At 39.4% G+C, this 70,029-nt stretch overlaps 5 protein-coding genes and 2 long non-coding RNA genes across 13 annotated transcripts in view; 3 read left to right on the forward strand and 4 right to left on the reverse strand.

The window, feature by feature from the left end:
• The window catches only part of LOC113032031 (uncharacterized), a 9,571-nt gene extending 9,566 nt beyond the window's left edge, over window positions 1-5 (forward strand). The window contains exon 2 of the long non-coding RNA XR_003273838.1: window positions 1-5. This exon is cut by the window's left edge and continues 920 nt beyond it. This is a non-coding gene — a long non-coding RNA (uncharacterized LOC113032031).
• Window positions 6-3,888: 3,883 nt separating this feature from the next.
• On the reverse strand, window positions 3,889-16,585 carry LOC113032021 (putative ferric-chelate reductase 1). Of its 2 annotated transcripts, none has more exons than XM_026184658.1 (15): window positions 16,239-16,585; window positions 13,524-13,660; window positions 12,986-13,083; window positions 12,771-12,906; window positions 11,625-11,828; window positions 11,245-11,346; window positions 10,993-11,137; window positions 9,753-9,857; window positions 8,977-9,092; window positions 8,723-8,809; window positions 6,233-6,273; window positions 5,209-5,267; window positions 4,948-5,085; window positions 4,154-4,185; window positions 3,889-4,066 (listed from the first exon to the last, which is right to left on the reverse strand). In XM_026184658.1, the coding sequence occupies exons 1-15, from the start codon at window positions 16,423-16,425 to the stop codon at window positions 3,977-3,979; spliced, it is 1,677 nt and encodes a 558-aa protein (XP_026040443.1). In that variant the 5' UTR covers window positions 16,426-16,585; the 3' UTR covers window positions 3,889-3,976. The 2 variants fall into 2 exon arrangements, with proteins under 2 accessions (XP_026040443.1, XP_026040442.1); XM_026184657.1 differs by having other exon boundaries at window positions 6,233-6,324.
• A 13,465-nt stretch (window positions 16,586-30,050) lies between these two features.
• On the reverse strand, window positions 30,051-34,127 carry LOC113032028 (uncharacterized). Of its 2 annotated transcripts, none has more exons than XM_026184670.1 (7): window positions 34,078-34,127; window positions 32,337-32,474; window positions 32,154-32,264; window positions 31,989-32,045; window positions 31,500-31,667; window positions 31,292-31,408; window positions 30,051-30,940 (listed from the first exon to the last, which is right to left on the reverse strand). In XM_026184670.1, exons 2-7 carry the CDS (start codon window positions 32,445-32,447, stop codon window positions 30,872-30,874), a joined length of 633 nt encoding a protein of 210 aa, XP_026040455.1. In that variant the 5' UTR covers window positions 32,448-32,474; window positions 34,078-34,127; the 3' UTR covers window positions 30,051-30,871. The 2 variants fall into 2 exon arrangements, with proteins under 2 accessions (XP_026040455.1, XP_026040454.1); XM_026184669.1 differs by having other exon boundaries at window positions 30,051-30,943.
• Window positions 34,128-35,189: 1,062 nt separating this feature from the next.
• LOC113032846 (uncharacterized) lies at window positions 35,190-42,020 on the reverse strand. The gene is made up of 7 exons (XM_026185997.1): window positions 41,986-42,020; window positions 41,795-41,885; window positions 37,002-37,112; window positions 36,314-36,370; window positions 36,033-36,203; window positions 35,754-35,891; window positions 35,190-35,276 (listed from the first exon to the last, which is right to left on the reverse strand). Exons 1-7 carry the CDS (start codon window positions 42,018-42,020, stop codon window positions 35,190-35,192), a joined length of 690 nt encoding a protein of 229 aa, XP_026041782.1.
• On the forward strand, window positions 39,754-54,981 carry LOC113032027 (membrane-spanning 4-domains subfamily A member 8-like). Of its 4 annotated transcripts, none has more exons than XM_026184668.1 (8): window positions 39,754-40,206; window positions 47,985-48,753; window positions 49,133-49,330; window positions 50,139-50,255; window positions 53,768-53,824; window positions 54,120-54,257; window positions 54,533-54,655; window positions 54,815-54,981. In XM_026184668.1, the coding sequence occupies exons 3-8, from the start codon at window positions 49,154-49,156 to the stop codon at window positions 54,878-54,880; spliced, it is 678 nt and encodes a 225-aa protein (XP_026040453.1). In that variant the 5' UTR covers window positions 39,754-40,206; window positions 47,985-48,753; window positions 49,133-49,153; the 3' UTR covers window positions 54,881-54,981. The 4 variants fall into 4 exon arrangements, with proteins under 4 accessions (XP_026040453.1, XP_026040452.1, XP_026040451.1 ...); XM_026184666.1 differs by lacking the exon at window positions 47,985-48,753 and adding an exon at window positions 41,652-42,101 and having other exon boundaries at window positions 39,760-40,206; XM_026184667.1 differs by lacking the exon at window positions 47,985-48,753.
• LOC113032029 (uncharacterized) lies at window positions 44,715-45,490 on the reverse strand. Its single transcript, XR_003273837.1, has 2 exons — window positions 45,250-45,490; window positions 44,715-44,807 (listed from the first exon to the last, which is right to left on the reverse strand). It is a non-coding gene; the product is annotated as an uncharacterized LOC113032029 (long non-coding RNA).
• A 5,715-nt stretch (window positions 54,982-60,696) lies between the features above and the next one.
• On the forward strand, window positions 60,697-68,312 carry LOC113032026 (high affinity immunoglobulin epsilon receptor subunit beta-like). 2 transcript variants are annotated; one of them, XM_026184663.1, is made up of 7 exons: window positions 60,697-60,822; window positions 64,021-64,218; window positions 65,590-65,706; window positions 66,266-66,322; window positions 66,575-66,781; window positions 67,688-67,810; window positions 68,007-68,312. In XM_026184663.1, the coding sequence occupies exons 2-7, from the start codon at window positions 64,042-64,044 to the stop codon at window positions 68,052-68,054; spliced, it is 729 nt and encodes a 242-aa protein (XP_026040448.1). In that variant the 5' UTR covers window positions 60,697-60,822; window positions 64,021-64,041; the 3' UTR covers window positions 68,055-68,312. The 2 variants fall into 2 exon arrangements, with proteins under 2 accessions (XP_026040448.1, XP_026040449.1); XM_026184664.1 differs by lacking the exon at window positions 60,697-60,822 and adding an exon at window positions 60,874-61,212.
• Window positions 68,313-70,029: the final 1,717 nt, after the last annotated feature.

Below are 70,029 nucleotides of genomic sequence, written 5' to 3' on the forward strand. Positions count from 1 at the left end.
TTCTATTCTTTGCTTCTTCCACTCACTTTCAGCAAAACATTTACAGTAATATTATACGCAGACTGCCTTCTGCTTACCTTTGATATCCCTGTGTTCTAGGTTCAGTTAGCCTGACCTCAGGAACCTCATCTGCCTGCCAACTCTCCTCTCTCATTCAAAGGTTCTATTTCAAAGCATTAATTAAAGATAAAGATGTTCACTGGGCTAACTCAGAAGACGTAAAGAAGAAAAAAACTTTAGCTCTTTCAAGTAAAGAGTGGAAAGGAGTGCAGTTATTGTAGAAAGTGTGCCAGGTGTATTCAATTACAGACAAAATGTTCAAATTCACATATATGTATTGTTCACTGGCAGTAAAGATGTTACATTTTTTTCATATATTTCTAATAATCTTGCTGTCAATAACAACTGACAATAAGACAACAAATTTTTAACTTCATTAAATTGAAAATTATGTATGTCAGTGTAGTAGTGTTAAATGCTTACCAGGTTCAGATGCAAATGAGGAAACTCCACTCAGGCAAGTCTGCTTGACCAGATGGAGTGAGTCCCCTCAAGGCCTGTGCCCCCCAGCTTTCTGGAGTCTTCCATAAACTGTTCATGCTGAGTCTGAAGAGGGTCCCAGTGCTGTGGAAGACATCATGCCTCGTCCCTGTACCAAAGACGCCACGTCCCAGTGGCCCCCAGGATTACAGGCCTGTGACACTGACCTCCCACATCATGAAGACCCTGGAAAGGCTCATCCTGGACCAGCTCTCACCCATTGTCAGACCACATCAGGATCCCATTCAATTTGCTTACCAGCCCCGTCTCACAGGACGCCATCATCTATCTGCTCAATCGTGTCTACATCCATCCGGACCAGCCGGCGAGCACTGTGAGGTTCATGTTTTTTTTACTTTTCCAGTGCTTGGTGATAAGCTAACAGCGATGCAGGGGGATGCTTCTCTGGTGTCCTGGATTGTTGATTACCTGACAGGAAGACCACAATATGTACGTCTTCCACATTGTGTGTCTGACAAGGTAATCAGCAACACAGGAGCACCATAAGGGACCATCCTCTCCCCCTTCCTCTTCGCCCTCTACGCCATAGACTTCAGCCACTGCACAGAGACCTGCATCTTCAGAAGTTTTGATGGCTCTGCGGTGGTTGGATGCATCATCAGGGATGATGAAACCGTACTGGGTTGTGGTCGACTCCTTTGTTACGTGGTGTGAGAAGAATCATCCGCAGCTTAACATGGCAAAGACCAAGAAATTGGTTGTGGACTTCAGGAAGACCAGGAAACACTTGACCTCTGTTTCAATCCAGGGGCTCAATGTTGACATTGTGGAGGACTATAAATACCTTGGAGTACACATTGACAATAAACTGGACTGGGCTAAAAACACCACAGCATTTTACAGGAAGGGCCAGAGTTGTCTCTATTTTTTGAGGCGACTGAGGTTCTTCAATATCTGCTGGACAATGCTAAGGATTTTCTATGAGTCTGTTGTGGCCAGTGCGATCCTCTATGCCGTGATGACGTAGGCGCATGCATGTGTGCCCTGGTCACAGCTCTTTCAGCATGGTCAGAGGAGAGGTGATCTAGCAGGCGCGCAACACACACAGCTCACAGCTCTGTATTTCAATTTATTGCAGATGTTGCAGCGACTTACAGTAAAGAGCCCAGAGATCCAGTGCTGTCTCCTGCCTCTTATTTATATGCCAGAACACAACGCATCGACAGGCGTAACACACACACAAAAGGGTTACCTCAGCATATAGAGTTCTCCAGTAAAAAGGATATCTATTGCCCAGTCATAGTTATACACTGAAGTTTCATTTGAGCAGACTAGCTGACATGTGGGTGCCCTCTAAGGGCCAAGAAATATATTTATTTCTATATGTTTGGCTGCTACGTGATCATGTGGAAAGGGTAAAATTATATTCTTGTTAACAATATTAAATTTCAAGACTATTATTATGCAGCGGCATGAATGTAACTAAAGAATCCTACTTTGATAAAAGTTAGAGAATGTATTTGAATAAAAGCTACGTTTTTCACTTGTTTCAGAAACAGCATTGTCTTTTGTTTGCTGAAAATGCATTGTGTGGAAATTAGCACACTAGCAAAGACTGTGACAAGGACTGCTACAGTGTAGATAACGTAGGCCAAATTAAGCAATCACTTTGCATCAAACTGAATCTCTTTTATGCTTAATCAAAGGCATTTTGATAAATGCACATTAAACATCATGGGAGACTGAGAGTAATTTAATTAGATCCAAAGATCTCTGAACAGGTATATGTACAAAATAACTACATTTCCTCATGACTTCTAAAGCCAAAGAAATGCACTTGAAATTTTTAATTGGCACGTATCCTCGCAGTGACTTTTTTGAACAGACTGAAACTTCTGCTCACTTATTTTTCAAATGTATGTATGTAGAACCTATAAGGTACATGACTGGCTTCTCCTATTGAAGCCATCATTAAAAAGGACATTATTTACAGATTCATTATGAACAATAGTAAATATGACTTTATGGTGAATGTTATTCAACATATGAAAGTGAAACCAATATTTCGAGGATTTCATAACAATTTCCATTCGTTTTTCAAACCCGTTACAGTTATGAAAACAACAACAACAATTATATTAATATAAAGATAAAACTAAGAAGCTTACCATGTACATACCCATCAAAGGTTTCTCCACCAAACAATAAGTGATGCTTTGCTTGGGGATAAAATAATTATTATCCCGCACTGTTGTAGTAATAATAATAATAATTATTATTATTATCATCATCATTTTTTTAAAAGGTCAATTCCATTCATAAAGAAAAGGAAAACCACAAATTACTTACCGTTAATTGAAAAAAATGAAAACAAAATTGAAAATTAAAGGGAAGGCTTTAATCTTTTAATTTAAAAATATTTCAGGTTTCATCTCATCTTTTATTAAAAATGAAATTGCTGACTGTCATCACCTATAATTTAAATTCTTGGCACCACGAATGGTAAATAAGCATCTTGACAGATGACATGCTCTTTGTCTCCCACTCATTTTATTCTTTTTCTAGCAGTACGTTGGTCTTTTTTCACAACATTTTGATGTCCAACCTTTTTTAAAACAAACCTTTGTTGTGCTCAGGGTTCTGAGCTTTCACATTGTGTAAAATAACTTTGTTTTGTTTTTTAATCAAATGCCTTTTTTGGGGGGGGGGGGGGGGGGGGTTAGGTAGCTAAATTGGCTTGCCTACAGAAAAATTCATTACTTTACTTTATATTTATCAAAGGCTGAGGAAGACACAGGACTTAAATACAGCAGTCAGAGACAGGCTTAAGGTAAAACTCATAAAATGACCTTTTATTAGCATGTCAAAGTCCAGAAACGAAAACCACAGAAACACATGTAAGTAAGCCAACACAATGACAAAGAGAATCTAAGACTATACATGCATTAGAAACACATGGGTGTATGAAGCACACCTTAAACTTACCAAGGACAAAACATAAGAGACAAGAGACTCACAAAATAAAACAGGAAGCAACATAACAGGAAACAAAGACTTAACAACAAAATACAAGAAAACATTGGATAGCAGAAATCAGCTCACATGGAATCAAATATAAGGTCTTTACCTCTAACAGGAACTAGGATTCCTAAAAATCAACAACTAAAAATTTTATAATGCTCGTGGAAAAACATCATTGCACTCTATAATGGACAATCAGTTCTGACCAAATGGAGTTTGGTTAGATGCTGATTGCCAATTTACTTCAGTAACTGAACTTAAGGTTAGCCATGAAACTGAAAGCTTAAGGAAAATATCGAACAAAAACATCCACTAAAAAAAAAAAAGAAAAAAAAAAAAAAGAGAAAACAATCTCAATGGGTCCAAACTTTCAGTGCACAATATCCCATCAGGTGTATTTGGATAAAATACCAAAAGAAAAAAAACAATTCTTCAGACAATTCTTTTGGGGCTCTTATTTCACCCCAATTCCAACCAAAAGTGCCACCAAAAAGCAAATGTTTCCCAGAAAGAACAGACCGATCAGCAGACCATCAATTTTTACCTAACAAAACAATGTAATTCAATTAAAAGATCATTGCAGTGTTATGGTGATTAATTGTTAATTGCTTTTATATTTCTTTCAACTTACCGATTCTGATTCCACTTCTACAGTAGCACTGCCTGAAATCCAGAGAAGAAACAACAGTTAAAAAGGGCACAACCAACCCCCAGAGTGTTTCCTCATCTGAATCTTATTTTTCAGTTTACTTCAGATTAGTTCTGGCTTGTTTTTAATTATTTGATTTATACCGGTAGATTAAGTTATTTGATTTCAGCTTTCATTTCATTTTAAATTTGTTTACATATTCATTTACATATGATTTAAACAGTTTAAAATCATAAAATATGTGATTACATTTCTTTTAATAATAATAATAATAATAATAATAATAATAATGCATTAACAATTACATTAACCATTTAGCCATATACACACTCCCAGTTTCTTTTGGCCTAGACTAGACTAAGAAACAGTTCAATGGCCAAGTAAAGGCCTGTTCCCTTTTCATGTCATGAAATAATGAAGCTTTTTAAGTGTAGTTTTAAATATGACTGAAAAAGAGACATTACTGTAAGGGAGGGAGGCCAATATTGGACTGAAAACTAAAATAGAAAAGACTTAAGAGAGGAGGCAAATCTGGAATACTCCTAGAAAGAATGAATGTCCCTCAGAGGAGCATGTTTTGAGAGGGGTTACACTATAGAACAGTAAGGTTGATTAGACTTTGTCAGAAAACGTTTCAGGAAAAGTTCTGAAAAAAAAAGAGAAAAAAGATTTTTTTTGTACTAAAATGATGAGATGAGGAGGAGAAAAAACCTTTAACCTTTACATGCACTTTTCTAAGTGATGATTACTTATAATGAGGAAAAACAAAGATTTACCTTTCTCCTTAGATTTCCCATTATGAACCTCCAACATGATGTAAAAGAGAGCTTCCCAGGCAAGAAAGCCACCCATGACTTTCATTAACCATCCATCACTGCTGTCAATCAAGTTCAGGCCTGTAAATATGGCTCCCACTGTGTAACACAAAGAAACACATATTTAAGACCAACAGCACGGGTGACGGTGTGTCTGCTTTGGAAAATAAATTAGAATTTATAAAAGAGTGCAGAACAGCATGAAGTAAAACAAAGGCTTACCGGCTAAAGATTTTATTATCACTGCATTCAAAAAATGTGATGTGTTGAATAGATACCGCCTGTCAAACAAAAGAGAATAAATATGAAAACATAAACCACTGAAGTCAGTGTAAGAAAGAAAGGACAGCACATATCATTTGCTTGACAGAAGCAGCAGTGGTGGACAAACACACAGTGAAAAGAGATCTGTGAAGAAGATTCAGTGCATCACCCGGCATCCTAAGCTTATTGCATCATAACCAGCGGATGGTTCTGGGTCACCTGATTAAGCCCCAAGTAAAAGCTATAACAAAGCAGAAAATTTTAGGCCTAAAATTAAAAGTAGAGAGGGTTGCTGTTTCTGAGAGCTGGTTTCATGGTAGAGGGGGCTGAAAGCAGCAGCCTCCTATACCTACTTTTGAAACTCTAGGAAAAACAGCCAGTCTGACAGCAAAGTGCTCTGTTAGGATAATAAGGTACTGCGAGGTCTTGTAGATATGAGATATGAGTGTTTCCATTGAGAAAAAAGTTTTGTTTCCCTTTGGAGAAATGACTTCATTCATGGATATGTATGCTTATTTAGTATTTTGGGCGGATGGTTATATTGGTGACACTGGGAGATTGGCTGAACTGTTCAGTGTTCAATCCATGATGGTGGCTCCTTCTTCACAGTCACTTAACTGGGGCTAAGCATGGAGCATGGCCTCCAAAGCTACAGCCATTCAGTGAAATAACTAAACATTTGGTACACTGAACAGTAAAGTGCCAGTGAGAAAAGATGGAAAAGATTTGAAATTGTAATGATATTTATGGAAGAAATATGAACAGAGCTATCAGAGGTTATCAACTACACTGAAACGAGTGAACAGTGAATGCAGTCATTAAGCAGGTGCTGCCCCATGCTTTTGGCTGATGGTGTTTCCAAAATTTGTCAAATAAGTGTACTAAAAAACAATAATGTGTGTAAAACAGTCATTGAACTCTAAAATGTGTGTTGGCATGCCATAGTAAATTAAATTAGAAGCACACACAGATTGATACATACAGGTGATGCTGTGGTCCGCAGCGCAGCATAGCCACTATAGGCTGGAAGAAGGAGAGGATCATAACCAGACAACCCAACACTGGATGTGCTCCCTGGAAACCAACAGCATTAACACTGGTAATCATGATGATGTAAATATCAGTCTGACAGTGGAAACACGTAACTACAGAGAGTGTTTAAAGAATGTCAAGACAAATAAAAAATTTAAATGATACTTTGATTTTATAGAGATGCTGTTTTTAATAATTACCATTACTATTAAGAAGAGTTACTTAATAATATCTTCCAGTATGTTGGCTGTGCTTTTGATCTGTGTTGTATAGTATTGTTTAATGTTTAATTTACATCGCTTAAATTACTGTAAGGTGTAATTATCTCTGGTTGCAAAGGAGTTTTTAATGATAAGCAAATTTTTTAATGAAATTAAAAACACAGTGACAAACTGCATGATAACTCAGAGGACACAAGTCTGTGGGTCTTAAACGGTAAATGGATCGGTACTTATAAAGCACCTTCCTACTCACTTCCTTTTATGTGGTTTGAGGATGACTATTTACCCCAAGATCTGAAAGATGCCAGAATAGTGCAGCTGCACAAAGGCAAAGGTGAAAAGTCCTGTTGTGTCAACTATCAAGCAGGCAAGATCCTCTATAAGGTGATTTTAAAAAGGTTGAATACCTATCTTCAGAAGGGACACTACCAGAAAGCCAGTGCAGTTTCCCCCAGAGCAGAGGCACCGTTGACATAATGCTCGCCGCAAGATAGATCCAAAAGAAATGTAAGAAACACAATATGCATCTGTAAAACCTCTTTGTTAAGGTGTTCAACATTAGCGTCATGCCCACAATCTTGGGTATGACGCTATTTTCTGAACAGGAATCCCTCCCAAGATGGAAAAAGTAATCAGATTCTTTCATGATGGTGTAAACACAAGACTGGTCATTGGCTGAGATGATGATGAGTTTCCCATCACTCAAGTCAAGCAAGGATGCTCCAACACTCTTCAGCTTCCGTTTTAGATGTTGCTTCTCTCTGCTTTCAAAGACTTAAATACAGCCATCCAGATCACACACAAGACAGATGGAGGTAAAATTAATGCTCAGCGCCTAAAGGCAAAGACAAAAGTCACTAGATCACTTTTTCATGACTTCCTCGATCCTGATTACTGTTCTATAGTCAACAGCAAGCATGCCTGAAATAAAGATCAACAATAAGGTCCTTGGAAATTTTAACTCCATAACCGAACTTAGTTAGCTTACAAAGTATCAAGGTATCCAACAGCATTGCTAAGGAAAGTGCTTCCGATAGACTCCACAAGCAAGTGTGGAACGAAGATTCTGAGATATGATTGTTCGGTTTTTCTCTGTATCTATTATTGTAGGATCTACTGTACAATATAAAGTGCCTTAAGGTGACTGTTGTTGTGATTTGGCGCTATATAAATAAAGTTGAAATGAATTGAATAGATCCTACATGAGGGTACACAAAAATAGTGCTATTTTGGACTTTATCAATCCTAATAGCCAGTCATATATATCCTTGGGTTGAGCATTTCCTAGTACTACCGTTGGTTATCCATGCACAAACACACTTAATGTGGGAGCCAAGTTAAGATAGTTCATATGTTTTAGTATTTATATTTCGCTGTTGTTAAGCGTGGTTGTGTAATTAATAATTTAAGAAGTAAATGCATGTTTATGGTGGAACTAAAATTATTTTATTGCTGTATTGGTTTGGTTACGTAGCACCATGAATATATGTGCCTTAAAGACTCGTGTTTATAGTAAAATCCGGGCATCACGGATGTATGCAAATTAGCGCATGCGGTGCGGGAGGGGGGAGAGAGAAAAAGAGTTAACACGGCATAAGCTATACGGCAGCAGGGTAGAACAGAGCCACACGGTTTTCCTACCGTAGTAGGTTATTTTGTTGAGGATAAGTTAAACCTGACCACTCCTGTAAGATGCAAACTGTAGAATAAATTTTTTGTTACATCTTTTCACATCGGAGTCCCGTAAAGTTCTTTCTCCTCTTCAAACTGACGTTCCTGAGTGAAGCACGGGAAAACTGGTCTCACGGCTTATACACTTCATTTAGCACTTTTATCTATGCCTAAGTGCTTTTGTAACATTCACAAACACACACATACACACACACACGGTGCATCTCAAGGCTCAGTATCTTGTCCGTAGATTTACTAATTGCAGAACATTTTAAAGCTGGTATTAAAGGAGACTCAAATGTGGTACAATAAAATCTGAAGGATATTTGGATTCATGTATCAAATAAACAATAATTTGTATTCAGTAATTCCAACCAAAACCTTTGTGAACTTCGACACTAGGACCAAGTTCATATCATAAAAATCGTTATTTACTGGCAAATAATAGTGTGTTACATAGGTAAAGCCAGTTTTGTTGTTTGATTGATCTGTAATTTAAAAATATAAAACTGTAATAATTCTGATACTAGCAGAGTTAGTGTACCAACCCCAGACCAGTCCCGAGTATGAGCGAAAATGAGGATGAAAGCAATGATTGTGGCTGCTACCGTCAGAAGCATTACTCCAACATGGACCTGGAGGAACATAAAGAATACAACATGATATTAAGCAAGCCAAACATATACAAAATCAACAGTTCCCAAATAAGATTAAGCTTGGACCAACTGTCTTAAAAGTCTAACATATCTGACATATAATACTTAATATTTTCTTAGTATGTTTTTTTTCTATGATGACTCACCACAAACCAGAGATCTTTGTTGCACATTGTTGTTCCCTTGGCCATTGTTTTCAGATACCGGGCAACCATCATTCCCAGTGTTCCCGTGGTCATCCAGGCAATCAGCATTAGTGACCCTGAAAAACAGTTTAGTTTTGGAGTTCTCTCCACTTCTCTTTGTTTTATGAGTTAAGATGAGTTTCTTTCCCTGGTCCCAACATGTCTTTAGTCTATATATCGGTTTACTATAAAAAGAATTAAACCAACTGAGGCAAGCCATTAGGAGTACAACACAGAAATATTTTTATAGCTTTCAAACTGTATACAATCGATTTTGATGGTGTACATTCGTACAATATGTTACAAATGATTGTTTTGCATGATGATAAGTCACTGTGTCATGAAAGAGGCAAGAGTTACTGCCAAGAAATATGCATCTAACTTGTAAAACCCAATCCACGTTTTTGGTCTATTTTGTCACGTCGAGGGATTAAACTGAATTTCCCGGCGGAACCAATCCAAGGAATTAATAGAGTTTCATCTAATCTAATGTAGTCTAGTCATTAAACGCTGTGAAATGCAACAGAAATGTAAGTCTACTTGGTATTATAGATAAAATAGTTTAATCTTAATGGAAGAAAAAATTCTATGTCTTCCCATGTTCCCAGTAGCATGTATCCTCGACTATTCACCGGTTAACACAGTGTACTAACTGTCAACTGGTTGGCCAAAGTAAGTGAGAAAGGACTTTACATAGTGACTCTTTCACACAGAGACCTCTCTGTGCAGGATCTTACCATGAGCTTTGATGATATCAGGAAATCCCCTTTCACTTACAACAGGAGTAGAAATGGCCATCTTAGTAGTGCTGACGAAGTCGTGCTTATGGAATTGGATTTGTCCTGTAGCAAAGATATCGCAAAGCTTATACACAACTGTTTGTATATGTATAGCTGTGTGTGTGTACACAGAATAAGCTGAATCAAAAAAAGAGTAACACGGCCAGGACGAATGAAGGAAAATAACCATCTGCTCTCTCAGTCGAGACGAAAAATTAGCTGCAGTTACTGAAAAAAACACATCCATAAGTGAAGTATTGAAAGGTGATGAAAGTGATTACATGGCCAAAGCATGAAACACATTATTTTAATGCTAATGGCTGAGTATTTCCAAAAGTTGATTCTGTTCATCTGGACGTAGCGTTTTGTGGGAGAAACGTTTCGTCATCATCCAGGTGACGTCTTCAGTCTCAGCTGACTGCAGGTTTCCCCAATCTTATAAACAGTACATTTGCATAATGACTGAAACCAGCCCATTGAAGGAACAAAGGACTGGGAGGTCAGTTCCTTAATCATAATTATGCAAATTCTCATGACCATTGATCAACAACCATGGCAACAACAACAACAACAACAACAATGGCTGAGTAAGTTTGAATCTGTAATCGAAAATTTAGATACATGCTGGTGTATGATTCCTTTATGATATTTTTATTTTTATTAAATTTTTTTGTTGTTTTACAAAAGAAAAACACTTTAGAAAGAAACTTTAACATAGACATGAAAAATATTCTTTTATATTTTTTTTCATAAACTGACCAGGGTTGTTAAACATGTGACTTCTTTTAAAATGTTCACACGATTGGAAAAGGAAGTACAATCAAAGGCCCTGCTTAACTGTTCAAAATAAAAGTATTTACTTGAGTATAATTTTGTTATTAGTACATTTTTTCAGAGTGAAGTGCTTAAAGATTGCACATTTAAATAATCGCCTAAATTTTAAGAGTGATGGAACAGATCTTTCTTATGGGCGACAAACCCTCACCACCATGTAGCCTTGACATGAAGAGTTTGGACACTCTTTTTCATCCAATCACCTGCATGCATGTCTTGAGACATATGTGCTATTTTCTCTAAGTATATTGTGAAGTCCATAGTCTTCTTCATCGCATGCTATCTTCAATTTATTGATATGATAGGTTAAGTTATATAAACTACACTGCTGTGGTGTAAGAAACAGTCTGGCACATGTAGTTACCATTGCTGCTGGGTCCGCAGACAAACATGAAGTAGTAGGATTGGCTGAAACCTGAAGTCCCCTGTATAGAAATTATCTCCGTAGTAGTGAAGGAACAACTGATGACATTGTTCTGCAATGACGTTGTTATATTATAAACGTTCCCCTGTAGGACACATAAGAAATTTCACAATTTTTAAGAGCAGAAACAAAGCATTATATCTAAACATTCTAGCCTTATATAAATCACTGATATCAGAAAAACTTCAGTACCAGAGCAACAACTTGTGGAGTTGTTCGTCCTGTTGAATACATATGTTGCACACCAACTTGTCCATTACTGTTCATTCCACAAACATAAATATCATCGTTTCCCTGAGGAAAGACAAATATAGTAAGGAATTAGCATGCTTATTATTTAATGATTAATTCTTGTGGGGGGAAAAAATCCAAACTTGTTGATATTGTTTGGGAAAACAAGGCAACCAGATGTTTTCTAAAAGTTGTGAACTTTCAAAAACAAACTGAAGTTGTAACAGCAGCTGTTCACCCACAGGTGCTGCTCATGTACAAGTATGCCAAGAGCCTTACTATTGTTATCTCTTAAAAAAAATGTAACAGTCATAGAATCAAGAACATTTTCATTACGCTACCATCTTCTGATCATCAGAGAATCCAAAAGCGATGTAGCCTTCATAAGGACCAGTCATCTCATACTGGACAGCTGTACCACTGGCTAACATCATGGCTGACATGAAATAACAGCTAGCACTGACTGCTGGGTCACAGTTTGAAGGCTGACTGAAGCACACTTTGGTGACGCCACAGTTAGCGCTAGAGATGGATGCAGCTGATTTCTGGACATACACAGAGGAAGAGAGAGAAAGAAACCATGACATCATCATGTTGTACTTGAATATACCATTTAGCATTTTCTTTTCTCAGTTTGCATATATATTAACATTAAGCCAAGCTCAGTACTGCACATTACTGTTCTATAGTTCTGCTAACAAGCTATTTAGAAACTAGGTATAAATGGCTTGAGTACATAAGTACATCCATACTGTTTACAATCACCAACTAATCTAACAAGTATATCATCCACAGAGGCACAGTTAGAACACGCAGAGTTCCTGTGTCAATGACAGTACTAACCGTTAACCACTATGTTGGCCCTAACATCAACCTCTGAGGTTTTTGCCTATTTTCCCAATTGGGAAATTTTGTGCAAGACCAAAATGCATGTGTGAGACTTCGCTTGAAAAATCTCTCTCACAGTTGAGAGAAAACCAAACACTAACGTGATAGATATTAAGAGTTAACAAAAACAGTCAAATCTTAAACAAAAAAGAAAATTCTGATTTTGAGAAAACACCTATTGTATGAAAGCGCCCTAGCTCAATGGGCCATGCTAACTCTGGGCTCTCAAGAAAAGCTCTAGAAATTCAAGAGTGTATAACAAACGTGAAGCAGATTTCTAAAAATTCAGGTTTACGCATAAACTACATAAACAGCAGTGTTGCTAGACTGACTTTTTCATCTTTCATATTTGTCCATCAAGGCCAGAATATTTATTGCTTTCCATTTAGTGTGTCTGTGCTAGATAGAGCAGTGTACACCCATCTCCTGATCCACAGTCAGCCCCAGTATAAGATGTGCCACAGAATATAAAAGATGGTAGACTGCCATCAGCCTCAAAACCAACGGATACTTTCAAATCAGTTAAACTGGCCAATGATTCAACCAGCTTGTTTGGTAGTGAATTTCATATTGTGTTCAAAACAGACATTGTTACTTACAACAAGTGGTGCAGGGTCTGTACTGCCATTCCCAGTGAGGGCACCTGCAGATCTAGCAGCTCTGCCATTAGTGAAGGTCAGGACAGAGCTCATCACATTAACCCAAAATGTTGTAGAATTCTGCACAAAGGATGCACTGCAGCGACACCAAAACCAGTGTGAACTGGGGTATAAACACTTAGTCAAAGTGCTTTGCTAGAATGAATGAACTTTACCGGAACTGAACAGCTTTGATGTCTCCTGATGGTTCTGATCTCCATGTCACCTGAATGTAGCTGCTATTAAAGCCTGATGTGTGGGACACAGCCGAGCTCTGGACACACACACATGAGAGAGAGACTATGACATCATTATGTTGTTTGAATGTACTGTATATCATCTGTTTTCGTTATTTGACATGTTTATACTGTTTCAGTCACTGTTATACATAGTTAAAGTTACCAAAGGAAAGCAAATCAAATGATGTGCTGTGAAACAATATTGCAATATAATTTTAATTATGCACCTTGCAGCTTGTCACTAAAACTATGTATTAACTTTGTATAGGTAGGTCTAAGATTTGCTCTATTGCACATGTTCACATTGTTTTCTTTAGTATTTGCGTCAGAAAAAAACCTGACTGTCTTTTTCAGTAATGTACTGAATACATTAAATGTTTTCATTTTACTTCATTGATTGATATGCCCTTCAGTAGACTTAAGGTATAACATATGATCATGCATGATGCTCACATTAACATGAAAGGAAACTCACAGGTCTTTGGCTGCAGGTGAGGACTTTAGCAGCCCCTGCTGGTGTGGCAAAGGAACCTACAGGAGTCTCACTTCCCACTTCTATAGCCTCCAACAGGAAACCTGTGAATGGTGTGGAGGCCGGACCCTGTAGCTCAACTTGGAATCACAGAAAAACATTTTATTCAGTCAGTTGGACAGTTCTCAACTGGGCCGCTTCTAGACAGGCATATATGAGGGGCCAGACAGAAATGTAAAGGGGGCAAATGGTGGCAACGGAGGCAGGAAAGTGGTGGCCAAATTATTATTTAAAAAAGAAAAAAAAAAGAGAGTTCACCAAATCTTAAGAAATAAAACCAAAAAATAGAATAAAAATTAAAAGAATAAAATTAAGTATCCGTCCAACTCTTTACAGCCAACATGGAATGTATCTTAATTGAATGACCTGATTCTCAAATAAATTTGCAAAATAAAGCAAGAATAAAATAAGACCTCTCACTATAGCGAATATTTACAAAACTTAAAAGGGGTTGGCATAGTAATAAAAAAGAAAAAAGAAAAAAGAAAACGATTCACCATGTCTTTTCCTACAATTCTCAAACTAATTTGTAGAACACAGATTTAGAACAGAGCATTTTAACTTTTTGTTCTCGTTTTAAGCTTGTTTGTTTTGCAAGTAACTGAACTTGCAAAACAATATATATATATATATATATATATATATATATATATATATACACATATATATATATACCTATATAGATATATATCTATATATATCTATATATAAAGCCTAATTGGATTGCACCACATGCTTCATTGCCTGGGGGATGTTTCATGTTTGTTTCATTGTTTTGCATTAGTTGGTTATATGGCAGCCATCTTGTTTTCGCCCGTGTGTGTCATTTGGTTTAGCTAAACCGGTATTTAAGTTCCCCTGTGTGTCATTTCAGGAGGTCAGTTTGTCATATGTTTGTTTGAAGCTTTAGTTTAGTCTATTGAGTTGACCTCTTTTATTGGTTTGCCTGTTTAAGTTTTGTCTTTGTTAAATATATTTTCATATTTTTGGGTCAATAAAACCCCTTTTTTAAATTAAAACCACCTGTGTCCTTTATGCTTTACTGCTTGGTCCCTGACATCTATCTGGATCTCTGGATATAGATATCTCCAAGTTATTTCTTATGGACTTCTCATGAGCCAAAATCACTAAATTCCTCTTTCTTCTATGTAACAGAAATGAACAAGCTTTGCTAAAATCGCTGTGATTACATCAGTATATGAAACGAGGAAACTGCTTGTTCATTTTTGTTACATGTGGTGTCTGACAGACGCAGATCCTCCAGTCTGCTCTATGCAGCAGACAGGCTCACAGAAAAAAACTCTTCTCTACCGGACTGAAACTGTGAGAAGAACAATGGACTAGTCTCCCATTGAGTGTAGAAAGATAGATGTATGTTTAGCTGTTAATTATCTTAAGAGTCGCTATGATTTTAACGACAGAGATGTGTTGCTTCGTTTTGCTCAGCCCTGCCTACTGAGAAACCTGACACCAGCTCATTGCAAACAGTGACTGGCTGTTCAGCTGGCGGGAGGGTGAGTGGGGGTTATCTGCCTAGGCTGTGCGAGCCTGCACAAAAACAACGAGGAACGAGCCAACCAGAGGTGAAACCTATCATCTCATGTGTGCCTTTTCCAGCGGATTTTCCAGCTACTGTAGCAAATCATGCCCATTTTCAGTTTTTGGGTAATTATTATTTTCTTTCTCAACTTCTAAAAGTTTGATTTAAGGATGTTTGCTTAAGGGAGAGTTGCCCCTCCTTGCCCCAGCCGGTGTTGTGCCATAAAGTGATTGCTCGTATTTAAACTGCTATAAGTAACTTGTTGGGCTATAATATGTGAAACATATGTCAAATGCATCCCTCATGGATGCCATAAAGTCATCTTGAGCCACAAACAACATTCGTGTAACAAGGTAGAAGCCGCAATCAGTTTGTGGCAGTGACTTTTATATAACCTTTATTTATGCAGTTAAAAAAATAATAATTAACATTAAAAATGTCTTTTGTAAGAGTAAGTTGGCCAAGAAAACAGCAGAAATGGCACCGGCACCGGTGTTCTCAGTCATGTGATGAAAACAAAGTTTTACTGTATTACAAGCAAATATGTCAGAGTCTGACATAAAACAGAGATGCTTCTTAAATTGCCTGAAAATATATAAATGTTTCCCTATTTTGGGGTTAGCCCTTAAAAACACGGCATTCTTAGATAATAATACATAATTTCTATTATGATTTTTCTCTGTACAGGCTGAGATCCTGCTGCTTTGGGGTTTAATGCTCTTTGTTGATTTAGTTGCATGGCTGAAATCACAAACATATCAATGGCAATGAGTGAACTGCTGATCGATCGTAAAATCACCCGTTCTCACTCCCGAGGCGTAACATGTCGACGTTTTGTCACGTCCCGCGGCGTTCCTGAGGAACACGAAAGGAGACCTTCAGCGTTCTTATGGTACGCGGCGGGCTATGGCTGGAATCCAGTGCAATGACGCTCCCGCGGTAATAGACGTTCCAGCCCTAAACCTAACCTTATCCTTAGTCCTGACCATAACCTTATTCCTGACCTTAACCAGGACTTTAATGATGTTAAATCTATACATCGGATTTATTTGTTCGATACTGACGGTACTAGAACACCAGTCCATCTAGTCGGCACCCTCTTACTCCTCTCTTCTTACCTTTGACATCCTCTCCAACTCTGTAGCGCCTTTGCTCTGTGGTGACTATGAAGGGCGATGGTGCCGTTTGTGGGCTCAGCCCTGATTGATGGGATTTCAATTCTTCACAACTGTCTATAACCAGACCTGAGCTGTGTCCTCGGATGAGTGGAGCACTGCACAACAGCAGCAATACAAGAAGATCCATTATTTTCCAGGCGACTCGTTACTGCAGTCAGTGAAAAACATCGAGTACCACGTACTACTGATGTATAGGGTGGAGCACTGCAGGTGCAATAGCTATTGAATAGGGATACTTCTGTTTCGACAGTGTGTCGAGATTAAGAAGCGCAGATGTTTCAGGAACTCTGCTTCAAAGTGTGGGTCAAAACACCCACGTCACCATGGAGTTTCCCAAGGTGGCTTACCTGTTGCTTCTAAGCAGGGGTGGAGCCAGAGCGAATGCGTTTTAATTTTTTTTTTTTATTCCTATGTAGTGACGGCTCAATCCTTTAGGCCGACAGTGTACAGGCAACGGCACAACACCGACTCGAAGGGATCCTGAACACCTGCCCTACAATTACTGACAGCCGCTCATTCGTACATTCTTATTACTGACACTGGATTGTCCAATCAGATCTCTTAACGCATTCGGTCTTTCGCTACCTTCCCATTGCGCTCATGCAGGTTGATAAAGATTGACAAATACAAGCGAAAAAGTCAAGCTGAAAAGGCAAGAAAGAACAAAGATAAAGAAACTAGAAACAGGTGAAGCAAAAGATGAGCGTGGCGGAGCTTCTGCAGTGCAGCCGGTAAAACAGACGGCGAGGAAGAGAAAAGCAAATATCTGGAGGGATGTAATAAGGATTAAAGAGAGTGAATGATTCAAGTAAAATTTATTTAAACTTTGAACAGTTTATTCTATGTTCTTCTTGTGTTACTCAACTTTACATTGCCTTGAGGAATTGCACAAATTTAACTGGACCGTCTGTGCTGTTTTGACCGATCATGGTCCCACACCTGGACCAGTGGCACACTTACTCCTCTCTTCTTACCTTTGACATCCTCTCCAACTCTGTAGCGCCATTGCTCTGTAGTGACAGTGAAGGGAGATGGTCCCGTTTGTGGGCTCAACCCAGAGTAGTGGGATTTCAATTCTTCACAGCTGTCTATAACCAGACCTGAGCAGCAGCCCCAGGTCAGTGGAGCAGTGCACAGCAGCAAAAATACAATAATAATAAACTTTATTTATAAAGCACACTAAAAAAACCAAGGGTATACCAAGGTGTTTGACAAAAATAGAATAGGAAAAGGGAGATGGGAAGGAAAAGAGAAAGGACCTGGCACATATCAATTATAAAAACCTTGACAAGAAAATGCATTGCAGTTAAATTATTTTCCAGATGACTCATTGCTGCAGTCAGTGGAAAAACAGACCATAAATAACACAGTGCTGTTGTTAGAATACTGGGGATGAAACTGGGAGGGCCAGTAACTGATGACTGCATCATGACTTGGCAGTATTCTTTCAGGTTTAGATTTTCAGGACCAATTTGCAGTAAAACTCACTAATCAGCAACAATAAGTCTCTTTTCTCTGAAGAATAAAACTGGATAGTTCATTTTCCTTTTTCAACACCATCTTTCATGGGGGGGTCTTCTCACTCCTGTGAGGTCAACATCTGGGGATTTTGCTTTAGGGTGTATTTTTTCACTAAACATTCAACACTACTTCTGATATTTATGATATTTTTTGATTATTTTAAACTGTGGCATGCAGAGGTTTCACACAGGATACAATCTTTGCTACTTTGAATAGCCAAACAGGTAAAAACATGAGCTAAATTATTTAAGGCAAGCCACTTTCTATTTCACTTTTTACCGTTTCAAAAATAGGAAAGTAAACAAAGCATTGAGCAAAGGTTTGGCTGCACAACATGGTCAGTACTTAGTAGCACCCCTCCCTTTAAATTGTGAAACAAAGCTTTTGCTGTAAGCGAGAACATAGATTATCAGTGTGGCCATTCCAGCTACAGGGGTAATGGAGGTGAATACCAAAACACCTATAGGATTTAACCTAAACGATTTCTTCATTATGAATAATCACTGGGGTGTCAGCTGTCACCGCTTCAGGGTCAGGCAGCATCTCCTTAGTTTGTCTTGTATCGATGACTAGATGGTGATCATCACAATAAAAGACAAAAGTCTTTACCTCAGTAAGTACAGCGAGCGATCCGAGTTTTCGTATAGCGGGCCAAGTATGGCAGTGTCATTGAGAAATTTGAAAATCAGATTACTGGGGTTACAGCTACAATCTATTTTATAAGAGAAACAGGAGTGGTGAGGTAACAGTCCTGAGGTACGCTAGTGCTGATGGATTTATAGTTGGAGAGCAAAGATAGGAAAAGACTCAGTTTCTGTAAAAACAGAGGAGGCTCCAACATGTTAAAAGCAGAACTAAAGTCAATAAACAAAATATGGGCATAGGCCTTGGGACTTTCCAGGTGCTTAAGAATCAGGTGAGCGATACTGCCAAATGTGTTATCTGGGCTCCTCCCCTGCCTATAAGGAAGCTGCGGAGGATCTAATAAAATTTAGGTCTGATTTCCTTATAGAGACTATATAAAATTCAAAACATTTAATGACAGGAGTCATAGCAGTTATAGTTATAGCCACTGGTCTATAATCATATAATCAGGACATGATCTCTTGGAATTTAAAATACGGTGGATTTTTTTCTAAGGAACTGCGTGTGAATCTGCAGATAGGACAATGAGCTCTACTGTAAACTTCGTTCCAAGAGAAGTTTAGAGGGCCTGAAGATATTATCGCAAATATCACTGAATGGCTGAATTTCAAGTAAATCAGCATCAAGGCTTAAACACTGATTAGTGGTTGTAATCGTCTGCAACACTTTAAGGCCCTGTGTATCTAACCTGAGGGAAAAAAAAAAAAACTCATTCAGTTCATTTGTTTTACTCTGTTTACAATGCACTTCATATTAGTCATCATCTTGCTGGTGGCTTTTATGGATTTAGCAGCTTTAGAGTCCATTGTGATTAAATTATTTAGATATCTTTATATGTCATTGGTCTTTTTATGATTAATGCTCTTCTTAATGCCTTCTATAATGTATTGGTCATTGTTAGGATACAGTATAATGTCCTTCTTCAGCAAAGCAATCACATCAATATAATCTGTGATTGTTTCTTTGGCCTCATCAGTTCTCACATCATGAAAAGACATGGTGGTGTAGGGGACTGCGCCCTTAAGGATTACTGTACTATGGCCAGACAATCACTGTCGTAGTCTGAGCTTTACTGTTCTTATTATGGTCTCAATTTGACAAAAGGGGCTTTGATTGTGCTGTTTCTGCTTTTTTTTTTTTTTTTTTTTTTTTTTAAATATGTCCATAGCATTTGTATAGAATCCTATTTTCTTGAGTGCCACACTTCACACAAAAAGATCCTGGGAGGGTTACTTCAATTTTACAGTGGTTAATATCTCCCAGTATGAAGACAGGAGCTCCAGGTGTACTCTGGAGTTGGTGTGAACACACTTTTCAATACAAGCTGCTGCCTAGGCTGCATTTCCACTGGAGGGTATTTGAAAAACTTGCAAAGAATAGAGATTTAACAAAATTGTAAGCTGGATGTTGGCATTTTAATGGTCCCAAACTGTAAAGATAGATCCACAAGTTTATTTAAATTGAGTTGTACATTCATGAGAGATTGTTATTTGATTAAGGAAGCCATTGGTTGTGCTTTTGTAAAGCTCATCTGCTACACTATTGTTAAAAATAAATGTATACATATCGACAAACATCACACAAGCCTTGTTTTTTTATGTAACAACAAACTAGAGAAAGGGTCATTGTCCTATCTGTAGATTCGCACGCAGTTCCTTAATCAGGATTTGGTCATTCTAAACTGGGTGCAGTTCGTGTTATCAGTCTTCTGCGAAAACTTTGTCTGCGTCATTAGCCCATTGTTTATGCAATCATTCCCCTCCCCTATATTACTGCTGACAGTGTAGCCTCTTGTAAAATATGATCTATTGGCAGCAACATGACCATATGCTAATGAAATTTCTTTGTGATTTTGGAGTGGATTGACTCACTGCGATCCTCTCTGGAGAGGGACTTATCTTCTGACATGATCATGTGTCCCACATAGGGAGAGGCTTACCTTGTGGATGTTCTCAGAAAGACATTTCAACAGCACTTGTGTAGGTCTCAGAGGCCTGCTTAGAAGGACAACAGATCATCAAAGCAAGCTGACCCCACATGAGGAACAAAAACTGACAAGTTACCACAAACACTTTAATGTTAGGCGATATGGAAAACTTTTCCAACCGTCATTCATCAGCTTAATAAATGACGACAGGCGATATATTCACACAGGTGACTTTTTGATGGGCGTTGCAATGCAATCATGCACAGACTGATTTACTGTCACAGTTTGTGAGGCAAGCCGTGTGGGAATTATTAAAGGACCCAAGATGCAGGCAATGCTGATGTGAGTGAGCTTTATTGAGGAGGATGACATACAACACAAGGCGAGGGTAGCAAGAACAGAAATGACAAAACCTAAACTGGGAAAACTAAGAATAAAACAAACCTGAAACCTTGAGACGCAAACGGCGCTGCAGGGAGACAAAGACAGATACAGGGGAACCACACAGAGGAACCAGCAACGCACCCCAGAAAACACAGGGCTTAAATACACACAGGGCAGTCAGGTAATGGGAGGCAGGAGAGAGACACAGCTGGAGGAAATCAGAGCTGACGAGACTGAGGGAAGTAAAACAGAATACAATAACCTGAGACACTGACCTTCAAAATAAAACAGGAACTCACACATGCAAAGACAAAGACTAAGAAACACAGAGGGAACACACAGGCAGGAATGACTAAGCACTAAACTGACAAAGAACAGAACCAAAAAGCTAGAAAATCACAACCAGAATACATCACAATAATAGAAAAGACAAAACGCTGAGTCAAAAAAACCCAGGACCATGTCATTTACGCTTTGTGTGGAGGGAATATCTTACTTTCTTTTCTTGTTTGTTTTGGTATTAATATAGCTACTTTTTGGATTATTCATTTATTTATTTATTTGAGATGCGCCAAATCGCAGAAAAGACAACATTATGTCAGAGAATTTTTAAGAGAAATTTAAATAAAATGGGGTTTTTTTTGTTTTGTTTTGTTTTCTGAACAGAGGCTACTGCCTTTCTTTCTCTCTGTTATGAGTTTGAGTAAATGAAATTGCTGCATTTGGGTGCACTCTGAAGAGGGTAGATTTGCTCGCAGCTGGAAGAGGGTGCGGTTAAAACGGCACTATTATTTTTTCCGTAGACTGCTTCTCTTAGCTTCAATTAACAATATTAGCAAACTTACTAATGGGCAAATAAATAAATGAATAAATATATCGCTCTTGCAAAAATGATCAATGAAAGGCTCAGCTTATTGTCAATGGTCGATAAATACGTCCAATCGCCCAAATGCAGCTCTTTTAGTGAGTCATCATTCATGTAAATGGCCTGTAAATGTATAGCGCTTTACTTAGTCTCTAAGGACCCCAAAGCACTTTACACTACATTCAGTCAGATCTGGCTCATATTTATCCATCTGTGATATTGTGCTCATTCACATTCTAATCAAGATGTGTCCATTTTCAGTGTGTGTTCAGTCTGATAAAGAATATTGAAACTCTGAATCTTTTGCCTTTAACTATTTCTGATTACAATACCTGTAAACAGAAGGCAGTTGCCTGTTTATCTCTTAGTCTTTGATCTTGTCACCCCACTGTTGTCTTCCAGACTCTTGATGCCACACATTTATCTCAGTTTAACACCCAAATGTAAAAAAACACACCCTTCACCGAATGTTGTGCCCCCCGATAAATGCTGTGCCTTTGTTATGGCACAGGCTACAGCAAACCTTGAGAAACAGGATTTAAAGTATAATTTCTTCGATATGTTAACTCAGTAGAAAACCTCCTTCTCCTACAGATTTTATGCATCTACCTAAGTTTGGTTATGGAGTCAAGCCACCGAGCTGGTTAGCTCTAGTATTTACTGTAAAGTTAACCTGTTGTCCCTGGAAACTTGACAGGTAGTTGTGGCAAATCTGTGCGCAGTGGATGAACTCAGCAGTTACTAACGTGCTGAATAATAGCTGTGTCTGTTAGGTTTTGTAGTTTCACAGTAATTTGAGAAAAGGGCGTGTTGATGAGTGTAAGCTGATCCTCATCGCATGTGTGTTCATGTTTTATCAAACTGACTATCTGTGCGTTTGTGCGTGTGTGTTATTTTCTTCTTTTGTTATATGTTTCACAACCTTTTCTTTTCTCAACCTCCTCCTCTACTCAGGTTTCTTTTCCAAACAAGAGTCTCTTTTTTTTTTTTTTAGAAAAGGTTTATCTCCATAGCTATACAGTGATCAAATTGTTATATAAGGGGTGGCTGTAGATCAGAAGGTTGGTCATTTGAGCTCTCGCTATAGAGTCCCTGTGTGTTAGAGTGTTGGATAGAAATCACTTAATTCAGTTCAGTTTAATTTTTTTTATATATAGTGCCAAATTACAACTGCAGTCACCTCAAGACTCTTTATATTGTTAGGTAAAGACCCTGCAGTAATACAGAGAAAACTCCAATAATCAAACACCCCCTTTTAAGTAGCACTGGGCAACATTAGGTCAGAAAAAAAACCTTTTAACCTCCTCCTCTGCTATTCCTACTTGGATAGAAAAAACATAGAGAAAAGTGTTCGTGTGAATGGCTGTGAAAGTGCTTTGATTGCTCGAGTAGAGTAGAACAGCGCTATATAAGAACGAGTCCATTTGCCATTTAAGGTGCAGGGCATCGTATATCTGCTCCTGGCCCTTTGCTTAGGATTGTTTTCGGTTTGTTAGTTCCCCTTCATGTTTCCGTTGTGCGTTTCCTGTTCTGTCTCTGTGATTCTTTCTGTTTTTGTCTGTATCTCAATATTAGTTATTTCCTGTTTTTATTTTGTCTTCTGTCTCTCGTGCTTTTTATTTAGCTCTGCTTCTCTTGTCTTATCTTCTGTGATTTAGACCCAGCTGAGCTCCCACCTGTTTCTTCACTCCTCATTACCTGGTTTGTATTTATTGTCTGAGTCCTCTCTTCCTCTCCTGTATTCCTGACTCAAGCCCTGTTGAGATTTTGTATTTTATATTTTTTGAAAGAGACTTCAGCAGCTGAATACAGAAAAAAAACCCTTAACAATCAGACACCCCTCCTAGCACGTACTTGGCTACAGTAGGAGAGAAAGACTCCCTTATAACAGGAAGAAACCTCCAGCAGAACCAGCAGTAGGTAAGGGGAGGGAGTCGGGACAAAAGACAGAGTTTTCGAATAATATTGTCTATGGGAAACATGTATTTTGTGAAAAATATGGGTTTCAGATAAATAAGGCTTAAGAGGCACTGCAGGACTTCTGACACGGTCGTATGTGTTCTGTTTCGTATTATTAATCTTTGATTTCCTGATGTACGTTTGTTAATTCTTAGTTTGGTTTCTCTGTTCCCTCGGTTTAGTGTCTTTTCCATGTCTCTGTGCATTTCCTGTTTTATTGTGAAGGTTCGTGTCTCATGTGAGTGTATTCTGTTTTGATTCATGTGGTCTTGTCTTCCCCAATCAGTCCCAGCTGTGTTGCCAACTGTTCCTCGTTGCCTCTTGTGCCTGCCTGTGTATTTATGTGTGTCATCTTGTACTCGTCGCTGGTTCACCTGTGTCATTTCTCTCCGTCATCCTGTGATTTCTCCCTGCTCGTTGTCTCCACTCGTGTTTTCCCTCGCGTTCAGGTTTGTTGTTTAGGTTTTAGTTTTTCCTGTACATATTACAAGTTCTGTTTCTCACCACCCTGACCTTCGGTTTGTTATCACTCAGTCTCAATAAAGCCCTCTCTCTTCACTGCAATATTCACATCTTGGGTCCTTAGTTAAATTCTACACGGCTTGCCCAGCAAGCCGAGAAAGCTTCTCCAGGTCTACAGACTGAACCTTCCTTCACGAAGCACATGGAAAGGTCATTAACACTTAGCTGCATGGCAGAATATATCAAATTCTATGAAACGATTGTAACCTGAAAGAACTGTTAAATAATAATAATTTTAAAAAGCCTTGAGGTCTTGTGAAGAACTAACATGAGTACATCATGACATAACTGTGAACCTGTGGAAATGTGGGCCGTGTGGACAGGGTAAATGATCTGAACAGTTCCTTCAACAGGTTTAGTCCACAGCACTCTGTTGGCTCCTCCATCACGCTGGTCTTCACATACTCCAACTACCTATACTTATTTTGCCCTTTTCCTTCTCTTCCCTCAAGTAAATTCTGTGTATCGCGCCCACCCACCAATGACAAATACTCCCTGTTGGACTGTTAGTCAGCTGGAGCTCCGCCCCATTTATAGTTCAGCCAAACTTCAGCTGCCCATTTTTCTCACTCTCTTCCCAAAGTTACTTTGTACATTAAGTACACAGTTAAACTGTCAGTGGTGAGGCCTGCTGACAGTCAGTAGTCTTCTAATTGGAGCCTGCAGAAGATTTCTGAATAGCTGGATGCTCACCAAGTGAAAAGGTTAAAATTAGCAACATCACCAGGTACAACAACTAAACAAGCCAGCACAGAGTGCCAACTCTGCTAACAAACAGAACAAAAGGTGACTGAGACTCCACACCCGATCATCAAGGAGAAAGCTCATTTCTGCTGCTTGCATCGATGATTTAATTCTTTCAGTCACTACCTACACCTTGTATTCATAAACATGGGTAGGAACACAGGTCAGCTGGTAAATTGACAGCTTTACTGTCACACTCTGCTCTCCTTCACTATAACAGTGTCAGATACAGTGTTTGCATCACTGCAGATGGCAAAATAGTCTGTCCATCAATCTGCTGCAGTCCATACAGCTCCAGCACAAGAGCCTGAGGCACTCCAATTGTTTTGCCAGTTGGCTATAATATAAAAGAGCACAGTGACTTCATTCATGTGTGTACTGTAATCTGAACTTTTACTCTCAAGTAACATTCACGCCCTGCGTGTGTAAACTGACACTAGTTTCACCAATTCCCACTCCACCTCAAAACCTCAGCTGCACCTTGTTCTTTCTCTGTTCCTAAACACACCTCGATAGGGATGATAACTACACTGTTAAACACTCAGAGGTGAGCCCTGCTCTGCTTCTTTCTTTCAAGCTCACGTCCATGCGCTCTGTAAGCAAACACACTTAAAAGCCCTTTAACACAGCACACCAATTCAATTCAGTTTTATTCAGTTTCAAATATAGTTGCCTGAAGGTGCTTTTTATTATAAGGTAAATGCCCTACAATATAAGAGAGAAATCCCAACAATCAGGCAACCCCTGACAAGCAAGAACTTTGTGACAGTGAAATGAGAAAACCTCATTTTTAACCAAAAGAAACCTCTATAGCTGAACCAGACTCAGGGAGGGAGGCAGGACAAAAGACACTATGGATGAGAGACAGTAATTAATGACTAAATACAGAGTGTTGTATAAACACAGAGTGAGAAGAGGTGAGTAAAGAATAAACATCCAATGCATCATGGAAAAACCCCAGCAGCCTAGATGTAACAGAGGGTGTGTTCAGGGCCACCTGGTCCAGCCCTAACTATATGCTTTACCTAAAAGGAAAGTTTGAAGCCTAATCTTGAAAGTAGAGATAGTGTCTGTCCCCTGAATCCAAACTGGAAGCTGGTTCCACAGAAGAGGGGCCTGAAAACTGAAGGCTCTGCCTCCCATTCTACTTTTAAATACGCTGGGAACGGAAGTAGCAGCAGCCTCAGAGTGACGTGCTCCTTTGGGGTGATTTGGTACTATGAGATCTTCAAGATAAGCCAAGTGTAAGCTCCACAATGCAAGAAGACAGTGTAATTGAAGTTGTGTACAATTTTCATAATTGCTTTCTAGTTCTTGCTTAAAAAAGGTTGGACATAAAGAGTAAAATGTTTGCGTATTTGAGTGATGTGTGTGCAGCCGAGTAAGACAGCCTTAGATACGCTTTTAAGTGTTTTTAGTTACTGGGTGACCATATAATTTTGATTGTTTAGAATTAAATGTTTTAGAAGTGAATTAAATCACCTGTCATACTTACGTTACTGTGCCAGCAGCACATCTGAGGTTAGATTAGAAAAATTAAAATGGCTAAGTTAGTTCAGCAGAGAAAAAAGGGCCCATGCTTTCGTCTGGGCCGGGCTTTCAAAGTAAAAGTTAAACTGGACCAGAAAACTTCCTGTTTTAGATGCTCCATCGGTGAAGTCCTGCCCGAATCAATGACTGAACAAGCAGACTGGTGACAAGCCACAGAACACCTTGTCATATTGTAAGGTAAAGATTCTAAAGTATTACAATTATTCCATTCACATTCCACATCATTACACCCTGTATTTGCTTAAACATCATTGCCACTCATTTACAATTTGAGAGAAACCAAATGTGTCTAATAATAAATTAAATGCTGCACTGACTTAGCTTTTTTAGGCTTTTGCATTAAAGTTAAAAGCACCACTATAATTATTTTTATCTGACCTGAACACTAACTTAACATTTAAAAAGTCTGAGAAATCAAATAAGAACTCAGACAAAAAAATGTTCCCCCAGCTTCAGTGTAAAAGGCTCAGACTACATCTTTTAAAGAAATTGTGTCAAATTAATGTCATATATCACACATATCACATGTATCTTCCAGCTGTAAAGATGATCCAGCGTAACTCCTGCGTTTCTTAAAGCCTTCTGTGAATGACGCCAAATTAAACAGTCATAGTTCATAGCAGTAACTCATGATTCAGCTGTGGGTTGTTTATAAAATTTCCAACTGTATCAGCAGGTTATGGCTTGTACTGGAAAAGACACAGCTCATATTATGACTGCTAGGCAATGTGACGTTAGTCAGTTGAGAAACCTTCTGAAGCAAATTTGACCCTGTGATGAAAGCCTGTGTAAATTACTACCTTTGTTTTATACAGTTGTATCTGTGCAGTAGATAGTAAATGGTAAATGACCTGTATTTATATAGCGCTTTACTAGTCCCTAAGGACCCCAAAGCGCTTTACATATCCAGTCATTCATCCACCCATTCACACACTGGTGATGGCAGCTACATTGTAGCCACAGCCACCCTGGGGCGCACTGACAGAGGCGAGGCTGCCGGACACTGGCGCCACCGGGCCCTCTGACCACCACCAGTAGGCAACGGGTGAAGCGTCTTGCCCAAGGACACAACGACCGAGACTGTCCAAGCCGGGGCTCGAACCACCAACCTTCCGATTACAAGGCGAACTCCCAACTCTTGAGCCACGAGTATGCTAATTTAATCTACATGTGATTTAATGATAATAATAAGTTTAAGAGTATTGTAGCAGGAATCATAGCAGAGAATAATTCTTTCTTTCTTTTCATTTTTGTGACAGTTTGATTGTGTATTAGTGCCACACAGTGGAAATTTGTGTTTTTATGTTTTATCAATCTGTGTATTGGTACATAGTGTTGATTTTATTGTGATATTTATATTGCATGTTTGTTTATTGATATTTATATTGCATGGTTTTATCCTCATATTTATATTATGTGTGTTAATGTTGTTGTACCATATTCCTTTAATCCACGGTGGACTAAACAGACAATTGTAGGCACCTGTGAGGTGGGGGCGTTCCCCAAGGTGGCCTATCAACCGCCAGATTGACCTGTTAAAGGGGATAGTGAGCGCAGAGAAAAAGAAGCGACGCATGAAAGGTGAGCAGGAGAAAAAGGAACGCGTGCAAGCCCACACGTGCGTTGAAGGAACTGCTGCCTGACTGTGGGGCGCCACGAGTCATTCGGCGACCCAGTCCCAACGGCAGGAACAGCAACAGCGGGTGGCGATGGCCGCAATTCACAACAGGGCAGGGATGCCCCTCTGCCTGCATCTGACGGTGAGACGAGGGAGGCCGTGTTCAGGTGTGGCGTGGGGCGGGACTGTGCGGCGACATGTTGTCAGGAGGAGACAGGTCTGCGATAGGAGCCTCCTCCCTGGTCTGCTGCTGGCGAGTTTTACCATACCGGAAGAGAAGTTCCCCTCCTGTCTCTTTCAGATAAGGACCATTCGCCCATGAGGCCTCACCAGCTGGTGTTTATCTGGGGCTTTGAAGGGGAGAGGGTGAGCTGCTTTAGATACCTGAGCGTCTACATGTCTGAGGACCTCACCTGGACACTGAACACCATACAGTTGGCCAAGAAGGCTCAGCAGCGGCTGTATTTTCTGAGGCGGGTGAGGAAATTTGGTATGTTGGCCAAGATCCTCAGCAGGTTCTGCAGCTACACTGTGGAGAGCACCGTGACCAGCTGCATCACTGCACGGTACAGCAGCACTACTGCTATGGACCGAAAACGCCTGCAGAGAGTGATAACACCTGCGGAGAACATCACCAGGACCCCGCTGACCTCTCTGCAGAGCATCTACCATCAGAGTCCAGAAGAGAGCTGCTGCATAAGTCTATTTAATACTTCAATTTTTTTGTCTCCGTTTATTTGTTCATACTATTTGTATTTTATCTATTTGTACGTATTAACCGGCATCTGTGTGTGGCCAGCAGAGAAAGAATTTCATTGTACAGAGAAATGCTTTTTCTTAGTACACATGACAATAAACTCTTTGAATCTTTGAATATTCATTACCTGTAAAGTGAAACGTTTCATGTATTTCATTTCGATTAAGGCTCACAAAAATCAGAAATCCTGTGTGTGTGTGTGTGTGTGTGTGTGTGTGTGTGTGTGTGTGTGTGTGTGTGTGTTCTGGGCTAAGGAGTAAGAACTGAACTGCTGCTTTTTGCTACGAGTTCTGATTTTCAGATTAAAGCAAATTTTGCATTTAATTTAGAAATCGAGGTCTTAGCGTCTGGAGGAAGATTAGAGAGGATCAGGCGTCTTCACAGAATTTACAAACCAAAGCAATGCACTGTCACCTAGTGGGTGGCATCACAGCACACAACATGTAATCTAAAATGTGAGAACAGTTTAAATCAATCAATTCAGAGAATACATATTCTGATTATTCAAATGGGCTTTCAGGAGCCCTCTAGTGATGGTAAGTGACAGAAGGAAACATGGGCCCGCCCTTCTAGACAGAGCCTAGGTGCAGACGGCTTTTACTTTGGTAGCCTCAGACTCTCATCTCTGCTTTTTTTGTGGATGATGCGGTTCTGCTGTCTTCATCAGGTGGTAGAGTCCAGCTCTCACTCGAGCAGTTGCAGTCAAGTGTCAAGCAGCGTTTGGATATCTGACCAGGAGGCCTCCTGGGTAAGATGTACCAGGCATATCCTACCAGGCCTTGGTGTGTCTGGCCTTAGCTGGCCTGGGAATGCTTCCCTCAAATAGTAGGTGGCTGGGAAGAGGGAGATCTGGGCTTGTATGTTTAGGTTGCTGACACCCGTGGCCTGGCCCCAGATAAGCGGAAAAAAATAGATGTGTAAATGCTAATCACAGGTCAAGCAGCTGTGCATACTTGCTTGTTTAAAAAAAAAAAGCTTTTCAGTGTCACAGCTTTCCACAAATCATATTCAAACATTCCTGACATTTTGCTAAGTTAAGACTTTGAGATATAACAGCTGTGTTCTCACCAAATTGTTCAGGATCAGCTCCACTTTGAGCTAACCTGATAGCGCTGGTTCACATTTTATTTCTTACAAAGCGTGTCCAGCATGTACGCTGAGACGCCTGCAGAAAAGCTGACTGAATATTATTACTGAAAAAACCCCACAGCGTAATATCACATCTTTTGCAATTTATTTAGGTTTTATTCAATAAATGTAGAAGATTATTTGCAGCCAGAAAACACACTTAACATTTTGAAATATACTGAAACGGGTATCAGAGTAAATACTGTCTTTACTGTGTAACTATTACATGATAGTTACACATGGGGACACTGTGTTAAATGTGAATACAACGATTTGCAAATCTCATAAACCCACATTTTATTCCGAGTAGAACAAAACATTTAAATGTTTAACCTCAGATTTTTACTGTTTCACTTAAAATAGTAGCTTATTTTGAATTTGATGGCAGCAATTAAACAAAAAAATGGTATGGGTGCAAGCTAATTAGGTTAATGAGCAACAGGTCGGTAGGATTACTGGATATAAAAAGGATCTCACACAGGCAGATTTTCTCAGAAACAGAGACAGTTGGAGGTTTTCTACTCCACAAAAACTGTCTACAAATTGTGGAACAATTTCAGAAAAATGTTCCTTAATGTAAAGTTACAAAAACGTTGAACATCTAATTATCTACTGTACAGACTGTCATCAAAACATTCAGACTCTGCACGACCGACAAGGCCAAAAATCAACACCAGATGCCTGTGATCTTCCTCAAGAGCCAATAAAAACAGGCATCATTTTCAGTTCAAACATTTGACATCTATTTCTGTTCTACTGTGAATAAAATATGGGTTTCTGAGATTTACTCATTTTCACTGCATTTTAACTTTACACTTTACACAGAATCCCAGCTTCTTCAGAGTTGGGGTTGTACTTTTGATTACCTTTCACTAACGCATCTTATAGATTTACACAAGGTTTAAAAAGACATATCGCTTTTTCATGCATCCACATGTTAGGGTAGTTGATTTCAGGCACCAGGACACGTCATGAGGACTTCCTTCAATACAGGCTTGTAAATCTCAGCATGTCTGAGATCCTGCTGAGACAAAGCAGAGTAAAAAGTCAATTACAGATAATTGTACAGGCCGTATCTATTTTTCTTCATGTAGTTTTTAGTCAAGCTATATCAGCACATCCAGCAGCCCAGAGCAACTGATACCTGATAGGTCGTTACAAAGAATAGTACTATAAATATTATGGTCTGAGGAGGACCTCGACTCTTACACCTCGATGTGCCGTTGTTTTTGTGCTTTAGAAAATCAAGTCAGTAATTGATGACTTTAGCCAATTACAGTCTTACAAATACACCATCAACACAAGGTTATTCCTTTCATTATACCATAAAGAGAGTGTGTGTGTGTGTGTGTGTGTTTGTCTTAGTTCATACTTTTTCCTTCATCCTGTTACCCAGAGCCCTGATTCCCAGAACCGTGGCACTAATGCAGACGCACAGCTGGAGAACAGTGAGCACGATCAAAGTAATGTCCATGGCTGTCAGCAAACTCTGAAATAAAGGAATAATTAACAAAATACAATCAATGTGCACGATTAATGACAAAAATATGCTATTCTGTATGTTTTAAAAGCATATTTACCTGAGCAAAGAACGCCACATATTTGCAGTTATCGTTGAATTGAGCAGTGGACCAGTTCAAGTCACACATCCAGACAACAGAGGCTTCTGCCAGGTCTATAGCATACAGCACAATACCAGTGATGGCGAAGATGCAGCCAGCTATGTTCATAAACACAGCATACCATGTCTGAGAGGAGAGATTCAATCATTTACCTCACTGTGCTCCATAACAATGTACGTTTCCTTTTAACTTTAGTCTTTAAAGTAAAGTGTGCGTGTTAGTCCCCATAGGGAAATAGTTCCTCTGCATTTAACCCATTCACCCAGTGAAGCAGTGGGCAGCCACCAGTGCAGCGCCCGGGGAGCAGTGTGTAGGGACGGTACCTTGCTCAGGGTACCTCAGGGTAGCCGTTCAGTGGAGTCGAACCCCCGACGTCCGATCATGGGGCCACCACTCTACCTACTGAGCTATCCCTGCCCTCGAGTAGTAGTAGTAGTCTTTACTTACAAAGCACAAGCAGGGGCACTGGCCGATGATAATGGAAAGGATTCCAGCTGCGATGCACTGAACGGGGATCAACGACTCATTAAACAACTCATTAAAGTCAGAAATACTAAATGCATCATTTCTTATTTTGTTTTTATTCTTAAATCAACAGTTTTATTTTTTTACCACTGCACCCAGCCAGTAAGGAGCTCCCAAGCCGGTCAAATCTCCAGGATGTGTGCTTGTGCGTCCGGGACCAAGCCCAATGTTAAACAGCCCCACCATGATCTGTATGGTCTGTAAAAGAATAAATCACACAGTCATACCAATGAAAAATGAATTTTTTAAATGAATTTGAGTTCCCCTCACCCCAAGAACTGCAAATGCCCCATTAGGCATCGCCCCCCTGAACACTGGACAGCTGGTGAAAGCCTTGAGGGTTTGATGCAGTGGTGGAAATCTGCTCTTTTTTGTGGTCATCACAGTGACTATGGATAACTCTCACATCTGCAAAGTGGCAAAGAGATTTTAGGAGGCATGGTTCAACAGACACACTGAAATTATGAATCCCACTATGAAGCCAAAACAGTAAATCACAACTCAAACAACACAAGACTGACATATCGCTATGACTCAAATATATGCAGTGAGAGTGTGTAGTGACATGCTGCATAATGTAATCCTGCTGTGTCATATAATTTTACATAATGATATTTCACAGATAACTTGTCTCTATACACTTAAGCATTTGCACGTGTGACATATAAAGGAATGTATAACTATGTTATAAACACCTGTTTCCAAAGAAATTGAGAAGAGATGTAAATAAAAACAATAAAAATATAATGATTTCTAAATCACTGAAACCCTGCTAATTAGATTCATTGGCAAAAGGTTGGCTGATAACATGATTATGGACAAAAGTGCATCTGAGAGAAGGTGGATGCATTGGTAAAGGTAGTTTGTTTTTTGGTTTTGTTTGTTATTGTTGTTTTTAAATAACTGTTCTCAAAATAAAATTAGAAAAGAAAATGCATGGATGTCATCATCAATTTTATTGCTACTCTATAAGTACAAAATTTAAAAAGTAAAGAAGAGGTGGGAAAAAACACTCTTCAATCATGCTATGACTGTCCACCAGAGGGCGCTCTGCAACTTCGCTGTTTGCTGCTGTTGGAATGCCACAAAAAGAATAACCAGCAACCTTAGAGCACAAACAAACAAATAAACGGGAATAAAGGGAAAATTGTTCTCATTTTTCTAAAGAATATATATATATATATATATATATATATATATATATATATATATATATATATATATATATATATATATATATATATATATATATATTAGTCGACATATTGGCATATCGCATTTTGAAATGACAAAATATGTGTATTTTTTAAAATCTAAATTTTTTTTCTTTTAACAAAATAATAAGCACTGGATCGCCTTAATGTAGGTTTTTCTTTTGATTGTCGTTTGTTATCATAACTACCCAAAGTCCCCGAACTGTCAAATTATAACTTGTTTGCTTTGTTTATGGCAGGTTGAGTGTAGGAACGCTTGGATTGTTGGTTGAAGAGAAGAAGAAGTCAGTTTGCTCCGTGGGAAGTGTTAGTGGTCCTTTTCACTATCATATTACACTTCACAGCTACAAACGCTGGAATTTAATGTGATTGACATGCGTAATTTCAAAACAGGAAGCGCTGCTTGGTATTTGAAAGGGTAACTGTGATTGAATGCTTACGAACGGGTTTTGTCTCTCAGCAGATGAAGTTCTGAGAAATCTTTGCACTTCCTTCAGCCTATATTATAGCAAAGATATGTACTCAAATAAGAAATCAGGGTAATTGAAAGTGACCTTGAAAATCAATTATTAACCCAAAACAGCTAAAATAAAACAAAATCGAACAAAATTAAAACGAATAGGCTACATGATAAAAAAAAATTAATGTATTCAAAGTTTAAGTTTAAATTATTCCTTGTCTATTCATTTCTTTTGCAAGCAGTGCAAACATTGAGAAAAATCCGCATCATACAGTCTGCGGCTTCACGTTAAGTATTATAAATGACTGCAAGTGTGCGTTTCGTGCAGATGACTTACCTGGCGAGCTGCCTCAATCCCTGTAACGCCAACAGTTTCGTTCGCTGGTGACAAACTCAGGTAAAAATAAAAGTGAAACTTCCTGTGTCACACTTTTCTTCAAAATAAAAGCCATTTAAAACTGAATGTGCAAAATCTATGACCAGGTTAAAGTTCAGCATTTCTGGAACATAATACAGTGATGCCACCTGGTACTCTGTAAATAATTACTCCCAGCTCTCTTTATTTTGTTCCTGCTGATTTGATACACAGTGGTAACGTAAAGTTTGTTTAACACAGAGACAGTTCTTTGTCTTTTATATAAAGGGACGATTTTCTGCACATGAAAAATATTATGTGCAGACTTTATCTTAACATTAGTTAACAAAAGAGCAGTGACACATCTAAAAAATAATAATATGGTCTATGAATAAAAATACATGTGACGAAGGTTTTTAGATTTTTTTTTAAATAATAAAATTGTCACGTGATGAAGGTATTCCAGAAAAAAATATGTTCTAGTGTTTTGTTTTCCTCTTCTTCTATCGTTTTAATATTAATCATATTAAAAAATGATAAGTGCTGTAACTGAAGAGTCATCATTGTTTTCATTATGCTTTTTAATTAAACGAGTAAGAACAATACATAAAGCTCATTATTTTTTTTTTTTTTATAGGTTGGTTCATTTTACAGTTTCATTTCTAATTCACTGTGTATTCTTTCTGTTGTCATATGCAGCCAAAAGCTAAAACAACATTTGGGCCCTTTTTCAAAACAAACAAACAAAAACGGGGAAAATAAGTGAAAATAACAGTGAAAATATTTATTAATTAAAATTATCATTTTGCAGTTTGCTCCATTCACTCAGTGAAGTTACAGTTTATTAAAAGAGCTAAAAATACGAGAAAAAACAGACAAACTAGTACTTCCATACCGTGCATTGATGTGCTTTGCTAATGTGCAACCGTGCCATTCAATTACTATTATATGTTTGTAGAATAGAAAATCTGCAAGTTAGAAAATGATTAGAATGAATTAATTGAGTTAAGAAACAGCTTTGCAGTTACAGTCATTAAACATTATTACTGTTGTAATGCAGTTTTGATTTGATTCTGCTAGTAGATCTTGAGGATTTATTTCAAGGATCCAAACATTAGAGTGAATCCTTTTTCAGCACCGGGACTCATCATGAGGACTTCCTTCAAAATTGGCTGGGAAATCTCAGTATCTTTGACACCCTGCAGACACAAAACACAGTGCACTTCAAGAACATTACATCATGATTTACTGATGGGTTATTTTTGTTCTGTGAGTTGTCAATTTTATATCTGCACAGGTGCATTCTTATCATTTATTGTACGTGTGTGTAGAACAGAGTCTTCTCATTTGTTTACACAATGACATCAGAAAATTAGCATAAAGAAATATTTCAAGTACTTCCCAACGGTGGAAAAAGCCAGAAATCCTATGAAACTGAAGAACAAAACAAATAGTTTTACTTCTTTTTTAAATTCAAGCATCAAAGAAATCATCTACAAGCAGATGAGGATTTACAGAGAGATACTGGACGGGATTATTGTCAATACTTTCTGCTGGAGTTCAGAGAAACAGAAGTAAATGTGCAGCTCATGCATTCATGTGCTCACGAGGTCAGTTTTCATTTCTGGGATGGATCAGGATGATCTCTTGTGGCAGACTTGTGGCAACTGTTCCTCGACATCTTTGTCACCCTGTGGACACAGAGCTCTGATGCCCCAAATAGCATAACGAATATTGACAGCCAGCTGAAGAAGAGCCAGGATGATCAGTGTGATGTCCAAGGATTTCAGTAATTTCTGATGATTTTAGAACACAGTAAAATAAAGAAAAAACACAATTTATCTCAAAAATTGTCATATAGCACTGTACAGAGCAACTCACATGACAACTTTGCTGCAGTTATGGTACACTGTAAATGTGTGTTTAGGCTGGATTACTTGGGCAAAAAGCGCTACATTTCTGCAGTTGTCTTCATCAAGAACAGCATCATCGCTGCTGCGGTCACAAATCCAGAGGAGAGAGGTGTCTCTCAGGTCCATGCCATACAGCACAATGGCAGTAATGGCAAAGATCCCACCAGCAATATTCATGAAAACAGAGAAGCCCATCTGAGAGGAGACATTTAGAAAATTAAAACTTAGAAACAAGTTGTTTAACACATTTTTTATTGACAATCTTATTTAGAGTACAGTCTTAAGTCCTTCATGAGTTTTCTTACCAAACAGGATGAACGGAGTTGTCCAGCCAAAATGGACACAATTCCACTAACAATGAACTGGTGAGAGGTCAGTAGACACGATGTTAGAGGTGATCATAAATTCAAGAAAAGTCCTTTTTTTTAAAAAGAAAAAGGTAATAGACCATTTAACAAATTGTTAATGTATTTATCGAAAAGTTATAGACTTTAGTTTCGGGTGATTTTACACCTTTGCTTAGCAGGTGAGTTCCAGCTGGAAACATAAATTCTTTTGAGATTGTATCAGGAAGGAGATCTGGTGTAAAACTCCACCAGAGCTACCTGCTTTGGTGACCCTTGTGACAAAGGGACAGCTTTGGTCATGTCAGGCAAACAGCCCCACCTCACTGCTGTAAAATCAATCAGCAGAAATTTGACACATAGGGAGAGGAGCTACAACACCAAGCCCAGCATGAGTTATGAAGTAATTGATCTGAGCTATTGTGAAGTCCAATTGAGAGCTGCCACGAAGTGTACAGTTGTAGGTTGAAGAATGACTCCCAACATTAAATATTTGGACCTACAAATGACAGGATAACTAACATGTGCATAAAAGACACGTTAATTTAAAAAAGGCCTTCTTTTTTCCTGCAGGTCAAAATAAAAAACTCTTCTACCACAAAAAAGTGCTAAATACGCAGCAATAAAAGGAAAAAGAAGATTATTTTACCACAGCACCCAGCCAGTAAGCAGCTCCCAGGCTGCTGAGGTCCCCAGGATGTGTGCTTGTTCGTCCCGGCCCAAGTCCAATGTTAAACAGGCCCACTAAGATCTGTATAGTCTGTAAAGGATTCAGAACGATTAAAGTAAAAGCTTAAAATTATCTTTTAACAGCTGGATGATACATTTCTTTTACGTTCTCACCCCAATAGCTGCAGCATCAAAGACCTGCAGCAGATGCAAACAGCAGCAAATCTTTGGACTGCAGCAAAGAAACTTCAGGATGTGACACACTGATGGAAGCATCTTCTCACTATTTGCCAGCTTCCTTTTTTTGATGATGGACCGACACCTAAAACTTGAAAGACGTTTCTGTCCTTTTGTTCAGCAGTGGGAATGTGCCTCCCACCAAAGAAATGTGTCGTCTTGCTACTGACTAGAGGTTGGAGCTCACGCAGTTGGTCTCTCATTTTTGGTTCATGTGTGCATGTGAGGGGTGGGTATTTGCAGAGGACCCACATTTGAATGTGCCAAATTCTCAATGCTTAAAGCAAACAGAGTCACAATTATCAGTCAACAAACCTATCAAATCCAAACATGCAGGTGTATTAAAGCTGTGGGTGTGCTCTAAGGCAGTGAGATAATGCTTGTGTCCTTTGCCTGCCATTATTTATTTAGTAACTGTAAAATATGCAACAGAGGACAAAGTAAAGCTTGTTGTGTTTCTGTCTTTTCTGTCTTATTCTTTAATAATACATATTTTTATTAAATACTTCTGCTTTTTTAATCTTCCATTCACCTGTGATATGTATATATTATTAAGTGCTGTATGATGCAATGGTGGCTTCAAGTGGGACTTGGGGAAAAGGTCAAAATGTGACATTTCTTCTGTTGCAGCTAATAAAAAAGATAACTTGAATGTTGTCATGGTTACTTGGATTATGTATATGTTCCTTAGCTGTTAGTTTCCTTTTGTGATTCCTGTCTCCCTGGTTGTGTCCTTGTGTTTGTCTGGTTTCTCTGTGTTCCCTCTCTTGTGTTGTTATTATATCTGTAGCCCTGCATCCTGTGTTTCTCCCTATCCTGGTCCCACATTCTCCTCTCTGTGTTTCATCTTTTTGTTTTTCCAGTCTTTCTGTTTTTCTTCACTCCCAGTGTCAAGCTTATGTGTCTGAGTCTCAGTGTGGATGTGTTACTTTCCTATTGTGTATATATTGTCTGTTTCTGCCACTGCTCTTTGTTACATGGTCGTCAATTTTTCCCTCATCCTGGCTGGCCTGTTCATTTAGAAGTTTCCTGTTTAGTTCCTTTTTATTTCTAAGTGTCAGCTTAGTGGTAGTGACAGACAAATGAAGCTTTCTGAAGCATCGGAACTTGTATCCATAAAGGGTTCATTACTCAAAGTCTTTCAACATAATCTTCTTTGGTAGCATCTGGTGGCCAAAAATATGAAGCAGGTTGAATCTACAACTTAAAAGGAACTGTTTCCTCATGGTTGCCCACACAAGAGAGCAGAGTTGACAGCTTCTGTTTAATAAAATGTAGCAGTTCTACCTGAAATCATTCTAATCATTCTAACATTGTGGAGTTTTGTACATGTTTCTTTTTAACAGTTCCAGTAGACTGAGTAGTAGTACAGGCTTTTTGATCTAAATCCATCACAGGACAGCAAACTAACCTGTTCATCATGCAGTAACCTGCAGAGCATTTTTAAGCAGCCTATAAATGACACAGGTAGTCTGCCTCAGTTTGATTTGTAGCACCTTTCACAATCTGAAGAAATATAATGTCACATGTAGCCTACAGACCCAAAAAACAATAACAATCCCCCCCCCCCCCCCACACACACACACACACACACACACACTAAAAAGAAAGAAAGAAAGAAAGAAAGAAAGAAAGAAAGAAACACTCAAGTAAACTTCAGATGCCTGAAAATTCTACTTAAGTACAGTGACAAAGTATGTGTACTTCGTTACTTCCCACCTCTGCAATCACCACAAAACACGCAGCGCAAATCCCGTCAGTGATTCATTTTCTTGTAAACTTTTGGAGGATTGGCGCAGTTACGATTTTCTGTCACGTTCACCTGTGTCTTAAATTTTTAGCAATAACGCTGTTTCAAGCTTAATAACAATAGTAGTTATTTAATACTTAAATGCCATCCAAAATTAATTATAATTATGTTGTAATATAACACACTTCTTGGAGGTTTGCTGTGCTTCCACTAAAATCCTACGAACAGTCATTAATGTGCATTTCTACAACAATTTGCTGTTTCACTTAATGCCTAAATAAATAGATAAAAATCGGCGCTTTGATTATTATAATCTGTTTCCTTATCCTTAGGTTAATGTAGTGACACGTCTGATTTCATATGTGTGTCCACCAGAGAGCACCGTAATTCTTTTCAATAGTCCCAAATTTGATGAAGCCTCATAAAAACGTTTATTTGCTAGATTATTGTCAGAAATTATCATCATTTTAGCTAAACTTTTTAGAAAAATTGAAAAAACAACAACACAATGTCAAAGTAATATAAAAAAGTTTTGCAGATGTTTATATAAATATTTATAATATATAGTTATAACCGGAGTTCATTTAAAATATTGCTAAATTAGTCCACCAACGTTTTCCACTGTGTTGTTCCTTTTTGCTAGTGAGGGTAATTCTTCTATATTGGATTATTTTCAATTATCAGTGTGTTTAACTGGACGTTGAGCAAAGGGTTAATTTGTTTATATCTTCCTTGTGGGCGGAAGAACAACGGGCAAAATTTCGCATCCAACAACAGCTGCGCAACAAACATACAACCAGATATTAATTTGATCTTGCTTGCTTTTCTTCTGCTCTGACAAGTAAATCGGTTTTTGTTTTATTTTGTATTGTAATTTAGGTCAATGTGACGTAATCATTGGTAAACAGGGGCTGGAGATCAAAGCGGGCCTGTAGGACTAACTTGGAAAGCTGCAATGCCCTCCGTGGTGCCAGTCACGGGTGGAGCTGTATTACTGTAATAGTTGAATTACGTCATACTGCGCCATATTATAGTGTCCAGAAAAAAGGCTGACCAAAAGCATAGCTCGATTTTCCGGAACAGTTGACGCAGTTTCGCTCCCTGCCGCTGGTAGCAGGGCAGTCACTTTCAAACATTTACAGGAGTAAAGTCGAGCTTCTTCCGCTTTACAGCAGATTAACGTCGAGTTTTCTCTCTGGTAGGTAACAGCACTTTCCTTATATGAGGATAAAAAAAACAAAAAACAAAGGCCAGACGATTTCAAAAATATCAACAAAGCTAATGAAAAGAGAATTAAGTTCAGAATTTTTCATGCAGCTTTACGCTGTTACTTAATGAAGGAAATTGCCTTCCCGGGTTTCCTCCGTGGCGTGAGCGATAAGCAGAGTTCTGTCCTTTCCTTCTAAGATTCCTAATTATTTAAAGTAACACTCAGGTATGCCATTCAGCGTGTTAGTACGAGCTCGGGAGCAGCTTGGGAGAACAAGAAAACAGAGACTGCTTTAGGTTGCCTTCCCAATCGACTCAAAGGTTTATTTGATACACAGCAGTTTATATAGATGAAAAAAGGTTCGTGTGTCAGCTTTCCCAGTTCAAACCGGTACAGACCAAATAAGGAAACGTCTTCCTGCCTTCTGAGCAAAGTATCCCTTGTGTAGTTTATCAGTTCAGCTACAATTTATGATCATCCCAGCAAAATACACTCCTAGACATAGAATACAGAGTTCTTTCATCAGTGAATTCTGAAACGAACCACCTAGCCTTTAACGAGCCTTTTCCAGGAGATAAAGAAAAGGGAGGATGGGAGTAAGGAAGTGGTCTCATCTCTGTGGTGTTTTCGACCTTGAGGTACCAGCTTGTGAGTCTCACATTAATTCTTGGGTCACAGAGAAAGAGAAAAACAACTAGTAGATCGGCCTTATTGAGTAACAGTTTTCCTGTATAAAACAATATCCTGTAAATGCTTACCGTGGTATCAAAATATCATAACAGTTCCCCTCTTTTATTATTTTTTAAAAAATAATAACTCAAATAGAAAGGAAAAATCACAAATGTAATAACATAATATAAAAAGCAAATCATAAAATGTAATAGTTCACAACCTAATGTTCAATATACACATCAGGAACATCATTGGTAACATCTGGCACATCCTCAGGATCAATTTTTGCTAATTGCAAATACATTGAAGTGGCTGTACTGGTAGCTATATGGGTTATCATTGAAAATGTGGCTTGCAGAAATGTGAACAGGGTTGCACTTTACAATATGAAATAGTAAATAAAAATCCTAAGGTTAATGCGATAGATATGATTAATAACCTAAATATATAAGACAATATATAAGAAAAACAGTTCTTCAGTTGTCTCCTGGCCTGGTCCCAGGTTCGAGAGACATAGAATAAGCGTCGTATGATGACAATGGGCATTTCATTTTCTCCATTATCAGGATGGAATGAGTCTGGCTTTATCAGGTTAGACATCATGTGGTACTTTTAGCTTTCTGTTCCTGCTGGATGTTTGAGTACCTTGTCGTTGTTCTTTCAGACGTTGTGTGTTAATCAGTGATTGTGTGTGTGTGTAAATTGGATCCTGGCGCTGGCTCGCCGGAGATGTCATCTACCCGTGTGTTTATTTGCTCTAGTTCCGGGCGCTGGCTCGCCGGAGATGTCATCTGCTTGATCCGACGCCTGAGATGGTCCGATTGGGCTGGTCTTAACCCTGCTGGCATGAATCCACTGAGGTTGTCCGTCTGTGAGGATGCTGGTTCTTCGTCACTGCCAGTACAGTCTGGGGGCTGGAACACGCGCGGCCTCCCAGAGAGTCCTTGGTTTTAGTGGCTTCTCCAACATGCATCTCCTTGTCTCCACTGGTGGAACTGTGGAGGGGAAAAGCTGAGAGAGACAAACTTTCTGATAGTTATTATTCAGTTTTTCTACCAGGTTGTGAACATCAGTGGACAATGCAATATACATCACCTTCTACTAGCGGTGCCCCTCTGGAAGCTGACCATGGTCTTGGAAATAGTCTTATTTCAAATGGAAATAATTTGGTTACTGCAGATTGAGTCATTCTAATCTCACACAGGACTTGAGTAAGTAATTTGACCCAGGTCATTAAAGTTTTAGCACATTTTTTAATTACTTCTCATGTGAATGAAGATCCTCTATCACTGTTAATTTGGTGAGGTATTCCGAATCTGGGTATTATTTCATTGCTCAACTTTTGACAGACTACTTCTGCAGTTTCTTTTGAGGTTGGATAAGCTTCTACTCATTTACTAAATTGATCCACTATTACCAGTAAGTACTTGATACTTCCTTGTGCTGGCATATGTGTAAAATCAATTTGTAATGTATGAAATGGAAAATCTGGTTGTGGTAAATGCTGATGTTTTGCTTTTGAGCTACCTACATTAGTTCGTGCACATGTTAGACAGGTTGCTAATATGCTTTTTACTGCATGCAATGTTTTCTCAATTACAAATCTTGATTTTATTGCCCCTATTACCCCTCTTTGTCCGACATGACTCACACCGTGAAAATGTCGGACAAGGACTGGCAGCAGGGAATATGGGAGGGCAATCAAACCCTTAAGATTTTGTATAGGCCATCTCTGTCATCTAAGGTACAGTCATTATTCTATGCAGAGGCTTGCTCTTGTATAAATTTTAAATCAACATTTGTGTCTAAATAGTCTGGGAGTGTAACAAGTGGCAGCTGTAGGGGCACAGATAATACTTCCTGCGGAGGTGGGAGCTGTGATGCAGCTGCAGCCTTGGCTGTCACGTCTGCTAAGGCATTACCTGTTGCTTCGTCTGTGTCAGCTGTACTGTGTCCTTTCGTTTTTACAACTGCAATGGCCGATGGCAGCTGTATAGCCTGAAAAAGTCTTTGAACAAAATCAGAATTTAGCAATTTATTTTCCATCAGCAGATCTAAATCCTCTCTGTCTCCACAATGTGCCAAAGTCATGCACAACGCCAAATGCATAGCGGCTGTCTGCGCAAATTGTCACATGCTTATCCAAATGTAGCTCACAGGCGCGTATTAAAGCCATGAGCTCTGCTTTTTGTGCTGAGTGAAATGGTAATGAGTGAGCCTCTAGTATGATGTCAGGCACTGTTACCACTGAATAGCCACAAAGAAATGAGTTGTCACTCGGCCTTGAACAGGACCCGTCCACATAAACCGTGGCTGAGTCTGGGATAGGTGTTTTCTCTAAATCTGGACATGGTGCTGTGGATTCCTGTATACGTGTCATGCAGTCATGATCGTCAAGCCTGTCTGAGCCATCCTGTCGGTCAGAAGAACACAGCATAGGATCAATAAATGTGCTGGCGAATCAGGTGTGCTGCTCGCTTTTATAGTGAGATTTGCATATGTTGTTTAGTTATGTTTGCTACAATGGTCGTGACCTTGTGATTGGTGTGTAGAATAGTGTCATGTGAGAGTGTGAGCTTCTCGCAGTCCCTTATCATGATAGAGCAAGCTGCTACTGCCCTCAGGCAGGCCGGCATTCCCTGAACAATTCAGGCAGCACCTTTGAGTGGCGGAGGTCAGCACTCCCTTTAATGCATTGAAAGAGACAGTCATTTCTGTGGATCACAGTATTCGAGGAGGCTTGTCTTTTTTGCAGCATTCACGCAGAATGTGGTCATGAAAAGAACAGTCTGGTATCCACTGTCTGCAATAGTTCACCATGCCTAAGAAGGACGACATGTCCTTCTGTGTAGTGGGACGAGGGACGGAGGTCACAGCTTTGACCCTGTCTGCAGTCATGGAACGTTTTCCGTGAGACAGTGTGAATCCCAAATATTGAACAGAAGTCTGACAGTACTGCATTTTCTTTGCAGATGCTTTGTGGCCAGTCTTTTGGAGGTGCTGGAGAAGCATGTGTGTAGCAGTTTGACACAGTTTTTCACTTTCAGCACAGAGGAGGAGGTCATCCACATGTGGATCAGGGATTCAGCCCTGGAGGAGTGAAGCACCATTGAGAAAGCAGCAGAGCTGTCTATCATGCCTTGGGGCAAACGAGTCCAAGTGTACTGCTTATTTCTATGTGTGAATGCAAATAACGGCTGTGTGTCACAGGTACTGAGAAAAAGGAGCGGAGCATAAATCCACCACGGTAAAATGTGTATGCAATGCATGTCAATATGCTGTGAACATCTGAAACGAGAGGTGGCAGAGGAATGTTGACTGCATTAATTTGCCTTAAGTCTTGTATGAAACGCCATACGCCAGGTTTGTTAGGCTTTGGCACAGGATTGACAGGAGTGTGGGCTTTATTACTCCTGTAGTCAATAAATCTCCTATGATGACATCTAGAGCTGCGGCTTTTTCCGTGGAAAGGGGATGTTGCTTGACATATACACATATTAAAACACAGGGATCTTGTGTTTTAATATGTGTACGTGATAAAGTGTACAGTCAATAAATCCTATATCATTCTCACTTTTAGACCACAATGTCATATTCTGGTATTCAGCTGGCAACGTAAGTGCAGAAATAGTACAGTGGATAGGGTAGGTTAGATCTATGTGACGACATGGTGTAGTTATGTCATAACCTATGTCTGAGTTATGTGACAAAATCACTGTTTGACCTTCACTTGTGTGAGCAGTTATCATGTTGTTGAACAGTGTGAGAGAAACAAAAGTGTGGCTCCCAGTCATGGGATTACCTGTTAGTGGCGTCTGTACACGTTTTTTTTGGCACAGTGTGTGACATAGAGTACCGGACAAAAAGGATGTTGAGTTCATTCTCTGCTGAGGGTCCAGCTGACACAGAGGATGTTCCTTCTCCATCATGTCGGTACATAGGGCAGAGAAAACATAAGCTGTTATCAGTGTCAGCAAACATTTCACCCTTTATGTTAAATGAAATACACAAATTCATTTTTGCTTTGGGTGTCTGCGGCTGCTGGAAAACTGAGCTAAATTTGCACCTCTAGCTTGTCCAACAGTGCATAAAGCGTTTTATGAATACTAGGATAGATTCATCAGGCTTCTGTTTACACATAGTTACTGCATTTAAGTCAATTTTGTCTCTGGACATTGTTAGCAGGAATTTCTTTAGATTCTTAAAGAAATCGGCGACTTTGTCATTATTTACCCTCCTTTTGTCCATAGCGGTAACATTTGATGCATCACGTCGCGGCATTCTATCATATATTTTCTACAGGACTTTTTAAGCAGACTACTTTTCTTATCACAAATGATATTCAACATTTCTACTGACCTGTTTTCTGGCGATAATCGTTCGGGATAAGGCTCCGAAAAGAAATTAGAATGCATTGAACTTCTTAAGTTGTAAACAAAGTCAGTCACATAAGCACTCCCGCATGTTCTGGATACGTGATCATGGACGTCTTCACCGATTCGCGGACGTAGGTTACACGTAACCGGAAATGGGAGTTGTACTGAGCCGTTATTTGAGACTTTATTTTGTATTTTATTAATTTTTGGTTTTACAGGTACTTTAGATTTTTTATCGGACCTGTCTGTGGTCTTTGAATTATTCTGACTCATGTTCAGTGATTTCCAGAGGGGTTTACACGCTAGGAGGATTTAGGTTAGTATTTTCGCTGCGGCACAGCTGAGGTCACTTTAAATTTATTGCTAGCAATTTTTTGTTTGTGTGAGCAACTCTCACTTAGCGAGCAACTTCTCGCTTAACGAGCAACTTCTCGTAAAACAACAGGCAACTTCCTGTGTCTTTCTGCTTTTAATTTACTGCTTTTAACCCTTGTATGGTAATCGGGTCTGTGAGACCCGTTCAACTTCTCCCTGTGTCACTCTTTGGTGAGCAACTTCTCACTTAACGAGAAGTATTTAAGACAACAGGCAACTTCCTGTGTCACTCTTTGGTGAGCAACTTCTCACTTAACGAGAAGTATTTAAGACAACAGGCAACTTCCTGTGTCACTCTTTCTGAGTGAGCAACTTAAACAAAATTAAAATATTCAAGACAACAGGCAACTTCCTGTGTCCACCAACACCACACAAGGGTTAATTTACTTTATTCGGGGACTGAGGAAGTCAGTCAGTGTATCTCTCTGGATCACTAAGTGAAACTTCGTCAGCATATCCCGTTTTTTTATGGATCGATCACTGAGAGAGGTATAATATGGTCTCTATATAAATATGAAAGACACATATTTACCTTCTGTCAGGATCCCACTTCTGACACCAAAATTGAAGGAAATTGCCTTCCCGGGTTTCCTCCGTGGCGTGAGCGATAAGCAGAGTTCTGTCCTTTCCTTCTAAGATTCCTAATTATTTAAAGTAACACTCAGGTATGCCATTCAGCGTGTTAGTACGAGCTCGGGAGCAGCTTGGGAGAACAAGAAAACAGAGACTGCTTTAGGTTGCCTTCCCAATCGACTCAAAGGTTTATTTGATACACAGCAGTTTATATAGATGAAAAAAGGTTCGTGTGTCAGCTTTCCCAGTTCAAACCGGTACAGACCAAATAAGGAAACGTCTTCCTGCCTTCTGAGCAAAGTATCCCTTGTGTAGTTTATCAGTTCAGCTACAATTTATGATCATCCCAGCAAAATACACTCCTAGACATAAAATACAGAGTTCTTTCATCAGTGAATTCTGAAACGAACCACCTAGCCTTTAACGAGCCTTTTCCAGGAGATAAAGAAAAGGGAGGATGGGAGTAAGGAAGTGGTCTCATCTCTGTGGTGTTTTCGACCTTGAGGTACCAGCTTGTGAGTCTCACATTAATTCTTGGGTCACAGAGAAAGAGAAAAACAACTAGTAGATCGGCCTTATTGAGTAACAGTTTTCCTGTATAAAACAATATCCTGTAAATGCTTACCGTGGTATCAAAATATCATAACACTTAATTTCACAGGAAGATGGAATTACAGTACAATCTGTCTGATATTTGTTTCATGATTTCTCAGTCTCGGTTTCAGAAATACTCTCCAATGCCACTTTATCGAGTGCATGCTGCTAATAGGAGCCTTTGCCTTCAGAGCTGGTTTAATTCTGCTTGGCACAGATATGCTTGCGATTCTCAGCCTGTTGCTTCTACTCATTCAGACGTTCTATTCAGACTGCCTTGTCCCAGAGAAATGTCACCCTGATTTTAATTAGTTATGATGTGCATGTTTGCAAATCCTTCTGCAACTCAGCACGTCAGCCTCAATAATTCGATTCAATTATAGCACTGAATTGATGCTTTTGACCTTTATTATACAGAGTGCCAACTCTTAATGAGCACAACTGGAATGTGTATAAAAAAACACATAAAAACAACTTATTTAATCATTTTATTCCTAACACCTTTGTTAAAGCTCAAAGCAGTCTGGCCATTCTTCTCTGACCTCTATAATAAACAAGGTATTTTTCTCTCATAGACCTCACTGAATTTGTCATTATGGACATTTTTCTGTAAACCTTAGAAATCATTGTCTAAGTAGATCATCAGTTTCTGTAATATTCAGACCAGCCCATCTCTTACCGAAGACCACTTAAATCACCTTCCTTCACTTTAACCTCAGCAGGTCATCTTTCCAATATCTGCATGTTTAAATACTTTAAAGTGCTTTCATTAGATATTTCACTAACAAGCAGTTTAATGGTTAATAAAGTGACTGTGAGTGTTTTTCTTTAGTACTGTTATTCAGTTAATCATCATCTTTATCTAATATTTAAATGTATAGCACATGGACAGCAAATGTAAACATAACTGCATCACTTTATGTAGTAATTTATTTATATACAAGTTATTTTATTTAATTATAATTAACAGCCATTCAGTATAAGTTACCGTTAATGGAGCTCACCTTCATTATAAGGTGATTTTATAAGAATTAATATAAGACAATAGTGTGACAGGGTGTGGTTGGTAGCTCAGCTGCAGAGGAGGAGTGAAGCAGTGGGTTCAGGGTGTGGTGTCAGGGAAGGCTGGTGTTTACAGTCGACGAGCATCATCTAATCATGCCTTCCCTATTTCAGTAGTGGCCGGGCTGGAGAGGAGAAAAGCTGCTGGAGCAGAGCACTGGTGCAGATCTGGAGCCGAAGAAGTGTGCGCTGGAAAGTGCAAAAAGTGATATTGTAGCAAATAAACAAAGGCAAAACGCACGTTTCTGCATCATGTCGGTGTTTTGGGTTACAGTGGTGCTGAAACCCAAGCTCCCCAGATGACCCCCCAAGCAATTCTGGAGGTGTTCCAGGCAACCACGGTCGCATACTAGTGGAAGCCCAGGTGGCGGCGCTGAGCCTTCTCACAACAGTGTACGTGTCCTTTCTGACGTTAGGAGAGCCATCGTGGACTGATTGGGGCCCTCCCCTGAGGACCATCAGCGCCCCTTCCAGATGGGATGGGAGGACTGGCCCTTGGCGTTCAGGAGGCTGCATGGCGCTGCAGCACTGTTTTGAGAGTGTTTTGCAGTTATGTTCTGCCATACAAATCTCATGAAGCATCACTTTGAAACGCAGGCTGGTGTGATGGTGTGTTCGCACCACTACATGTTACCTGAGCACGAAAGACAAATTGTGCAAAACAAACTGGCAGAAATGTTAAAGCTGGGAATAGTAGAAGAGTCGCACAGTGCTTGGTGTAGCCCCATAGTTAGGTCTATGTGGTTCTGTGTGAAGTATTGCAAGATGAACGAAGTGCCACCGTTTGATGCCTACCCAATGACCCAGGTCGACGAGCTCCTGTGTACATCATTGACTGCCCCATTGTGTACATCAGCTGAAAATTGTCGGAGCATGAGGCCAGGTACGGTACATTAGAAAAGGAGTGCCTGGCCATCTGGTGAGCGGTCAACTCCCTATTTCTGTAGCGGCAGGGCCGGAGATGAAGAGAGCTGCTGGAGCAGAGCACCGGTGCAGCTCCGGAGCTGGAGCAAAATTCGCTGGAACGTGCAAAAAGTGCTATTGTACACAGAAAAAAACGACAAAGCACAAGCTTCTGCGTTGTGTCAAATCCTTTGGGTTACAAATCGGTATTGAGGGAATTAGATTTTTTATTTTGTTATTTGCACAAGTTAAATAAATGTTTTGTCTTAACACTTCAATGAGTTCAGCCATTTCTCCACAGCTGGGGCCTTAATGTGATTCAGACTATGTTCATTTTTTTCTACTCTTCTCTCTTTCAGTCTCCAGGATCTCAATTCAGGATGTCTGTCACTGTGTCCAAGGCTGATGGAGTCACTATACTCACCTTGACCTCTGACCCTAATAGCCCTTGGCCTCCTCTGTGCCAGATCCTCAAGAACCTTTGCAGCAGTCCAGTGTGCTGCAAAGTGTCTCAGCACCTGAGGCGCCTCAAAAGACCTTCTGAGATAGTGCTGGGGGTGAGCTACAACCTTTAAAGCTTCAGATAAGCCTCCAGATGTTCTATTAACTCATTCACTGCCAGCCATTGGCAGTGAATGGGTTAAACCCATTGACTCATGCACTGCAATTGACGGCTGTAGACGTCAATGGCAGTGAATGAGTTAAAAATGCAAATGAACTCCTAACTTAGTCTGATACACGTTTAGTTAATATTCTTTTAATGAGCTTCTTCTTTGCACCCACCACATACTTCTTTAAAGGCTTACAGACAAACTCACTCATCCACTTGTACATTTAAACATTCAGGAGATAAAACACTGTCAGAACTTTTGTTGCCTCCTATTAATGTCAGAAAGCCTTCCAAGAAGACAGAGTAAAGGTAAATTTTATGTGTCAGGGATGCCACTGGCTTTGTATCAGTGTCATGTTTCCTTACCCCACGTGAGTCTAACTCTCTCACTGACAAATTTATTGGACTTAAAAGTGAGACGCTTTTATCCACTGTGGTTTAAAAGAGGGCAGCACGATGGTTAGCGATGTTGCCTCCTCCTGACTTCACTTCCACCATCAGGCTGGGGTCTTTCCGTGTCGAGTCTGTCCAGGGTGTACTCTGCCTCTCGTCCTAAGACAGTTGGGATAGGCTCCAGCCCCCCCGCAACCTTGTAAAAGGATAAGCAGAAGAGAATGGATAGATGGTTTAAGAGTTTTCTCATCACACTACAGAAAAAGCCTGAGAGAAAGTGCTCCAGTATACAGCATATCCTATGACTGGTGTTGAACACCACATGATCACATGTTGTTCATTCTGTGCTTCTTCTTTCTCAGACTCTGCAGATTATGATTGGGCTTCTCAATGTTGTCCTCGGATCAATCCTTATAAGCCAACACGATGGATCATGGACCATGAGTTATACCGGCTATCCTTGTTGGATGGGAGGGTTGGTAAGCAAGCTAAGCAGCTTTTTCCTCATGTTTCTGAACTAAGATTGGATCCACATAAGTAAATACTACTCAAAGGAGCTGCTGGAGAAACATTTTGCAGCGTATTAGGTTAACTGGTAACAGGGCAGAAATATCTTCTCTGGGCCAAAGCTAATTTAAAAAGCAAAGTGTATAACTGTTCTGTGGTCAGACGAATCAAAATGTGGAAATAATATCCAAAAACATTTAATTTCTTCGAAGGAAGTACAGGAGAAATATCTGTTTTTTGAAAAGATTTCATTTGCTTTGGCAGCGCTGGACCTCTGTGAAAGCAGCCATGTGACTCGACAAATAACATGACCCTGAATTGGGCAATACAGTTTTATATCCCAACAATAACACATTACTATTATGACTTTCTTCTTCTGGAACTGACGTGGCAGTCCTGTTGTCACCCTTTGAATCTCCTTCCCCCACTCACGTCTGTTCACATCCCTCATTATCTGCTCCTTTCCTGGAATGACACAGACAAAAAAAAACCCTCCCTGCCTTGCTTTGATATTATCCTGATACCGATTTATTATCTAAGTTTGGGACATTCTGTTCGGACTCACTTGGCCCAGAAAATATCATCCTGACTGTTATTTGGTGTGATGAAAGACCCTCTGCGCTTTATGCCAATTCTCAATATTTCAGTCCAGACATGGCACTGACAGAGGCTCCCGACCCTCAAAAACACAGAGCGCCAACAAGTTTATGAGTACATGTGATATGTATATAAAAATATCAAAAAACAGATTTTGTCTGTGAAGAATTTAGCGAAGTCTTTGCAGGCCATGGTCGAATGAAGTTCAGCTGAAGTGAAGGCCAGTTGGTTTCAGAGATTTCAGCTCGCCGTGCCCTGCTTGTGATACATCCTCCCCCTTCCAGGAGACATGATTTATGTCATGTTTATGTCAGAGTTTTATTTCTTGGTCACATTATCTGTGCTCCTTAGCTGTGTGCTAGCTTGCTCATCGCCATTGTTTTGAATCAATGGCGAGGTTGTTTCATTTCTACACAGTGCATTTACCTCCACGTTTACTTCTAAGCGATGAATTTTTGTCTCCAGTACTGCAATCTTCTGCAGGAGGCTGTGGTAGTCATCTGTGGAGAAGGGAGGCATCTTGTTGCCAGTTAGCCTAGCGGTTAGCACCTTTCACTTCACTGGATAACCGGTGTTCCCAGGTGTGCTGTCAGATCTAGGCAAACTCAAAAAGTCAGGCAGAAGCTCCAGGTGTTGTAGTTTGTACCCCAGTTCTTTGTGATGACGTTTGTAATTTTTGGGCTTCAACTTGTAATTTGTGGTCTGGATCTTGGATTCTTACTTGTCTTTCTTTTCCTCTTAGCATCCAATAGCACATTAGTGATGGGATTTCTGGCTCTTTTTAGCGAACCGACTCTTTTGGCTCGGCTCACTAAAAAGAGCCGGCTCTTTCGGTCGCACGACTCAAAGATCGGCTTAAAATGGGCCAAAAATCGCACAGTGTGAGCCCGGCATAAGAGCCGTTTCGTTCACGATTGACACACCACTTTAGCACATATCTAAGGTTGTCATCACGTGCTCTCGCTTCTTGTCCATTTCCTTCCTCCTGATTTTCTCCCTTTTTTCGTCCATTCTGCTTGCTCATATTCTTCATTAGCTTGCTTCTCTATTTGGAATATGGTTGCACTCCTGGCTGTTGCCCCCACCCAAGACAAGATGCTATATCTAGGAATAAGGACTCGCTTACTTGCAGGTCTAATTATTATTTATTTCCTTTACTTTGCTGATATGTTTTTTCTCTGTTATTCTTTGAAATTTCTTCATCAATTGCTAAGAATTAGACCTCTATTTGAAAATGATGACAATGCAATGTTTTTCTCTTTTCACAAAACTGCAAACTTCAACTGTAAAGAAAGTAATACTGAAATAAAACTGCAAATGTAATTATTCTAATTTAACGCAAGGAAAATCAAAGCAGTGCAACCCAGCTGGTAAAAAAATTCAAAAACAAACACACTGTACTAAACTAATAAAAGATGAAATCAACAATGTCAAAATGTAAGAATTAACTAAAAAAGAATCTGTATCAATACTTGATTAGAAATGAATCAAACAAAAATAAAAGTCAATTTAGCAATCGACTTAAGAGTAATTATCTTCAGAATCAAAACAAACAAAAATGAAAATTAATTTAGAAATTGACTCACGCAATTAACTGTATATATGAATCCAAGAAAATCATATCTGACAAAAATCCATTATAGGATCAAATGCAAAAACACTTGTCATCAACTGATGACAGAAATTAATCCCAAGATCAAATCCAAGGATCAGAAAAAAACAGCAGTTACTCTAAGAGTGTTAACTGATAACTCAATTAAATGATGAAGATACAAAGTCCAGATGCAAAAACAAATAGCAGTTAACTCTACAGCAGTTTACTGATAACAACTAATGACAGATCATTTGTTTCACACTGTAAACTGTAAAGCTGCTACGTTGGTCATTTTGAACCGCTTCAAAGTCAGTTCAAAATTTCAATTGTAAATTTTTAGACTGTTATTAACCATTTTTGCCTCAAAGTGTATATTTTACTCCTCTTACCTCAGTCTCAAATTGTACATATATTTATTCTTCTCATTCTTACTCTTCCTATATTTATTGTTGTTCTTTTGCACTGTATAGAACTGGAGCCTCTTCGTCTCATCTCTCTATATACTGAACTGTATATAGCAGAGGTGACAATAAAGTTTACTTTGAGTGGAATTGAAAGGTCAAACTGCAAAAACAAATACCAGTTAATGCTAAGTGATTGCCAAACAAAAATAAATGTCAATTTAATATTTATCGTCAGAAACATCTAATTGTTTATCAAACAAAACAAAGTCAATTTCGACTTTGTTCCTCATTATCTGCTCCTTTCCTGGAATGACAGAGATCATGACCACTACTCATGCTAGTTCCTTCATCTGGGTAGGAATCTTCTCCAGGACCCAGGTCAGGTTCTTTTCAAATATTTATCTATTGGTATTACATGCTGCATCGTCTCACTGCATGACTATTATGTAATATCTCCTTCGTCTTCTTCTGTTTTACTGGCAGTTGGCAACCCATTTAATTAGAGCAGGTAGTTGTACTGTCTTCTAGTGGAAGAGAATGTAATTGTTCTGCCCGTTACTCATGCCAGTTGCTTAGAGTACGAATTAGGTGGAACCAGATTATCTTCCACGGCACACCTGACCATTTCTCACAGCACACCTGTGTGCCACAGCACAGTGGTTGAGAAACCGGGGTTCAGAGTATGTAGAGTATCAGACTTGGTGTTTAAGAAAAATCAGGAGGATCTTATGAAATCAAATGTGTTTTATTACTGGAAATCTTAATCCCTTACTTCTATGGTTTTATTGATATATTGCAGTTTCTTGTTGTCACCTTAGACACATGATGTGTCTCCTCATTCAGTTGGAGGAATGTAACTTTATTGTCTTTGTTTTTTTGTCTTGTGTAGTTCATCATGTTTGGAATTGTCAGCATTTTGTCTGACAAGTATCCAAGTCCATGTCTGGTGAGTAGTTCAGATGTACCTTAGAAGGACAACTTGAATTTCGTGTGTCTTCTTTTTCCTGTTTAAGTTGAAGATATGAAAGTAGAAGTATACTATTCTATTTCAATATACAAGTTTACACCAGGTCTCATGTATGCACATCTATGTATATGTATTTATGTAGGATGGAGCTGCAGAGCTTTAATACCAACCATTGCAAGCTTTCCGGCACTGACTGACTGTAAAACTTTTAACCGACCAGCCTTCTAATGTCTAAAATTTTATTTTACACTAACTGACCCATCTTGTATTTCAGGTTATCGTCAATGTGATTCTGAATCTGACTGGCGTTGCTTTTGCCATTGCAGCTATTGTGCTGTATAGCATCAGTGTATCTAATCTATATTGGCCGGAAATGTGTTATGAATGCTACGGCGGCAAAACAGTAATTATGGTAAGTGTAGTTAAGGTTAGTTCAGGTTCAAATACCTAAGTGACAAGTGGAAAATATACGGTTTTAATTGTTTTGTAGATATAATCACAGGTTTCTGCTTCTGAAATCTGTGGATTTGCAGCTGGTAATCAGATAGGTTTTTGACTGTAGGAGGATGTTGCGATCACAGTCACGTCTGTACAGAAGTCTCCGCCCACTCTCCGGTCAAAGGGTCTGAGCCTCTGATCCTTTTATTACTGCAATAAAATTGAGCACTGTTGTTTGTATCCCAACAGATGCTCTACAGAAGCATCATTGCTGTGCTAATTGTGCTGTCAGTCCTGGAGCTCTGCGTCACCATCAGCTCAGTCGTCTTGGGGATCAAGAGTCTGAAGAGCAAAGAAAAGGGACAAACCAAGGTAACAGACTAGCGTCGCAGAAAATGTTGGCTGTAAATGTGGAGGGTTTTTTTGTTTTTGTTTTGAGTTCTTGTGTGGAAGTTTGTGAATATTTGGTGACTTGCTCAAAAGCCAAAAAGATTTAGTGTCATTTTACTTCACCAATCTTTTCTTTTTTAGAGCACTGATGACCCAGAGCTCTACAAACCACTTCTCGAGGAAGTTACCACTAAGCCTACAGTCTGAATGTAATTGTGCTGTGAGGAATTGTAAGCATGTGCCTTCATAGCTTTGACTCTGTACTACGACTATATTGGTCCATGTTACATAAAAATAACGGAATCTGTTGCACGTTTCATCAGCATTTGACTACAGACGTGAGGGCTGTAGGTCTTTAGTCATTGAAGCTGAGGCACTGAGGCAACACTGTCTATATACTTTTGGCAGTGATGTTATTATTTTAGTTGTGACCATCATGGATGCAATGTGTTTTAGTGGCGAAAGCAATCACTTCTAACATTATAACTATGCTTAAAAATGTGATCACTTTTTTAAGCATAGTTATATTTAGAATAAACTTATTTAAAATTTTATAATGATATCTAATTTGAAGCCATCTCTAAGCTTATGAGATCATGCATATACTGTATATAGATCCATGATGTCAAGAGATGGGTTATGAAGCCTTTTTGTGAAGCTGTGGGCTGAGTGTTTTCGTCATCGTAGTGTTTTGAAATGACTCGAGAGTTTTCAAATTTCGTCTCCTTTATTAGTGCTAGTACGACTGGACTGAGGACGATCTGCAGGGCAGTTTGGACAGATACTAGAACCTTTTTGAATGGTTTTGACAACTTCCCATGCTGTGGATTTTTGGATGACATGTATATCTATACCCCAAGTGGAGGAGTTTAAGTATCTCAGGGTCTTGTTCACAAGTAACGGGAGAAGGGAGCAGGAGATCGACAGACGGATTGGTGAAGCGGCCGCAGTACTGGTCTGTTGTGGTGAAGAGAGAGCTGAGTGTAAAAGGAAAGCTCTAAATTTACCGTTCGACCTATATCCTTACCCTCACCTATGGTCAAGAGCTGTGGGTAGTGACCGAAAGAACGAGATCGCGGATACAAGCAGCAGAAATGGGCTTCCTCTGTAGGGTGGCTGGCCTCTCCCTTAGAGATAAGGTGAGACGTTCAGCCATCCGGGAGGGGCTGCCTTCCGGATGAGGGGTCCCGGGCATGTCCCACCGAGAGGAGGCTCCAGGGCAGACCCAGGACACACTGGAGAGATTATATCTCTCTGCTGGCCTGGGTGTTCCCCCGGACAAGCTAGAGGAGGTGGCTGGAAAGAGGGAGGTCTGGCTTCTCTGCATGGGCTGCTGCCCCCGCGACTCAGCCCCGGATAAGTGGAAGAAGATGGATGGATGGATGGATGGATGGATGGATGGATGGATGGATGGATACCTATATACCTGCACTGAACGTCACCAGACGTTTTGCTCCAATGGATTACAACCAAAACATGTCTCTTAAAAAAACAGAAAGTGTGCAGCAAAAATAGTGAACAGATCACAATAAAATCACCTTAAGGATCATAACAGTACTATATAATCATATATACACACACTTTACCTACACTGAAGTGTTTATATATATATATATTAGAATTAGCATTTTAAGCATTTAACCTATATATATGTGTATATATATATATATATATATATATATATATATATATATATATATATATATATATATGTGTATATATATATATATATATAAAAATTGTATGTAACCAATATATTTAGGCCAAGTATTATCCACATCATAAATTTATGCATACTGCTTGTTTTGTGATTTAATAATCAGGATTAATGTCTGACATTTGACATGTTGTGGCCTATTGTGACAAAGCACAACAATGGTTTCTTTTTTTAAATTTATTGATTAGCATTCAAATGTATTCATTAAACGTGATCCATCTGAAGATGGCTCCTGGCCACACCCCTGACCTGCACCTGATCCTGCATCTGCTGTTTTTGGCTGGAGGACGAGTGGAAAGTTACCCAGTAGCAGGAGTGATTCCTGACCCCTATAAAAGATGGGTCAGCGGTCCACCAGGCTCTTTTCTGTCTCTCTTGGTGAGACTCTGCAGTCTGTGCTTATGGCTCTACACCCCAGGGTTTGCTTTGCTTCTTTCTATCTGTTGTTTTTCTATTCTGTCTTAATGTACTATCTTGCTGTTCACATGAGTCTGCTTATTAAATTGTGTTTCAAGAATGCCTGCTACTTCTTTCCAGAGGATTTTGTTTTTTTGAGTAATTTGATTTTCATTGGATTTAAAAAGTTGGATCTCCAAACCATTGGCTAGATAAGGTTATCATGTTGGCTTTAAAACCTGCGACCCAACACCTGTCCTGGAAAATCCAAAGAATTTCACTGGAGAAGATACTCTCAACAGTTATCATACAAGGATACATGAAAATGATTTGATATACCTTTATTAGTCCCACAAGGGGAAATTTCATAAGGCTGCCGACCTATTGCACACAATGGCGGCGCCATCTTACCCTCCGACCATACATACATTACACAAAAACATCACATGGGGAAGACAGGTCAGAGAGGTATAACAATGGAAAATGCACCACATGAGGAAAGATAAGGAGAAAAAATAACTCCCCCCAGACTGAGCTCCAACAGGGAGATCAATTTGAGACTGGAAAAAACACCTCTGCACATGAAAAACTCTTAATACACCAAAGAAACACATGACAAGCAACAGTGGTGGGTAAAGGGTGCAGCATCGGAAGGGAATAAGCGTCGAAGGCGTTTGGAAATGGAGGGGGGATGAGTGTGTGCATATCAGTGTATGTGTGTGCGTGTCCAGAGTTCAGCTGAGACAGTGTCGTTCGCCCTGCTAGGCTAAGTAAACAGTCTTCCAGCCAACCCAGGTGGCCTTGCATGGAATGGGAAGGAACAGACTAAACACAGACCGCCGCTGGCGCCAAAGGGGCTATCCACATGAAGTGATAATGTGGAAGTTGATACATTTTATTAGCCCATAGAACATGAAAGCAGTAAAGTCAGAGACACTGCACTCTCATTAGGAAAGCCTGGTTGTTAGCCAAGTATTATTCCTTGGATCATCCTACTTAACAACTTTTATAATAACCATAATTTACAAAATTAACTCTTTTTTTTCTCAATACAGTTTACATGAGCACACACACATCAAGGACAAACCAGGAGCGGATCTAGAGAAATATTCTTGGGGTGGCATGAAAATCAAATGGAAGAAAATCAAAGCTTTTTCTTTTTTCCAAACACATGCAGGTGGTTACTGCATTTGAATCCTTTTAAACATTTCAGTTACATAAAACAAGCACATTTGGATTTTTTGTACTGTATAGCCTATAAAATAAATAAATATGTAGCTCAATAAATACAAAATCCAGAAAATAACATGAATGGTTCATTTACAAACACAAGTCTAACGTAAGTTTCACACTGTTTTTCTGTTAGAAAAAAAAATCAAATTGTTGCTTAAAGTTAAAAGTAAACGTCAGAAATCTGCCCTGTCGTGAATACAAATTTAAACCCATGTTTTCATGATTTTTTGGGTTAACCCTCTAAAGTCCAAAGTATAATTGGCTATTTTGGACTTATTCTTTTCAGCTCAACTTCACGTGTCTGAATTTGGTTGTTTTTTCATTGACATATTAACACAACTGATCTGAAATTACACAAAACACAAAATCCTAGTGGTAGTTTTTTGTTTTGGGTTTTTTTGGGGGTTTTTTTTACAAAAAAACTTCATAACATGAAATGAAAATATAAACTGTAAATTTTGAAAACGTGTGCACAAATTCTGTAAACATATACAAATATATATTTAAAAATGCAGGCATTACATTGGAGGGTTTTTTTTTTTTCATTTTGTGCAACCATTTAAAAACACTACTATAACTAAAATGAAAGAACAATCAGGTGTCACAATAAGATGCCCCACAAATTATTTGTGCCATTAAAAAACATATTTGTCCGCTACAAGACAATCCATTTCCAAAAACCTGTTGAAATCTCAAATGCCATAGCTGGGCTGGCCATCGGGCATACCAGGCATTTGCCCGGTGGGGATGACTTATTTATTTTTTTGTAACGCATGAACAATGAAAGGTGGTGGATTGACCAGATGCTGGCCGATGTGTAAAAATAACTCAGTTGTTTGGTGGTGGCTGTGGCAGAGCTTCCACAGAGGCCAGCAGGTGGTGGTCTGAGTGTCAGGTGAACTGAACTTCAGGTAAGAAGTTATGACCTGCAGTCTATCTGGGTCAGATATAAACCAAGTTTAGGTGGAGTTTATTTTCGTTGTGCTAACTTTTTATAATCAGTTACAATAACTCGTACTGCGTACTATCTAGCATGATGGAGTTTCTATACAGCTGGGTGGGTGCTATGATGTTACTGATAGTGAACTTTATTTTATTCATAAGGTTAGTTAGTAGAGTTGCCAACGACTCCTTAAAAAATGGAATGGTTACTTTTACGTGTTTCGTATTGAGCTGAGAAGGGACGCAGTTTGTCCCGGACTTCAGCTAGAATGGAAAAAGGCACAAAGCTGGAGTTATTCTGTGTCTTTGCTGCACAGCTGCATCTTCTTCTGTTATTCTCTGCCCCCCTCCTGTCCTACTTCAATCATGAAACTGATCAATGATCAGCTGATCGGCTTTTCTCTCGTTTGTTTATCGCCCACTTTGCGCCAGAAAGAGGAAACCGGCGGATGTCGTGCTAAACAACAGCAGCATGTTTAAGCTTGATCAGCTGTTGTTATAATTTATTTAATATTAATTTCTAGCAGCTGATGTTTGCTGGAGCCTGTCAGTTTGGATATGTGGTGAGAGGGAAACATGTCCCCGTCCGGCCCTGTGAAATGCCCATGGTTGATTGAAATGTGCTCTGGCACAATCATAGGCATTACCACTGAAAACAAGAAAAAAAAGCGCTAAGGGCTGAACCAGTGCTGGACTGGGACAAAAAAAAATCGGCCCGGCATTTTGGCTGGAGACCGGCCCACCAGGTCTTATAGGAACGGCCATAAAGCCTTTGACAACAGGCATCTCCAAAAACGTTAGAGCACTTTTGCAAATATGTGATGGCTTGATAAATCGAGCAGGTATTTGAAGTTTACACAGCACCATTATCGCATGAAAATATCTTTAAATTTTATTTTGTGACCCAGAAAGAGTAATATTCCAAACTCTGCCACTCTGTGTTCCTCCGCCACTGCCTCCTTTGAGTTTTGGACGAAATGGATTCTGGGATATTGCATTTCGTCATTTCGAGCTGATTGGAGAGCAGAACAGCCAATCAGATTTTTTTGTATCCAAGTCTGTGATTGGCTGGTTTTGTGGCACAAATATAACGGTGTAGAGAAAGAGTTGAGCGCGCATGGGCAGAAATGTTGAGAGCGCGAGCAACACATTGCGAGCGAGCGCAAATGCAAAAACTGAGCTGGAGGGGCTGCTGGTGTTTGTATGTGGATAATAAAAACACTGAAATACATTTTTTGCACGCAGGAATGAATTTTGTTCACTCAAATTCAGCTTTTCTTCGCTCAAAATAAATTTCTCCTCAAAATTCAACACATGCACCTGCAAACTTTTTTTACGTGCCCTCCAATTTTTTTTTACGTGTGCTCAGAATAGTGGCACAAAAATAACGCCATAGCTCTCGAGGCCTGGAGTTCCCCCACCCCTGACTTAACACAGTAACCCCAAGTCAATCACACTTCCAGTGAAAGCAAACTGTCCACTTAGGAAACAACCGAAATCCAAAATTCATTTACCTGGATTTCTACAACAATTTGCTGATTCACTTAATGCCTAAATAAATAGATCAAAATCAGTGCGTTGATTATTATAATCTGGTTATTAGTCCTAAATTAGTTTAGTTAAATTAGTCCACCAACGTTTTTCACTGTATTGTTCCGTTTTGCTAGTGAGGGTAATTCTTCCACATTTGATTTTTTTCAATTATCTTTGTGTGTAATTGGATGTTGAGCAAAGGGTTAATTTTTATATTGTCCTTATGGGCGGAGGAACAACTGGAAAATCTCATCCAGCAATAGCTGCGCAACAAACACACAACCAGATATTAATTTGGCTTTTGGTTGCTTTTCTTCTCCTCTGACAAGTAAGTTTGTTTGTTTTATTGATTTTGTATTGTAATTCAGGTTAATGTGACGTAATCATTGGTAAACAGGGGCTGTAGATCAAAGCGGGCCTGTAGGACTAACTTGGAAAGCTGCAATGCCCTTCGTGGTGCCAGTCACGGGTGGAGCTGTATTACTGTAATTGTTAAATTACGTCGTATTACTGTCGAGAACAAAGACTTTGATCAAAGACTTTTTTACATACATGTTTGTTTTTGTGGTCGTGGCTCGATTTCCCGGAACAGTCGGCGCAGTTTCGCTCCCTGCTGCTGGTAGTGGCGCAGTCACTTAATTTTTTTGGACTTTCACTCACAGGAGTAAAGTCGAGTTTCGTCCGCTTTGCAGCACATGTACGTCGAGTTTTTTCTCTGGTAGGTTACAGCACTTTCCTAATATGCGGAGGAGCCCAAAACAAGTTTAGAGGATTGCAAAAATGTCAACAAAGCTAATGAAAAGAGAATTAAGTTCTGAATTTTTCATACACCAGCTTTACTCTGTTACTTCGTTTATATTCGTTTCATGATTTCTCAGTTTCGGTTTCATAAAAACTATCCAAAGCCACTTTATTGGGTCCAGCCAGGCTTTTGTTTACACTAAATTCTGACCTGCGTCCAAAATTTGCAACGAAGCTTCGACATGTTGAGCGTTCAGAGCGTTCTCTGCATACGTTGGTCGCGGTGAGTGATTATGGGAGTTAGTCTTGCTTCGTTTATTGTCAAAGCAGTCTGGCCATTTTCCTCTGACCTCTATAATCAACAAGGCATTTTCTGCAGGTCACTGAATTCTTTATTATGGACATTTTTCTGTAAACCTTAGAGATAGTTCTCTCATCATCAGTTTCTGTAATATTCAGACCAGCCCATCTGTCACCAAAGACCACGCCCCATTCAGAGTCATTTAAATCACCTTTCTTCACTTTATCTTTTCAATGACACTGTGGTCAGCAGCACAGGAGCACCACAGGGAACTGTGCTGTCCCCTCTTCTCTTCACCCTGTACACCTCTGACTTCTGCTACAACTCTGAATTATGCCACATTCAGAAGTTTGCAGATGACACGGCCATCATGGGGTGTATCTGGGATGATCAGGAAGAGGAGTACAGAAGTCTGGTGAGGAACTTTGTCGCATGGAGTCACACAAACCACCTGCAACTCAACACCTCAAAGACTAAGGAACTGGTTGTGGACTTCGGGAGGTCCAGAGAAGGTCCACTGCCGGTTCAGATAGAGGGGGAGGAGGTGGAGGTGGTCAACAAGTACAAGTACCTCGGGCTGTGGGTGGACAATAAACTGGACTGGTCATGCAACACAGAGCACCTGTATAAAAAAGCCCAAAGCCGACTGTACTTCCTCAGGAGGCTGAGGTCTTTTAACATCTGCAGGAAGCTCCTGAGGATGTTTTACCAGTCGGTGGTTGCTGGAGTACTTTTCTATGCTGTGGTGTGCTGGGGGAGCAGCACAGCAAAGAGGGACTCATGCAGGCTGGAGAAACTGATCAGGAAGGCTGGCTCTGTGGTCGGCATGAAGCTGGACACTCTGGTGACAGTGGCAGAGAAAAGGACATTAAAGAAACTGCTGGACATTATGGACAATGCTGGGCATCCTCTGCACACGGCCATAAACAACCAGAAGAGTCTGTTCAGTGACAGGTTGCTTCTCCCCAAGACAAGAACTAACAGACTTAAAAACTCCTTTGTCCCACACGCCATCAGACTGTTTAACTCCTCTCTGGAGGGGAGAGGGAGGAGAAAGGAGGACAAAGGAGGGGGGAACAACTAAGCTGTAGTGCCTCGTCACCTCACTGTACAATACCTTGTGCAATACTTTTTGTAAATAGTCAACAGTGCAATAGACTCAATACTTGAAATGTGCAATTCACTTGTATTTTTATTTTTTATTCCTATTTATTCTATTTATGTCATGGTCCTGGGTCGTTGACCCAGCGTTTTGTGTTTTGTGATTATTTTCCTCTGTTCTAGTTATTCTGTGTCCTCCCCCCTTGTGTCCGGTTCGGGTTCTAGATTTCCTGTTTTGTTCTGAAAGTCTGTGTCTGTTGTCATTGTGTTCAGCTTGTCCTCTGCTCCTCATGTGTATTAGGTTCAGCTGTTCTTCCCTCCTGTGTGTGATTACCTGATTACCTTGCGTGTGTATATTTAGTGGGTGTCGGTCTATGTTCATTGTCGGCTCGTCTGCGTTCATCCATGTATCACTGCATTCATCCGTCTACCTCTGCGTTCTATGGTGTTCCTGTCTCTGCGTCTCTCTGCCCCGCACCCCTTTTGTATGGTCTCAGGTTTGTCACTTAGTTTCTCCCAGTTTAGGTTTCCGTTTGTAAAGTACTCATACCTCGTTGCCTGTTTTTGTCACCACCACCTTTGTAAATAAAACATCACTCGTATCATCAGTTTGCTGCATCTTGGGTCCTCCTTTTCCTCCACACCACACGGCTCCCTCCGCCAGCCGTGACAATTTATCCCCTTTGTATATTTTATTTATATTTGTCTCTGTATGTGTGTGTGTGTGTGTGTGTGTGTGTGTGTGTGTGTGTGTATATATATGTATGTATATATATGTGTATATATATATATATATATATATAAAAAACAATTCTGTAACTGTAACTTCGGTCGTTGCTGTGCTTTTTTCTGGAAGTCGAATTTCCCAGAGGAACCCACCCGAGGGATTAATAAAGTTCTATCTTATCTTATCTTATGTCCACATGCTTAAATACTTTAAAGTGCTTTCATTAGATATTTCCACTAACAAGTAGTTTAATGGTTAATAAAGTGACTGTGAGTGTTTATCTTCATTACTGTTATTCAGTTAATCATCATCTTTATCTAATATTGAAATGTATAGCATCTTGTTATAACTGCAAACACAACTGCATCACTTAATGTAGTTATTTATTTATATACAAGTTTTTTTTTTTAAATTTCATTATAATTAACAGACAGTGTAAGTCACTGTTAATGGAGCTCGACATCATTATAAGGTGAGTTATAAGAGTTAATATAAGATAATAGGTATCGAGTGATTTGGATTTTTAATTTTGTTAGTTGCAGAAGTTAAATGAATGTTTTGTTTCAATACTTCGATGAGTTCAGGCATTTCTCCACAGCTGGGGCCTTAATGTGATTCAGACTATGTTCATTTTTATGTACTCTTCTCTCTTTCAGTCTCCAGGATCTACAGGCAGGATGTCTGTCACTGTGTCTAAGGCTGATGGGGTCACTGTGTTCACCTTGACCTCTGACCCTGATAGCTCTTGGCCTCCTCTGTGCCAGATCCTCAAGAACCTTTGCTACAGTCCAGTGTGCTGCACCGTGTCTCAGCGCCTGAGGAGCCTCAACAGAACCTCTCAGACAGTGCTGGGGGTGAGCTACAACCTTTAAGGATTCAAATACCTCGCTTCTGTCAGTCTGCCCCAGGGCAGCTGTGGCTACACCTGTAGTTTGCCTCCACCAGTGTGTGAATTAATAGTGGAATTGTAAAGCGCTTTGACGGTCTCGAAAACTTGTTGTTCCTAGAGTATTTAAAAGTAGAATGGGAGGCAGAGCCTTCAGTCTTCAGGCCCCTTTTCTGTGGAACCAGCTTCCAGTTTGGATTCGGGAGACAGACACTATTACTACTTTTAAGATTAGGCTTCAAACTTTCCTTTTTGCTAAAGCATTTTCTCACCTTTCTCACTCACTATGTGTTAATAGACCTCTCTGCATCAAATCATACCTGTTATTGATCTCTTTCTCTCTTCCACAGCATGTCTTTATCCTATCTTCCTTTTCTCACCCCAACCAATCACAGCAGATGGTCCCGCCCCTCCCTGAGCCTGGTTCTGCCGGAGGTTTCTTCCTGTTAAAAGGGAGTTTTTCCTTCCCACTGTCGTCAAAGTGCTTGCTCATAGGGGGTCATATGATTGTTGGGCTTTTCTCTGTGTCTATTATTGTACGATCTACTGTACATTATAAAGCGCCTTGAGGCGACTGTTGTTGTGATTTGGCGCTATATAAGTCGAATTGAATATATATAGTTATATATAGCTTTTATAACACAGAATATAGTTTGTACTCCCCTTTACGCGTGTGTGTGTGTGTGTGTGTGTGTGTGCGCGCGCGCGTGTGTGTGTGTCGAGTAATTCAAATCATTTTAAACATTCAGGAGATAAAACACTGTGTCAGAAAGCCTTCCAAGAAGACAGAGTAAAGGTAAATTTTATGTGTCAGGGATGCCACTGGCTTTGTATCAGTGTCATGTTTCCTTACCCCACGTGAGTCTAACTCTCTCACTGACAAATTTATTGGACTTAAAAGTGAAGAAAAGTAAAAAGTTATCCACTGTGGTTTAAAACAGGGCAGCACAATGGTTAGCGATGTCCTCTTCGGCTTCCTCCCACAGTCCAAAGGCATGCGGTTAGTGGGGTTAGGTTAGGTCAGGTTAATTGGTAACTCTAAAATCGCTCTAAGGTGTGTATGTGGTTGTGAATGTTTGTCTGTCTCGATGTGTTTGCCCTGTGACAGACTGGCGATCTGTCTAGGGAGTACCCTACATCTCGCCCTCAGACAGCTGGGATAGGCTCCAGGCCCCCACAACCCTGAATAAGCAGAAGAGAATGGATGGATAGTTTAAGAGTTTTCTTATCACACTACAGAAAAAGACTTAGAGAAAGTGCTCCAGTATACAGCATATCCTATGACTGGTGTTAAACATCTACATCACCAGTTGTTAATTCTGTGCTTCTTCTTTGTCAGACTCTGCAGATTATGATTGGGCTTTTCAGTGTTGGACTCGGAACAATCCTTGTAAGCCGATATGTTGGATTATGGACCATACGTGAAACCGGCTACCCTTTTTGGATGGGAGGGTTGGTAAGCAAGCGAAGCAGCTTTTTCCTCAACTAAAATCCTCTGAGTCGGAAAAGAAAGGGACAACATTCCTCTTCCAAAAGTCCATCGGCTGCTCTCTACAGTTCCCAAATGTTTTGGGCTGTTGTTAAAAGAGGGGAGCTACACAGTAGTCAACATCAGATAAAAAAAATTCTCCTTTTCTTTTTTGTAATTGCAAATTTTCTCAGTTTTACTGTAAAATAAATAAATAAATACATAAGGGCATATGAAGTTTACCAATCATCGCATTCTATTTTCATTTACATTTTAAACCCATTTCAACTCTTCAGAATTGAGCCTGTAGTTCAGAGTATGTAGAGTATCAGAGTTGGCGCTTAAGACAAAGCTGGAGAATCTTATGAAATCAAATGTGTTTTATCAATTGAAATCTTAATCCCTTACTTCTGTGGTTTTATTGATAAGCTGCTGTTTCTTATTGTCACCTTAAACACATGATGTGTCTCCTCATTCAGTTAAATTACACATGGGAAGGAATTAAACTTTATTGTCTTTGGTTTTTTTTTTTTTTTGTCTTGTGTAGTTCATCATGTTTGGAATCGTCAGCATTTTGTCTGACAAGTATCCAAGTCCATGTCTGGTGAGTAGTCCAGATATATCCTAGAAGGACGACTTGAATTTTGTTGTCTAAGTTGAAGATATAAAAGTAGACGTATAATATTTCAATATACACACTTGTGCCAGGTCTCATGTATGCACATCTATGTAGATGTAAGATTAATGCCAACCATTGCAAGCTTTCCTGCATTGATTGACTGTAAAACTGTTAACCAACCAGCCTTCTAATGTTGAAAATTTGATTTTACATTAACTGACCCATCTTGTATTTCAGGTTATCGTCAATGTGATTCTGAATCTGACTGCCGTTGCTTTTGCCATTGCAGCCATTGTGCTGTATAGCATCAGTGTATCTAATCTATATTTGTGGAACATTTGTGGGGAGCCCGACTACTGGTATGGCCGTCATACAACACCAAGTCCGTCTCCTGAACAGATGATACTACAGGAGAGATGCTTGGAGGCCAAAGCTTTAATTAAGGTAAGCGTTAGTTCAGCAGTTTACATACAAGTTAAATTACCTAACTGACAAGTGGAAAATAATTGTTTAAAGTCGAATAATTATTAAATTGTTTTGTAGATATAATCACAGGTTTTTGCTTCTGAAATCTATGGATTTGCAGCTGGTAATCAGATAATAGTATACAGTGGTCCCTCGCTAAAACGCGGTTCACCTTTCGTGGTCTCACTTTTCCGCAGATTTTTTTTGTGCAATTTTGCATGCTCTTCAGAAAAAAAATTTGACTCCTGTACAGAACGTCAAATTTACATAAATCTTTGATCGCTAGCAGTGTAACTCTGAAGTGCTGTACTATATGTTTGTAAGTTTTCTCTCCAACTGACACAACAATGTCAATGAAACGTTTGGCACCATCAAAGGAACCTGCGCTAGCACCCAAAAGGCAGAGGAAGATGCTAACCATTGCACAAAAACTTGGACTTCTGGACATGCTAAAGGAAGGTAGATGTTAACGTAGTTAATTACCACTATGGTGGCACCACTACCATAGAATTTACAGAAACAGTCAGATAAGTCAAACTTTACTCAACTTCTTCTTGCTTCCTTTATTTCTACACCATTGATTCATTGATGTTGGATTTTCTGGCAGCTTCTCTATTCTCATGTTCTGGACCTGAAAACAGTGTTTGATCTTTGGTTTCATTCTATAATGCTGAAATTATTTTTCTACAAAGGTTTGAACTTTGAGAGCATTTTCAGAACGTTACTCCCATGATAAATGAGGGACCACTGTATATAGGTTTTTGATCTTGCGATCACAGTCACGTCTGTACAGAAGTCTCCGCCCACTCTCCGGTCAAAGGGTCTGAGCCTCTGATCCTTTTATTACTGCAATAAAATTGAGCACTGTTGTTTGTATCCCAACAGATGCTCTACAGAAGCATCATTGCTGTGCTAATTGTGCTGTCAGTCCTGGAGCTCTGCGTCACCATCAGCTCAGTCGTCTTGGGGATCAAGAGTCTGAAGAGCAAAGAAAAGGGACAAACCAAGGTAACAGACTAGCGTCGCTTCAAGGTGAAACTGTTACTTAAGCAGAAAATGTTGGCCGAATATGTTTAGGGTTTTTTCTTTTGTTTTTGTTTTGTGTGAGTTCTTATGTGGAAGTTTATGAATATTTGGTGACTTGCTCAAAAGCCAAACCGATTTATTCAGTGTCATTTTACTTTACCAATCTTTTCTTTTTTAGAGCACTGATGACCCAGAGCTCTACACACCACTTCTAGAGGACCACTAAGCCTACAGTCTGAATGTAATTGTGCTGTGAGGAATTGTAACCATGTGCCTTCATAGCTTTCACCCTGTACTGCAACATTATCATGCACTTCTCTTGCACTTTTATATACTGCAAATTGAATGTATTTCTAAATCTCTACTTTTTCTCTTCAGTGTGCCTTCCTCCAGATAGTATGCCACATGCTTTGTTGTTGCTTTTCTTTCTTTCTTTTTCTTTTTTTTTGACAATATTGGGCCATGATACATAAAAATAAAGAAATCTGTTGCACATTTCATCAGCATTTGAGGTCCTTTAAAAAATGTTTTCAAAGGTAATTGAGAAGTAAAAATTGTGTGGTAAAATCTGTGGAAAAAGTGTGGGGCTAATTCACTGCAGAACACTTTGTAATGTGCAGCTGTCGAGAACTCTAATCAATAATCAATGGCTGATTGGGATCTTTGATTATCTGCTGTTGTCACTGAATAGAATAGGATAGAATAGAATAGCCATTTATTATCATTTTCCCTGTACAATGACCAACCTTGCCGGAATAAAATATAAACAGTAGACAGCAGGAATAAATGACAAACAGGACAAGTTTATACAATCAAGACGGAAATATAGAAAACAAGAGAAATTTATACAAAACAAACAAATGGTGTTTATTTGCAAATGGACTGATTCTTATATAGTGCTTCTCTACTCTCCTGAAGCACTCAAAGCACTTAAGACAACATACTACATTAATTTTCTTCTATGCTGCTTAAGTACTTTCTATTTAAACATTCACACAAATTGATTCTCTGATGGATGCAACTTGCCCAAGAAAATTTAGCATGCGGACTGTGAAAGCCAGAGATTGAACCACCAACTTTCTGATAAGTAAGCGACCTGCTCTGCCTCCTGAGCTACAGCCATCACCACCGTCAGAGCTGTCTGAACAGTGAGTCTGGAGGTGTGGGAGCAGCAGCTTCTGGTCCAGTTTATTCTTCCTCAGGACTTGGAGGAAGTGCAGCCGCTCCTGGGCTGTTCCAAAACAGGGAGGAGACAAAGTAGACTGAGTCATCAACTAAGATGTTATTATAATGTGTTTGGTCAGTGAATAAATCTTTAGCTTTGAAATCAGCACAAATGAGTTTCAGTGTTATAAACTACATTTAAAGTAGCCTACACAGATACATAAGAAGACACACGTGCGATAAAACACATACAGTTAAAACCAGATATTTACATACAAAAAGACACGAATACCTTTTTTTCTCTTTTTCGTCAAACATCAAATCAGAGTAAACTTTTTGGTTTTAGATCAATAAATATTAACATATTTTTTGTATTTGTGAAACACTTTCATCAAAGTCAGAAGTATACATACACTAAGTTTATTGTGTCTTTAAACAAAAAGAAACCTTCATACGATTTTATGCTGAGCCTAAGAAGCTTCTTATAGGTTAATTGAGTCCATTTGAGTTAATTGGTGGCACACCTGTGAATGCTAATAAAGGCACACCCCAAACACAGAGACTCTTTCTACACTCCACATTAGTTGGTGGCGGTAATGCACCAATTTGTTGTTTGCCAACTGCCAATAAACAATATGAAGGAGGAGGAGGAGGAGGGCCTCTTTCTTTGACATCATGAGAAAAGCAAAAGAAATCAATGAAGGCATCAGGAAAAGAATTGTGGACCTACACAAGTGTGGCTCATCCTTAGGTGCAATTTCCAGATGCCTGAAGGTCCCACATTCAGACAACAATATGCAAGTATAAAAAACATGGGGATGTGCAACCATCATGCCGCTCAGGAAGGAGACAGATCCCCAGAGAGGAATGTTTTTTGGTGTAAAATGTGTAAATCAACCAACAAGGACAACAGCATAAGATCTTGTGAAGATGCTGGTAAGACAGTGTGACTATTCACAGTAAAAATGAGTCCTGTAGCACCATGACCTCACAGGGTACTCTGGAGGAGAAAGCCATTACTTTAAAACCTCAATAAG

Source organism: Astatotilapia calliptera, chromosome 11 (genome assembly GCF_900246225.1).
Source record: "Astatotilapia calliptera chromosome 11, fAstCal1.2, whole genome shotgun sequence".
Classification (NCBI taxonomy): Eukaryota; Metazoa; Chordata; class Actinopteri; order Cichliformes; family Cichlidae; genus Astatotilapia; species Astatotilapia calliptera.

Excerpts from the sequence above, each read along its gene's own strand:
- LOC113032021 (XM_026184657.1), bottom strand. The coding sequence starts at position 16,425 with ATGGATCTTCTTGTATTGCTGCTGTTGTGCAGTGCTCCACTCATCCGA. Across the intron at positions 11,829-12,770 it reads CAGACCCTGCACCACTTGTT|AAATCAGCTGCATCCATCTC; the intron begins GTAAGTAACAAT and ends GTGTATGTCCAG. Across the intron at positions 11,138-11,244 it reads CTCCACAAGTTGTTGCTCTG|GGGAACGTTTATAATATAAC; the intron begins GTACTGAAGTTT and ends TGTGTCCTACAG.
- LOC113032028 (XM_026184669.1), bottom strand. The coding sequence starts at position 32,447 with ATGACCACAAAAAAGAGCAGATTTCCACCACTGCATCAAACCCTCAAG. Across the intron at positions 32,046-32,153 it reads CTTACTGGCTGGGTGCAGTG|TGCATCGCAGCTGGAATCCT; the intron begins GTAAAAAAATAA and ends ATCCCCGTTCAG. Across the intron at positions 30,944-31,291 it reads GTAACAGGATGAAGGAAAAA|CAGGATCTCAGACATGCTGA; the intron begins GTATGAACTAAG and ends GCTTTGTCTCAG.
- LOC113032846 (XM_026185997.1), bottom strand. The coding sequence starts at position 42,020 with ATGGTCAGCTTCCAGAGGGGCACCGCTAGTAGAAG. Across the intron at positions 41,886-41,985 it reads AGGGGCACCGCTAGTAGAAG|TTCCACCAGTGGAGACAAGG; the intron begins GTGATGTATATT and ends TCCCCTCCACAG. Across the intron at positions 35,892-36,032 it reads ATGTAGCGCTTTTTGCCCAA|AAATTACTGAAATCCTTGGA; the intron begins GTAATCCAGCCT and ends TAAAATCATCAG.
- LOC113032027 (XM_026184668.1), top strand. The coding sequence starts at position 49,154 with ATGTCTGTCACTGTGTCCAAGGCTGATGGAGTCACTATACTCACCTTG. Across the intron at positions 49,331-50,138 it reads CTTCTGAGATAGTGCTGGGG|ACTCTGCAGATTATGATTGG; the intron begins GTGAGCTACAAC and ends CTTCTTTCTCAG. Across the intron at positions 50,256-53,767 it reads CTTGTTGGATGGGAGGGTTG|TTCATCATGTTTGGAATTGT; the intron begins GTAAGCAAGCTA and ends TGTCTTGTGTAG.
- LOC113032026 (XM_026184663.1), top strand. The coding sequence starts at position 64,042 with ATGTCTGTCACTGTGTCTAAGGCTGATGGGGTCACTGTGTTCACCTTG. Across the intron at positions 66,782-67,687 it reads AGGCCAAAGCTTTAATTAAG|ATGCTCTACAGAAGCATCAT; the intron begins GTAAGCGTTAGT and ends GTATCCCAACAG. Across the intron at positions 67,811-68,006 it reads AAGAAAAGGGACAAACCAAG|AGCACTGATGACCCAGAGCT; the intron begins GTAACAGACTAG and ends TTTCTTTTTTAG.